The sequence below is a fragment of the Vicia villosa genome, unplaced genomic scaffold (genome assembly GCF_029867415.1).
Source record: "Vicia villosa cultivar HV-30 ecotype Madison, WI unplaced genomic scaffold, Vvil1.0 ctg.003731F_1_1, whole genome shotgun sequence".
Classification (NCBI taxonomy): domain Eukaryota; kingdom Viridiplantae; phylum Streptophyta; class Magnoliopsida; order Fabales; family Fabaceae; genus Vicia; species Vicia villosa.
In genome coordinates this window covers 7,248-79,336 of record NW_026706285.1, presented here as the reverse complement: position 1 = coordinate 79,336, position 72,089 = coordinate 7,248, and the positions used below count along the sequence as shown (strand labels likewise).

General features: G+C 34.1%; 1 protein-coding gene and 2 long non-coding RNA genes across 11 annotated transcripts in view; 2 read left to right on the top strand and 1 right to left on the bottom strand.

Moving 5' to 3' along the window:
• Positions 1-24,926: 24,926 nt before the first annotated feature.
• Positions 24,927-28,142, bottom strand: LOC131641425 (uncharacterized). Of its 7 annotated transcripts, none has more exons than XR_009295531.1 (8): positions 27,774-28,142; positions 26,981-27,196; positions 26,592-26,880; positions 26,070-26,162; positions 25,621-25,720; positions 25,433-25,541; positions 25,285-25,348; positions 24,927-25,196 (listed from the first exon to the last, which is right to left on the bottom strand). It is a non-coding gene; the product is annotated as an uncharacterized LOC131641425 (long non-coding RNA). The 7 variants fall into 7 exon arrangements; XR_009295532.1 differs by lacking the exon at positions 25,285-25,348 and having other exon boundaries at positions 26,592-26,729; positions 26,814-26,880; positions 27,774-28,141; XR_009295530.1 differs by lacking the exon at positions 25,285-25,348 and having other exon boundaries at positions 26,592-26,725; positions 26,814-26,880; positions 27,774-28,141.
• Positions 28,143-53,667: 25,525 nt separating this feature from the next.
• Positions 53,668-54,465, top strand: LOC131641427 (uncharacterized). The gene has a single exon (XM_058911725.1). The coding sequence runs from the start codon at positions 53,668-53,670 to the stop codon at positions 54,463-54,465; it is 798 nt and encodes a 265-aa protein (XP_058767708.1).
• Positions 54,466-68,233: 13,768 nt separating this feature from the next.
• The window catches only part of LOC131641431 (uncharacterized), a 5,566-nt gene continuing 1,710 nt past the window's right edge, over positions 68,234-72,089 (top strand). Inside the window, exons 1-4 of one of the 3 annotated variants that reach the window (XR_009295541.1) lie at positions 68,234-68,419; positions 68,665-68,705; positions 68,803-70,390; positions 70,715-72,089. The exon at positions 70,715-72,089 is cut by the window's right edge and continues 1,710 nt beyond it. This is a non-coding gene — a long non-coding RNA (uncharacterized LOC131641431). Of the gene's footprint in view, positions 68,420-68,664; positions 68,706-68,802 lie in introns of all 3 variants that reach the window. The other 2 variants (XR_009295542.1, XR_009295540.1) reach the window with 2 other exon arrangements.

Below are 72,089 nucleotides of genomic sequence, written 5' to 3'. Positions count from 1 at the left end.
ACAACAAAAACAAACATGAACCAACATCCACCAAAGAAACTCAAACACAAAGTCATTATCAAAATAATGTATTCATAAAACTGTTCACACAATAATGTATTCATACCTACATGAATAGCTGATGAATATAAAATTGACACAAATCCTCTTTGATTTCTTCCAACTTAAGTCTCGTGTAAGAAGCAGCATAGAAGTCGTCAAAGTACTACAGAACAAAAACATAATATGAATGATTTAGTTAAATGAAATAAATTATAAGTTATCTAATTAAGTTATAAATCCATACCGTGATTGGAATCTCTAATTGATTCATTTGAAGGATTTCTTTCATAAACCTCAAAACATAGTATCCGCAATCTGAACTGTTTCGCTGTATCGGACACTACATAGAAAAACAAATAAGATTTTATAGTTGTCTTGTTTTATCAAGTAGCATAAATATTATAAGCAAAATTGTGAAAATTAACGTACCTGCACTTTGATCCAAGTAATGTTGTTTGATTTAGTCCGGGATACTTGTGCGTCTCGTTGACTTCGGAACACTTGTATTGATCTAACAAAAATATAAAAGCATATATTTAGATCAATATCACAAATAATTAAATATATAAATATACACGAATATTTAGAACGATCCCACTTACGTATCAATCATTGTCTTCATAGCCGGATAATTGGTCCACTCACCATCTACCGAATTCAGAAAATATACCACTTCTCTTATAGGGTTGATAGCAAGCAACAACCAGTGTGCTCTATAAATTAAAACAATAGTTTATATGAAAATTTTGCTACGCAAAAGAAACAAAGATTAGATGAACCAAGAATGAGAAACTAACCCTACTGGTCGGGTATTATACGCCCAAAGAATCAGCCTTTCTTAATTAAGCTAAACAAAAACGATCAAACTTTCACTCTTCACAAGTAACCCCTATAGCGAATTCAATTCACAAAGTTAGTAAGTTCATCACTTAACGATTAACAAAATTGACATCAAGAATATTCCACATGTCGGAATAATGAGTATTACTTAATATAATCTAAAAGTTACAAAGCTAGTAAGTTCATCACTTAAAAATCAGAGAATATTCCACATGTCGGAATAATGAGTATTACACTACACCAATGAGAATGATACAAAGGGACATGGCAGTTCAACTGTTAGTGTTTTGTTCTGTTTTTAGTCTGGAATCAGAGAAAATAAGCCACAGGCTGGTAGGGAAAAATTATGTTACAGAACTATTAGATTTAACATGGAACCTCTCTAGTCTACCACAAATATATTATAACATAAACCTCTCTTATATCTATCTATTAAAACAATATTAAAACAGTTTAGAATCTATCACTCATGTTAAAACTTCAATATATTAAAACATTAACACAGTTTAGAATCTATCACTCATGTCTTAATTATTATAGCATAAATATTATAAGCATCACTATTATATGAAAAATATTTTTACAAGGTAAAATGTTAAAACAAATACAAAGCAAATACAAGATATCAATAATAACTCACCTTTCAACAGAGGAGCTATATAAGAGCCAATGAACCTGTAGCTACGAAAGCACCTGCAGAAGACAAAGAAATATGTCAAAAATTACTAGTTGTGTTGAGTTGTGTTGAACTTAATTAGTGTATATGTTTGTGGAACTTTGTGTTGCAGATACAAGTAATTTGAGAAAGAAATTTACCTCGTATTTTACCGAACTCAAGAAAACGCAGAGAATGAGCGTTGTACGTCGAACTACGCCGGGAAACGCTACTAATTCAAAGGAAAGAAGAGAATTAGTAAGTAATCAAACCATATAAGTATTAGCATATAAAATATAAAAAAAGATATTCTATAAAGGTAAACTTTCATCTATAATTCATGCTATAATTCATTTCAATTCCAATACATGAAAAATCAAGCTTAGATCAAGCATTATTCATACAAATCAAAAGCTAGACAGGAGCAAATTATGCATAAAAATCTCATGAGAATCAATTTTCAAGTGATTCCAACCTTATGTATAAACACCGACATCAACCGACAAACTTTGTGAATTGAATTCAACTTGAAACATCATCAAAATCACCTTTAAAATTGACTTAAACATCAAGACAAAATCAACATCGATACGCAAGTATGATCAAACTCATGGTGTTTAATTAAATTCAAAGAATGAACAAAACAAGAATCGAAATGAGGTTTTATCATGCTACTAGTTTATACACATGTTAAATCTATATATTGAAAATTATTAGTTGAAAGATAGAATTAATTAATAAATAACCGCTATAATATAAAGGAATTTTAACTATAAATACACCATCAAGTGTTATCCATCAAATTCAACAATTAGCGCTGAACAACTCAAGTAAGCAAGAACCAAGTAAACTTCCAATATTATACCCTCTCTTTAATCCACCATTTCAACCAAATATCATGCTAACAATATCAAATAACACCACAAAAATTTTCAGCACTTAGACACTTGAATTAACACGGTTTCAATGCAAATATCATGTCCACCTAATAATCGATTTTTAGACAATACCATCACCAAATTTCCAGCATCCTTATTTCTTCATAATCCAAGTCATCCATACCAATTTAAATCCACAACATCATCAAAACAATCTTCAAAAATCCAGCATTACGTATCCATCATATCATCATTAAAGAAGCCACAAAATCATCATCAATTCAAATGAAATATCATCAACAAGTGGTAACAACACCAACATTATCCAATATCCAATTCTCAACATATAATCAACAAAATATTGCCAATTTTCAGCATTGTTGCACCTTTAAAAAAGTCACCAAACCAACACTAAACCAAGTATAAACACCAACAATCATCAACAACATCAACACTACTCCTTATATTGATCATAATCAAGAACATAACATTTCACTACTAATTCAACAAACACCCTATATGCAACTATTTGATTTACGAGCATTATGAGTAAGTTAACACAACAACTCACAAACTAATCTCATATTCAACAAATTAAACTCATCAATTTCCATAAATCTCCATCGACCTACTAACATCACTTATGAATTATGCTCAAACTAATTCATTATCATCAAGAAACTAACACAACATCAAAGGTTTGAAGCAATTACTGAAATATGATGACGGAGCTTGAATTGAAGAAGTAAACAACAATTGTCGGAAGCGTGAGAGGTTACTGGATTCGCGGTCACACGAGAGGAGACTATCGGCTGGGTCAGAGCTGGAATCGAGCCGTGACTATCGGCTGCTAAAACCCAACAGTTTCACTATACAAACCATAACAATAGTTCAATGTTAAAAAAACTCAACAATTTCAATATAAAGACCATAAAAAAGAGCCATGAAAAAGAACCATTTCAACTTATCTACATGAACAAACTCAAACTCAAACCTACCAATACAACATGTTATATCCTACGCTAATTTATAAACTCTCATAAGTGTTTTAACTTAAAGCTTTCTAGTCTCACTGACAATGGAATAAAAAATTAACTACTCTTACCACTCTAGGCTACATTCAATCCAAATCTACTCTCTATTAACTAAAGCTAATAATCATTCTTCTACACAAAAGATATTGAAAACAAAATATTTTCTCAGTTTCAAAATTGCAAGGACCTCTCAAGGCATTTCAGTATGCCAACACAAATACAGTCTCGATCTTCTTCAACAAACCGACCTCCTAGCAGCTACACCAACAATACCCCTATATCCCATAAATTTGACTATAGTAAAGGTTCACGTTTATCTAATCCTATTATTTATAATAGATAGGTTGGTAATGCTAGAGATGAAAGAACTCAGATTTGAACTTACCTATTGAGAGTGAGAAATAAACTCACTCAATGCCTCTGAAATACTGCAAGAAACCCTTCTGATTCTTACTCTCGAGCTTCAACACCGTGAAAATGAAGGAACAATCGAACAGAATCGGTGATAGATGGTGGTGGTGTGGTGTTGTTCGCGAAATAAGGTTCTAACACTGTTCGAGACGGAGGAGAGCGGCAGAGAGAATACAGAGACAGAGGAGAGCGGCAGAGAGAACACAAAGACGGAGGAGAGCGGCGGGGAGAACGAAATGACGGAGGAGAGCGGCGGGGAGAAGGGGAGAACGCAATATCGTGTGAAAACGAAAGTGAGAAACAGTACTGGGTGAGAAAAATGCGTATTTTTGTTTTTTAGAAATAAAGGCTACTAAAGCGCTTCTGAAAAGCGCTCTCATAGCCTGGTCTATACCAGCGCTTTTGACATAAAAGCGCACTCGTAGCCTGATATCATTATCCACCCTACCAGAGCGCTTTTCAAAAACGCTCTTATAACCCACCCTACTAGAGCGCTTTTCAAAAACGCTCTCATAACCCCCCTACCAGAGCGCTTTTTAAAAGCGCTCTCATAACCCCCCTACCAGAGCGCTTTTTTTTGCATCATTTTCCCTTTTTTTTACTTTTGTTTTTAATGAACCCTACGAGAGCGCTTTTTCTAAAAGCGCTTTCGTAGCTGCGCTGCTAAAACTTAAATTTGGCGTAGTGTGGCTGATGACTGATAGCTAATAAATTGACTAAAGTGTTTGATAGAATTAGCGGTTTAACTAGCTGATAAATGTAAAATAACATAAAAAAGTATTTCTTAATTAATAATTAAATATATATTTAAGATAGTTAAAATTTATAAGAATAATAATAGAAGAAAAATAAGAAACTATAAGGTATAAGCTAAAACACTATTTAAAATAGCATCAGAAAAATAAGTTATAAGTTATTAAAATAAGCTATAAGCTCACTATAAAAAAACCGTTATTAAATAGGTCTTTTATTATTATATGGGCTTATAAGTTATAAGATATAAATCATAAACTTAAAATAGAATTTGTCAAACAGAATCTTATATAATTATTTTATTTAATGAAGTTTTTTCTTCCTTTCTTATTGTTTCAAAAACATCAAATTTATTTCTCATATAGATTAATTGACAATATATGAAGTTTTTTACTTAGAATTTTACACGTTAAATATAATCATTTTTTCAAAATGTCATCTACTAATTTTTTATTTATAATTTATTAAAACAAAGTAAACGTTAAAATTATATTATTTCATTTAAAGATATAATAAAAATTAAGAAACATGGAGGTCTATGTGTTCTATGACGTGTCTATTTTTAACGAATTCAATTAAAGGCAACCCACAATTTACTCAAAGCTAACCCCACTTAATTAATGTGTTAGCAACGCTGTCTTTTTTGGGTTAATAATATAGCAATGTTGTCTTCTCTTGAGTTGATTTTCAATAGCTTGGGGATCTGTATTCATTTTGATAAATCATTTAGGAATCTTCAAAAACAATAGTAGTATTACAATGCGCCGAACGACATGCTTTATTACTTTAATTAACCATCAATCATAAATTCTTTGAAAATCAACATCAATTATTGATGTTGGTGTGTTAATAAGTGTATTGATTTTTGTTCCGAACTAGAACTAAGGTCATTAGAGTGATAACGGACTAGTGGGTAGGGATGACAACGGGTCGGGTGCGGGTTTCACACTACTCAAATCCGCACTCGAAATCGGAACCCAAACTCAAATCCAAAAGCTATTTGGTTGGTAAAAAAACACCAACGCCCACACCTGTTGAGTTCGGATTTTTTCACCCAAACCCGAACCCGCAACAAAATACATAAAATATAATTTTCATAATATTTTTCACAATATATATATATATATATATATATATATATATATATATATATATATATAAGCGAGTGTGATTTCGGGTTTCGGGTGTGGGTTTTACACTACCCAAACCCGCACCCGAAAAATCGGGTGGCACCCGAACCCGAATCCAAACCCAGTCAATTCAGGTTTTCACCCGTTGACTCGGGTTCGAGTGCGGGTGGGCCCCGTGGGTTTGGGTCTACTTGCCATCCTTACTAGTGGGTGATACTTTGAGAGTAGTGTTTGGTCGAAATTCTCGTCTTCGGTTCCTATAGAGGAGATTGTGTACGCTAACTCTATTTTTCAAGTTAGTTGAAATTGTCAGTGTGAGGTTTAGGGTTTAAAATAATGTGTATCTTGAGTGGTGGTGATGTGAGACTTATATAGTCTTGAAGATGTGATAATAGATTTGGGCCAACCTTATGCTCAATCCAGAAAGGTTGACCTCCATACTTTTGCTAATGGAGTCAAGTGATGACTTGAGCTCAATGATTTTCACCTTCATCTCAATCAAATGTTGTTTGCAGTTCTCACTCAACTAAATTTTGAAGTTTGAAAGAAAAATCAAATGATGTTTGAAGTTCTCACTCAACTAAATTTTGAAGTTTGAAAGAAAAATCAGAGTGGATGTAGTTGATGACCAAACTTCTCACTCAACCAAGTGTATGAGCTTTGAGAAGGAGTCCAACTTATTGAAGTTTAGTGTCAAAAATCTCCCTAACCAAACATATGATTTTGAAAGGGAAGTCTGACTTGTTGAGGCTAAGGGTAGAAATTGTCACTCAACTAAGCATATGATCTTGGAGAGAAAATTTAACCAGCAAACCTATATGATAGTGACTGTAGCGGAGAAAATCTGAGAACGAAGCCATTAAGTTGACTCGACTCAATATTTCAGTGAAAGTCGCCACCACACTTTATTGTTTCCAAAGGAAAAGGGAAAAGAACGAAGAAAACCCAAAGTTTGTTTTTAAAACAAAAAGAAGAGATCTTAGGTACGGGTGTTGATTATACAAGGGGAAGGTTTTAAGCACCCCTCATATCTGTGGTACTCCACATGAACCTTTTTGAAAATCTGTGTCGTGTGTGTAAAAGAAAGGTTTGTTTTAAAACAAGCTCGGTAAGACGTTAAGCCTTGTGCCTATATACCTCCTCGGTGCAATGGAGAAGTCAGAGGTAATGTAGTTCCACTTAAAAGAGAAAAGGTTTTTTTTTAAAAAGGAATAAACACTTTATCACCGTCGAAGAGAAATACTCAGTCATTGATCTTGAGCATGAGAACAAATGAGTTCTTTGCATCACAAATGAAAGAAGGGCTCCAACTTGGATGAAAATCAACGAGTATGCCTCTAGCTCTCTCACGTGGAAAAGATCTCATTATATCAATCAATTTCAAATTCGTGGGGGTATCGCAACTCACTACAACAATTAATCGTGTCTAAACTTTGAAAGAGAAGCCACTAAGGGCAAAAGATATTTTTAAAGAAAAAGATTTTAAAATAGATTGCAAACATAAGAAGATTTTTGAAGAAGGGAGAAGATTTTGAAAATCTAAGAAAGGGAGGAGATGAAAAGACTATCCTAGCGCATAAAATAAAAGCTAAGGAAAGAACGATCTAACAAAAAAGAAGCCAACATTTGACATTAAAAGTCAAGATAGATTTCCCATCCTTTGGACTACCAACACTAAACCGATGCATTACCACTTGGGGATCTAGATGAACTTATTATCTTTAGCACCACTTTGCATTGAGCACATTAAAATTCTGACAAAAATCGGGCAGAGTAACGGTTGTTTTTGGGTAAAATCCTTATCACGACGCCTTAGAATTAACCATAAAGGGCTTTCGAAGGAATACCTGCACACACAAACAGAAAACAATCTAATGCCAAACAGAATAACAGACAGAAGAATAACAGAGTAATATGGTCCAGAGGTACTAAGTCCAAAAGTCTAAGTCTCCAAAATGCTCGGGATAATAACCAATAGTCCATAGGGCCTTAAGTATTTTTTAGATTTTAAGTTGTTTATTAATGTTTTAGCACAAAAATAGAGTATGGTCCAAATGGACAAAAAGAAAATAGCGGAAACATAAACATACATCCAAATGGACAAAGAGAAAATAGCGGAAACATAAACATGATGAATGATAAAATAAAGCATAAGCGAGAAATATAAAGGACAATATAATAAATTGCGGAAATTAAAGTTAATTGTTAGTTGTTAAAGATGACCATCTTGAAACTTGTCAAGTATATCATCAAAATGTTAGTAATGAAGACCGATGGTGAGTGAAGGATGTTTTCGGATTTAAATTCAATAAAAGTTTATCAGAAGCTTGATAAAATCATAGCAACTACACGATAAACTTCCATAAGTCTTAAATCAACCGCATGAAATTCTCTTCCATATTTGATCTTTTTATTCGGGACACGAAATGTTGCGCTATGTTAAGCAGATCGCCAAGTGATTTTATGTAGAAATCACCCTACAACGAGGCCGGTCAACAATTTATGTGTTAATGCATGCGAGAGAAGCGATATATAGATCACTCTCCGAAAGCAATACCGCACGAAAATAAAATAGGTAGTGATCTCGTCTTTACCAAGAATCCATAAGAATTCTCAAGGTATCAAAGACTTTCATCGATCAAAATAAAAAGAAGTAAAAGATGGGACCACATTCAAAAGCTCCTTTCATCTCTAAGTTCAATCACTTAATATTGCGGATTCGGATTTTCATCCTATCGACGCCCTAAGTCCATTAACATTAGAGAGGAATTAGGCCTCTAATTTGTGATTCAAAGAAAATATCAAAAGAATGGAGTAGAAGAAGAGTTAGAACCAAAAACAAGTTAAAAAAAAGGCAAAAAAACATTTTTCTCAGCAAGCAATCGATTGCACTAAGAGAGAAATCGATTGTTCCTTCTTAATTTTTCAAAATCTACGCAGTTTTTCAACTATGCAATCGATTGCACACAGAGAGAAATCGATTGCACTAGGCATTTTTTTCAAAAAAACAGCAGTCAAAAGGAGTAAAACTTATTTAAACATAAAACCAAACATCTTGTAATCTTGGATCAACTTGAGCACGAAAATGCCTCAAATAAGCAAGCCAATAGCATCAATGTAGCACCAAAGGTGCATCACACACAAACAACCAAGGATCACATCTTTGATTTTGGAATGGATCAAGAGGATTACCACTTCTTTCACAAATCTTTGAGTTTACTTGAAGAACACAACCACAAATGCTTTGATCTTCCTCAATTGATGATGAATAACAAAAGAAAAGAGTGAAATGATGAAGGTTTAGTTCAAAATTAGTAGGATTCAAGGTGAATCTTACTAATTCTATGGAAATGAACTTTGAGTGAGGGGTTTGGAAGGGATGAGGAGAGAAAAGGCGAGAGTTTCTTTGGCTTTCAAAGCTTGAGAAATGAAGAGGGTAAAGCCTCTATTTATAGGATTTAGGCTTGGGATTATTGGTGATTTGGAGTTAGGATTGGAAAATAGATTTAGGTTTGGTAAATGAATTTGGAGCCAAAATCATGATCCAATGGTCTTGATGTCATCACATGAGGGTTAATGATAAAATGATGTAGGAAATCAATTATAGGAACTAAGTCATGCTTCCCACACTTGCAAATAATGCCATCACCTTAAAAAGCTGAAAATTGCCCTCATTTTTCCAATTCCGCACTGGTGCAATCGATTGCTCCATTATTCAAGTCGATTGCACTGCCTGAATTTAGTGCAAAAACAGTTGGTGCAATCGATTGCACAAGAAACAGAATGCCAATCTGGTGCAAATCAAGTTGGTGCAATCGACTACACTATTATGCAAATCGATTGCATGCTGAAAGATGTTGAAAATTGCTTCTTTTGATGGATATTTTGACTTGGTACCTACAAAACATAAACATACAAAAGCACAAGGCAATATTTTTGGTATTTTGGTTAGTAAAACATATACAAACTAAAAAAACATTGGTGATCGATGTTTCCCTTGCAGATCAATTGAGCACAACATCACAATCAGAGTTTTAAGTTGAAACTCTTGAATTATGATTGATATGCGAATGATATATGATCTTAGGGTAAAAATTGGGGTATGACAGATGCCCCTATTTTAAGTTTCTTCTATTCGGAGATACGAGGATTGGAAATCTTTATTTCGACGCGATCGAAGAGACTTAAATACATAAACGCACAACTTTTGAACCTAAGATGTAATGCAATGTTTAATGAATGCATATGACGAGGAAACAAGACACCACTGGGGAGAAGAAAGAACTCCACTGGGGAAAACAAAATTCTTGTGGGAAGAACTCCACTGGGGAAACAAGACTTCGTTGGAGAGATGAGACTTTACTGGGAAAAGAAACTTCGCTGGGGAAAATGTTTCGCACCAGAGAGGTTAAAGCACCACCTTTCATTGGGGATGCGAAAACACACTGACTTTTACAGAAGGTGGAGGAGGAATGCATCCTCTTTCACTAGGGATGAGAAAATATATCCTCTTTCACTGGGGAATCAAAAATACCAATCTTTCATTTGAAAGTATAAAAGAAATACACCATCGTTCCACTGAAGGTGAGCTACCGACGTTCCACTGAAGGTAGAAAAGAGATACACCGATGTTCCACTAACGGTGAGGATATAACTAAATACACCAACGTTCCACTGAAGGTGAGCTACCAACGTTCCACTGAAAGTAGAAAAGAGATACACCGATGTTCCACTGACGGTGAAGATATAACAAAATACACTAACGTTTCATTGAAGGTGAGCTACCAATGTTCCACTGAAGGTAGAAAAGAGATACAACGATGTTCCACTGATGATGAAGATATAACAAAATACACCAATTTTCCACTAAAGGTGAGCTACCGACGTTCCACTGAAGGTAGAAATGAATTACATCGACGTTCCACTGACAGTAAGGATATAACAAGATACACCAACGTTCCACTGAAGGTGAGCTACCAACGTTCCACTGAAGGTGAACTACCAACGTTCCACTGAAGGTAGAAAAGAAATACACTGACGTTCCACTGATGGTGAGGATATAACAAAATACACCGACGTTCCACTGAAGGTGAGCTATCAACGTTCCACTGAAGGTAGAAAAGAGATACACCGACGTTCCATTGACGATGAGGATATAACACAATACACCAACATCCCATTGAAGGTGAGCTACCAATGCTCCACTGAAGGTAGAAAAGAGATACACTAACATTCCATTGACGGTGAGGATATAACAAAATACACCAACGTTCCACTGAAGGTGAGCCACCAGCGCTCCACTGAAGGTAGAAAAGAAATACATCGACGTTCCACTGACGATAAGCTACCAACGTTCCACTGAAGGTAGAAAAGAAATACACCAATGTTCCACTTACAGTGAGGGTATAACAAGATACACCAACCTTCCACTAAAGGTGAGCTACCGACGTTCCACTGAAGGTAGAAATGAGATACGCCGACGTTCCACTGATGGTGAAGAAATAACAAAATACACCAACGTTCCACTGAAGGTAAGCTACCGACGTTCCACTGAAGGTAGAAAAGAGATACACCGACGTTCCATTGACGGTAAGCTTACAATGTTCCACTGAAGGTAGAAAAGAAATACACTGACGTTCCACTGAAGGCGAGGATATAACAGATTACACCAACGTTCCACTGAAGGTGAGCTACCAACATTCCACTGAAGGTAGAGGAGCAAACACAAGTGTACCAACAACACTTTGCTTTCTTTCAAAGATTAAGGGTGCAAGCACAAGTGCACGATCTCAACAAGAGTCCTCCAGCGACCAAAATTCAATCAATGGCCAAATGGAAAGAAACTGTCAAATAAGACTGGATTAAGTGAGGGAGTAACTCACTAGATTTCTGTTCATAAGTACTTTTTAATAGAATAACTGAAACACGTTACCCACATAGAAACAAATTCAGCGGGGATTTCAATGAAAGTGGATATTTTCTGCCTAGAGATACCCTAAATGAAAGAGAACTCTGATGAAAGTAAACTTTTCATGACGGCAAATATGAATGTATGACTATTTTTGATACACGTTAATGATGCATATGCTGCCAAAACTAGCACAAGAATTAACTCAGTAGATAGAATACAAGAAAAGCATAGTCAAGCATGTCTCAAGCAGAACACTCGAAGTATCATCCACAAACATGAGCAAAGAGTTGCCACAACAATCTTTTGATCGCTTTGGAATAAATGCTACCCATCACTGGGGAATCACCGAAGTTGAGATAAGATGATATATGGGTCCTATGTCGTCTTCGAACCAAGCCAAGGACACACCAAACTGGAATATGCTTCTTTTTTACACATGAATACATCACAATATCCATTCCTTGTAGTGTACTCATGAATCAAAATAAACTTTCTTTTATATTTTTCAAAAAGGATTTTGTTGAAATTTCAATTTTTTTTGTTTCAGAAATTACTATAAACAATAAATGACATTTAAGAGATATGAAAGAAATAAGATTGCAAATAAAGGATAAAGGCTCAAACTTTATTAATAGAATGGTAGCCTGCAAATGGCAAGACTCCATGGATGATTACAAAGTTTGGAAAGTGGTAATTTTGTGGAAAAGGTACATTGAAATGTAATGACCCTATCCTCTCTCTCAACTTTGAATCCCCGAGTTAAGGCTTTCGTCGAAATGTGTTGAACTTCTCATGACAAACAAATGATTGTCGATGATCAAGTCTTGTTTGATGTAGTTACTTGCCATGGATCCCTAACTTTTGCCTGGACCGCTCTTTCGAGTTTTCAGCCCACCGGGTAATTTATTCTATTTATGTCTCTAATTTTTGCTTGGACCGCCCTTTTGGGTTTTCACTCCACCGAGACGCTCCTTTTTTCCTAAGCCGCCCTTTCGGGTTTTCAACTTAGCGAACTGTTCTTTTATTATTTTTAGGCGAAGTATTTCTTGACTACAATAGCATTCGCGGGACGTGGGAGCTCCTCTCCATCCATAGTTGTAAGAATTAATGCACCGCCACAGAAGGCATTTTGAGCACTTGCCCCTTCAAAATTAGGAGTCCACTTGCCCCTTGAATTAGAGGTGAAAGACAAGATCATTTTGAGCACGAGGTCTCCTTCTCTAAACACACGAGGTCGAACCTTTTTATCAAAAGCTTTCTTCATCCTTTTCTGGTACATCTGACCATGGCATAAAGCCGTCATTCTATTTTCTTCTATTAAATTCAATTGATCAAACTTGATCTGACACCATTCAGCCTCGGATAACTTAGTTTCCATTAAAACCCTCAATGATGGAATCTTAACCTCAACGGGGAGCACCACTTCCATACCATAAACCATAGAAAAGGGAGTTGCCCCTATTGAAGTACGAACAGATGTCTGGTACCCATGCAAAGCAAATGGGAGCATCTCATGCCAGTCCTTGTACGTAACAACTATCTTTTGAACAATCTTTTTAATATTCTTGTTAGTCGCTTCTACCACTCCATTCATCTTTGGCCGATAGGGAGAAGAATTGTGATGTTCAATCTTAAATTCCTTACACAGTTCTCTCATCTTAATGTTATTTAGATTTGAGCCGTTATCGGTAATGATCTTGCTAGGTACACCATATCTGCAGATGATGTTGTTCTTGATAAATCTGACCACAACTTGCCTAGTCACATTAGTATAAGAAGCAGTTTCTACCCTTCACGTCACTAATGAGCTTTTTTTTTTGTAGTGCATGCTCACTTCAAAGAAACTCTTTTGTATGGAAGGGAGTCCCTGACCTTTGAAGAAGTTCAATCAGCCTTGTATTCTAAGGACTTGAACAAACGAAAGGAGCATAAACCTTTGACGATTGGTGAAGGTTTAGCCGTTATGGGGAAATTTTTGCGAAAGGATAGTAAGTTCGACAAGAAGAAAGGTAAAAGTCATCAAAAGTATTACAGTGGTGAAGCATCTGGTATTTGAGGCTATCATTGTAAGAATAAGGGTCATACAAGAAAGGTGTTCCCTGTGTACTATGAAAATCTTGCAGAATGAAGTTCAATAAAGGCAAATAAAGAACACATGGATCCCTTGATTACATCCATGCTAATCTTTGGGGGCCTGCAAGGTGTCCATCACATTCAGAAGCAAGGTATTTTCTATCCATAGTTGATGATTATTCCATAAAGTTATGGGTATTCATCCATAAGAGTAAGGATGAAACTTTTGAGAATTTCAAATGTTGGAAGACTCTAGTCGAAAATCAAATTGGCAGAAAGGTCAAGAGGTTAAGAACGGACAATGGCCTAGAATTTTGCAATGAGGCTTTAGACAAAAAATTTCTTGCCTCTAGAATTGTAAGGCACATAACTACTACAGGTACTCCACAACAAAATGGTTTGGCTGAAAGGTTTAATCGAACTATTTTGGAGAGAGTTAGATGCATGTTGACTAGTGCTGGTTTAAATAGGGTGTTTTGGGCAGAGGTTATTTTGACATCAACATATCTGATAAATATATGTCCTTCGACTGCATTAAATATGAAGACACTTAAAGAAGTTTGGTCGGGACATCCACCAGATCTCGACAAACTTAGAGTATTTGGATTTGCAGCCTACGCTCATATTAGGCAAGATAAGGTCAAACCTAGAGCTCTGATATCCGTGTTCATGGGATACCTTGAAGGATACAAAACTTATTGGCTATGGTTCCTAGAGTCAAAGGTGAAATGGCTTTTAAAATAACTGATGATGTTGGTCAAAGTGCAGAAATATCTGATGAAGAGTTGGAACAGGGAAAGATTCTTGTTGAGGTGAAGCATGTTGATGGTGAATTACATATCCCAGATGAATTCGAAGAAGAAGCACAAGACGTTGAAGATGCTGAGGAAGTTAAGAAAACAGTCGATGACTACCTATTGGAAAGATATAGAACGAGAAGAGTCATCAAGGCACCTCAGAGACTTTAGTTTGCAGATCTTATAGCTTATGCCTTAATATCTGCAAGTGAGGTTCTATACGAAGAACCTAGAGAATATAAGGAAGTTATGAAGAGTCGAAATTAGACTGAATGGCTGAAGGCCATGGATGATGAGATAAAATCTCTTCATGATATAAATACTTGTGAACTGGTCAAGAAACCTGTTGGAGCAAGGTTAGTCAGCTGCAAATGGATTTTCAAAGTTATAGAAGGAATTGAAGGAGTGTCGTCAAAAAGATACAAGGCAAGGTTGGTCGTAAGGGGTTTCACTCAGAAAAAAGGTGTCGACTTCAATGATGTGTTATCTCCTATTGTGAAGCATAGGTCCATTAAAATGTTGCTTGCCATGGTGGCACAGTTCGATCTTGAACTGGAACAGATGGATGTGAAGACTGCGTTGTATTATGGTGATATAGATGAAACAATCATGATGAGGCAACCTGAAGGGTATATCGAAAAAAGGAAGGAAGAATATGTGTGCAAGCTGAAGAGATCCTTATATGGACTAAAACAATCTCCTCGACGATGGAATAAGAGATTCAATAAGTTCGTGACACAGCATAAGTTTCATTAGAAGTTAGTTCGACCGTTGTGTTTACTTCACATTTCGACCTGGTAATTCATTTGTTATTTTGTTGCTTTATATGGATGATATTCTCATAGCAAGCAACAATGTCGAAGATGTAATAAGGGTAAAAGCTAAACTCAATGAGGAGTTTGACATGAAGGATCTGGGAGAAGCATCCAGGATTGATTGACATCTGAAGAGATAGAAAGTAGTCGAAGTTATGCTTATCTCAAGAGGAATACCTATAGAAGATTCTTGACAAGTTTGGTATGTTGAATTCGAAGCCTGTTGTGACTCGGACAAACCCTCAATTCAAGCAGAGTATTGATCAGTGTCCTAGTAGTGATGTCGAAAGAGCTTATATGAATAGAATTCCATATGCTAATATAGTAGGTTCTTTAATGTATGCTATGGTCTGCACTAGATCCGACATAGCATATGCAGTAAGTCTTGTAAGCAGGTACATGGCGAATCCTGGAAAGGCTCACTGGCAAGCATTGAAATGGATTCTAAGGTACATAAATGGGTCTCTGAATAGAGTCCTAATTTATGGTGGAGCCTTGGGTGAAGATAGTAAAGTAGTAATCGAAGAATATGTCAACTCTGATTATGCATGTTGTATGGATTCCAGAAAATCTATTTCTGAATATGTTTTCACTATGTTTGTCACAAAAATTATTTGGAAAACAACACTTCAGAAGGTTGTTGCTTTATCAACCACAGAAGCATAATATATTACCTTCATTGAAGCTGTGAAAGAAGCATTATGAATTGAAGGTTTTGCTAAGAAGTTGTGTAGCAACCTGCCCTAAAAGTGAAGGTTTTAGAGTCGCCACCTATTCTACCAGGGCGAATATGAAACCCTACGCAGTTCTAGAGAAATCTGGGTAAGATATTATATTCGGGTCAAGGGAAGGTGTTAGGCACCCTTAACCCTTTCCTAACGTTTTGTGTTTAAAGTAAAGGTTTTACGGCTAAAATTATAAGGTTAATAGCTAAAGAAATGAAAAGGGTGAAAGGTGAGATTTTGGGGAAGGGGACTCGCCTTGGTTTTCCAAGTGCCTACGTACCTCCTTAGGGATGATCAGAGTCTACGTAGTTCGGGGCAGGGTTGTACGCCTTAGAATTTGATATGAAGTGGTTTGAAGGTATTTTGAGTTACCTTGTCATAGTTTTTGAAATGCGAAGTTCGCAAGGTATTTTGAATTATCTTATCGTAGTTTTGAAATTTGCAGTATTGAAGAGATGAGTTTTGAGTGTTTTAAGTGGCGTACAACCCTTATTTAATATGTTACCGTTAGTTGCGATGATCAATACATTTGATCATTATAGTTAACGGATTAGATAAAGTATTGCTAACCATTCTGACCGATAGATTCGATCGTCACGAATAGCAAATGAGTGTGTTTTAAATAATTTAAATTATTAATTTATCGTTATCCCTCATAATCAATAGGTTTGATTATTACCTGATAACGAATTGAATATGCTAATCATCGTAACCAATAGATTTGGTTAAAACCATTTAGCAAAATAGATGTATTTTTATTATTGGATTTGATTAATTAAATTAATCGATTATTAACTATCGCGACCGATAGATTCGGTCGAAACGAATAATAAATTAAATCCTAATATCTTGGCCAAGTGGCCAGTGGGATTGGGCAAACCCTAATGCATTGATAACAGCTCTTCTAGGGTTTTTGTGAGTTTTATAATTAAAGTTAAATTAAAAGTAATTAAGTCGGATAATCAGGAAAATAATCGGGAAAATAATCCTAAATAATTTTAATCCTAATCCTAATTAAACAAATTAATTAAATTAAACAATATTTAATTATCATTTAATAATAAATAAATAAAATATAGAAAAACCTGGTTTTGATTGTATGCGACGCGTCCCTGAAGCTCCGTGGTAGACTTGCAATTCTGGTATGTTAGATCTGGATTACTGGAGATCCAATGGTTGCTGAATTGAAGGCGCATGATGGCCGGGCGTGAGGACTATACACATGATCCATGAATACATAGAGTTTGCAGTTACTAAAAAATAAATGACTCCTCTGGGTAACGCGCGCGTCTCTATCACCACCAAGCCAATTCTCGTTTTCTGTTCATAACATGATCCATAAAACATTAATATAAAAAACAAACGCTATTGGTGGAAAGTCAAACAAACCAGCGCGTGGGCCCCAGATGGATTTTCCGTGTCCAACCAGAATTAGAGAGAGAGCCATTCCCCTTTGACCAACCAATCACCTTGCACGACTGCGCTGCACTGGAAGTCAAAGCCAATCAAATGAGAAACGGCCGCCGGAACAGTACGTCCGGTTGTCTTCTCCGACTGCTCCGGCCACCCAACCTGCAAATTAGAACCTGAATCAAAGCCCAGAGTACCCTTACCCCCTAATTCAGACCCTGCGATCATGATGGTGATCCTTGTTTCGCCTGAAAGTTCCTGAAAACGCAAATATGAATAAGAAAATTTTTCCCTAACAATGGCAGGATGACGAATCCGCGTCAAAACTCGCATGTTAAGGTCCTAACCTGTTCTAATGGATCATAAGAACTGACATGGGTGATTAGAAACATTCAACAATGCATATAAATTACAGTATGGATCGTGGAAAATAAAGATAATTGAAGATAGCATATATGAATGTTTTATGTGGAAGGGATCGTGGCAAACCTCCAGTTCTTACCTTATGAATATTCAGGAAGTGATTTGAACGTTTGGTTTGTATTGATGATGCCTGGAACCCGGATTTTAGACTACACCTTCTCTTTGATATTTTGCACTTGAAACCCTAGCTGCCTCCTCCCAAAATCTCGTCCCCCTCTCCTTAGTGAATGTTTTAGAATATATATGAATGGCATTAGGTCAAATATGGGCTTGTATCCTTAGGTTATGAGGTTCCTTGGTAATTTCACATAATTTGTATATAAACTTTCCAAAATTGGTCATTATTTGCTTCTCAATCAATCTCCACGTTTTGGACACTCCTTAGGGGTATAATATGGGCCTTCAAAAGATATAAATCAAACCCATATGGATTAATTCAATTATTTCCAAATTTTATTTAATTTATTTACCTTTTAATTGAATAAAATTTAAATAAATATAAGTAAAAATGATAAAAATATGAGGATGGTCTTAGGAGTCATTTTTTAGGTCATAAGATTGTTTGAAATCAAAATCTTAGGCCCATTAGTCCAAAAATCCAATAATGGCCAACTTGTACCAAGCATGTCTCTTTCAATTTTTATCATATGGCCATGTTCTAGGACTTTTTAGAAAGCTTAGAGTATCCTCTAAATGATCCTTTTCGTTTCATCTCAATTGAAGCTTACATGCTCAAGTTATGAGCTTTGACCTAAAAGGTGTTTTTGTTGACTTTTTGGAGGACCTATAATCTTTTGTACCATATCTCCCAAATGAAGCATTTCTAGCCTTAGCTTGTGAGAGACAAAGTTGTAGAGGATTCAATTTCCTTAAGAATAGGCTTTGGTTGGGAAATTTTTGATACTCCATGTGAAAGTTATGGCCAGTCAAAGTTGAGTTGACTTTCTCCTATAAAAAACCTAATTTGAACCTTTTGAATTTGTTCATTTCTGAGTTTTTATTAATGGATCATGATCAACCTTTGATCAAATGATGGATATAAACTCAAATACTTGTTGTTGACCAAAAGTCTTGAAGTTTGACTGTATTTTGACTATAGTTGACTTTTAGGTCAAACTAGTCGATTGTGGGTCATCTGAGCCATTGAGTGAGCAATCCCTGGAATTGAAGCTTGACTTTTGACATGGAGATGCTTTAAGACATATGAGACACCTTGAGATCCATTTGAGGCCTTAGAGATTCAAACTCTTTTAATAAAGTGCAAACCCTAATTTAAGAGGCCCTCGATCAGGAGAATGTTGCTTGAGAAAACCCTTGAACCTTGAGTCATTGAAGATGAAATGCGGAGGGAAAATTTTGGGGTATGACAAGATGAAACTCCAAGGTCGAGGTATCATTGTTAAATGTGATAGTCAAAGTGTTATACACCTGTCGAAGAAATCAGCGTATCATGAGCGAATCAAGCACATCGATGTGAGGTTGCATTTCATCAGAGGAGTAATCGAGCATGGAGAAGTCCAAGTGTTGAAGGTTTTGACAGATAGCAATGTTGCTGATAAGATCACAAAGATATTGACGAGTTGCAAGTTTTTTCACTGTATGCAGTTGATAAAGTTGCATGAAGAAAGCTAGTTTATTTTGTTGATGTTATATATTTTGTTCCAAGGTAGAGATTTGTGAGAATTGGATTGAACTCTATTGGGTCGAAGAGTAGCTTCTGGTTCGACAGAATTTATTCAATGTTGTCGAAGTATGTTCACATACTAGTGTCGAAGACCTACATACTTTAGCCAGAGTGTGTTCTAGTATGTGATTGTCGCAATGCTAGAGTTGTTAGTCTTTTGAATTGGGCATGTTTGTTATGTCTAATTGTTTAAGTTAGTTTGTACCCTAAGTTAGCTTGTAACTGTAACAAGTTAGTCCTTTATGTTTTTATCGCTACATGTGGGTCCTTTATGTTAACTAACGCATACACCGTTGACCTTTTTTTTGCTTTATTTTGTTCTATTAATTTTATTTTAACTTCTAAAATTCATATTAAATCCGTTTTTGGTCCAAAAATCATTAAAAAATTCCTAAAAATATTTCTTCTCATTTTACACTTCGTGTAATTTTATGAGAATTTTATTTTCTATTTTACTATTTTTCTTTAATTTCTTCTTTTGCGTGCATTTTAATTAGTTTAAAAATACTTTTATGCACTAAAAAATTCTGAAATTTTTATTATATGATCCTATGATGATATTTTACCTATGTTAAGTAACATATCAATACCATTAGTTTCACTTTAGCATTTTTGAAAAGGATTTGGGAAAAAGATCAACGATGCAAGCGTTAGTTAACATAAAGGACCCACATGTAGCAAAAAAACATAAAGGACTAATTTATTACAATTAAATAACTTAAAGGACCCTGGAGGTAATTTAGCCTAGGTTTATTATAAATAGCATACTAGTCTCTCATCATTGCATACTGCAAATCCTAATTTAAGGTGAGAGGGTTTTTGTTATTCTTGTAACACTTGTAATCTTGATTGAAAGAGAAAGTAAAGAATAGCAGTTATAACGAATCTTTTTGTTCTTATTGCTCCCCTAATTTTTATTACCCTTTTGGGTTTCTTGCTGAAAGAAACCTATAATACTTTGTTCTTGGCATCGATTCCACAACAAGAAGAATTGTAATTAAAATCAAAAACATTCCTGATAGAGTTTCTCAATGAACAACCATTTAGAGTACTATCGAATCAACAGTCCTCATATTCCAACACTTATAAATTTAGTTGGACATAATTATGGTAAAAGAAGAAGGTTTTGTTTGAAATATGAAATAGAACATAACGATAAATCAGGCGATGCAATAAAATAAACATGCAAGGAAAATAAATAGACCGAATATAAATAAAGCTGAATTAAAATGAAAACCTGCTTCGAAGAGGCTTGAATCTGATACAGGAAATAAATCAAAGGAAATACTTGAATGCGGAAAGTAAATAACGGCAAGGTAAATGCTTCAAATAAAAGTGCTCAAATTTTCACAGCAACAAAGGCTTGAACAATGCTATAAACCCTCGATGCGACGAGTTGTAAATTTTTCCTAGAGTTATGCTAAGGTTGGATAGCCAAAAAATGAATAATTAATTCCTATTTATAATGAAACTAAACCCTAAAAAGCTGGTAGAAACCGCTGGATTCCTGTGAGAGTTTTTAGGAGAGAAAGGAGGGAGTGGAGAGACTTGGCCATGCCCAATTCAACTGAAGCGCACTTTGTTGTGTAACGACCGTCACACCTCCATGGTGAACGCCACGCTCTTAAAAATGGTAAAACTTAGTCTTCTGACTGTTGAGACGTGGACCACTCATGGCCACCTGTATGGTGAATGCCATGGTGGTCGCCTTGAGTGCAAACAATTTCATTTCTGCCGTTTTTCTCCCGTTTTGCTTCGTTTCTTCGCATATGACTCATAAATAACAAATACTTGAAACACACACAAATACCAGCATAAAAGAGAAAATGTAGAAAAAAATGAAAATAAAACATGCACAAATTGAGTCAAATAAGCGGTGTAATTGCATGTCATCAACAATCAAAATGGTTCCTATTGAGTACGATGGATGTGAGGGGTCCATTTACCTTCCCCTTGCATAACTGGCTCTCGAACCCTGATCTTGGTTTTATGACCATCTTATCCTTCCTTTTGGGGTTTTCTCGATGTTTCCCCTTCCCTTTGGGATAAATAAAGTTCGATGACGAATCTGTGTTTTTTCGCGTAGCGATTCATTTAAAGCAAGTTCGTACAATAAAAACTAGAACTTCCGTGTATATAAATTGTATTTTAAACAGATAACAAGATGGTGTTATCCTTTTTTAAATGATAAAATTAATTCTCTTTTAAATTGATATATGAGATATAACGTTGTTATGCATGAGTTTTTGAATTCTTTGTACAAGATCCACTATTTAAAGGGCTATGAAATCAAAATTGTCAAGGAAAATAGTGTGAAAGTGTGTTGATTGTCAAAATACTTTTTTTCATATTTGACCACTTTATTTAACGCGGCTCTAAGGACTGCATATCCCACCGCAAAACCTCTAATCCTTAGTGCCACTAGTGGAGAAATCCCGATCAAGTCAACACATGAATATTTTTCTCCGACCCAATCATACACCAGAATATTTGTTGGCTTTAAGTGTTAATCTCCCATCCTAGGGGATAATCAAAAAATTCACGAGTGTCTATATCTTCACACATACTATGACACGCTGAACTATATCAAATAAGACATCCATAACAAATTTATGTCGATATTTGGTTTAAAAACTCCTTACCATAAATTGTGTTCCCTAAAATATCAAAGCACGTCTTGCGACAAACAAGGAAAATCTCATCATAGGAAATAAGGAAATCATAAGGCGATATCAAAAGATAGTATGATACTCTACCGATGACATATGTTGCTTTAACCCATCAATAGAAATAGTTAGGAAAAAATCAAGAGCATGTGTTTCTCGCAAACAACTAAAAATTGATTTATGTCTTATAGTCATATCAAACTTTACGTCCATGTCCTATACACTTTAGTTAAAGTGGACATTCGACAATATTTGTTGTGCTTTAGGAGGGATGGTGTCTTGCTAGTAAAATTATTAAGGTTAAAATCATAAATCACAATACTAATACCATCCAAAGCACTATCAAAATCAGAGTTCATGTCACATATCTCACTGTCTCTCCATATATGATCCGATAACGCTCAAAATTGGCTCTACAAAACTCTATGAAAATCATAGTATACTTTAGCGAATTAGAATCCACTACAGTTATCCTTTTCACGCAATCACTCAATTAAATTATTTTTACTCGTCTGATCTTAATCTAATAGATTAGAAAAAGCAATTTTATTTTCTATTTTATAATTTAAAAATACTTTGCTAAAATAAAGACCATTTGATTTTAATCAAACGGCCAAATTTGCATGACTGCGTGAGTACGAAATTTGTTAACTTAGCAAATCTAAATCCATACTTTAACACATAAAGTCTAGAGAAGTATAGAGGGACTTAAGCTGCACAATATTCCCACTCATGCTTTAATTAAAACAAAAGATTCCATTAATTTCACAAAAACACTCTATGTAATGTAACCACTAATTGACATAAATCTACAATATAAGAAAAGAGAATGATCTTAAAAATACCATAATGCCCCTCTGCTTCTATATTGAGCCACGTGGACACCTTCTCCATGTATTTGCTGTTGGTTTGCCTATCTACTCATTACTCATCATCATCATCATTTCTTTTCATCTTGCATGCTTTGCCAATTTTTTTTAATCTTTCTTGAAAAGACAAATATAATATAAAAAAGGAACGTGATACATATAAGATAATTAATTACTTGCATGATTTTCTATTATTTTTTTATAATTAATCTACAATATAAGAAAAGAGAATGATCTGGAAAATACCATAATGCCCCTCTGCTTCTATATTGAGCCACGTGGACACCTTCTCCATGTATTTGCTGTTGGTTTGCCTTTCTACTCGGTACTCATCATCATTTCTTTTCATCTTGCATGCTTTGCCATTTTTTTTAATCTTTCTTGAAAAGACAAAGACAAATATAATATAAAAAAAAGAACGTGATACATATAAGATAATTAATTCCTTGCATGATTTTATATTATCTTTTTAATAATTAATTACTTTCTATTCATTGTTTATGCATATCAGATAACCAATAAATTTATTATTTTAAATATTAATGTTTCCTTTTCTCTATATTTAAAATCATTTATAATTTTATTTCTTTTAATTTTCTTTCTATAACAAATAATAAAAAATTGATGTTCATAAATATATTAATTTATATTAAACCTTAAAAATGACATGCAAAAAATAAAAAAAAATTTATGTAAATGCAATAAATAAAAAGTAACTAAGAAAATGTGTTATTTGCGCAATTGATATAATATTAATTATGACTTAAAACACTTTTAATTTAATTTCTTAAATAATTTTTTAATTGATATAATATTATATTTTTTTAGCTTATATTATTCATATTTTTTTAACAAAATTGTATTTTGCATTAAAAAATCTTATTGATCTAAATGTTTTTACGGGTACCAGACATTTTTTATACATTCAATTATTATTTTTTCACGGGTACCGGACATTTTTCTATATATTCAATTATTATTTTTTCACGGGTATCAGATATTTTTCTAACCATTTAATTATTATTTTTTTACGAGTACCGGACATTTTTCTATACATTAAATCATTATTTTTTTACGGGTCCAGGCATTTTTCTATACATTCAATTATTATTTTTTCACGGGTACCAGATAGTTTTCTAATCATTTAATTATTATTTTTTCACAAATACCGGATATTTTTCTATACATTCAATCATTATTTTTTCACGGGTACCAGACATTTTTCTATATATTCAATTATTATTTTTTCACGGGTACCATACATTTTTCTTATACATTCAATTATTATTTTTTTACGGGTACCAGACATTTTTCTATACATTCAATCATTATTTTCACAACAAGAGAAACTGCAATCAGCTAGGACGAAATTCGTAGCTAATTTGAAGTTAATCTCTATCAAATAGAATTAGTTGGAGATTAGTTGAGAATTAACTACTATATAGGCCGTAGCATGGATTGGGCGGCTAATTATCTAGTCCAAAAATCTCTAGCAAAGTTCAAACTAATAATTTAAACTTCCTAGCTAAACCACGCCTGAACTGTAGCAAAATATCAGTGCCGAAGTTAAATAAATCAAGCTAAATAAAATTATTTCAAAATTTTGTAACCACTGGTTTAAAGAAACAAAATTAATTTTAAAAAATTAAATAATATAATTTTTTTTTCATTTAAAATTATACTCCTAATTACTATAACCAGAATGAAAAAAAAAGTTTCATATTTTATATATCTTCATTTTGTATGACTAATCCACTAATAATTAAATTAACTTAAAAACAATTTATAATATCATTAACAATTAACAATATAGAAAAAAACAATTTTATAAATTGCAATTACTTTTATTATATTTAAGTTACACATATCAACCGAGAAAATTTTGGTTTTTATTTACAATTACTAATAATTGAAGACCATGACATTTTTTAGATTAAATCAGTGTACCACGTCACAAATGCTGAAAATGAACCATATAAAACAAATATATTCAGTATACTCTAGGTCTGGGTCTTGCTGTAATCAAAATATAGTTTTCACTCCGATTTTACGCAGCTTATCAACATCTTCAGGAGTCGGGCTGTTTAAGATAAAATTAAAAAGAAGTCAGAGGATCAAACCAAACTATATTCAACAGAAGTGGATCATAACGAAAGCAAAAAGAAAACCTGCAAGCATGACCCGACAATCAAGTCTGGTAGAATGAAGTTGTAGTTCATTCCTAATTCATGCCTATAAGTCCGAATTAATTATTACCGAATACAAATATTACAATTTTTTCTTAGCAAATGAAAACCAAAATATGATAAAACATACCAGCACCCATGGCTTCTGTCATGTTATTGTTGTATGTCTCAGATTTGACGACCTCCTCAACATCAGAGCTACTACTTTTCTCTGCACTTGGTATAGAACTAGAAGCAGCCTGCAGAAATTGGTGATTAGGTAATGAAAATTGTTGTATTATTGTTTCGTTAAGAAAAAAATGAAAATGTTGAAGTTACCTTAAGTGACATGGTTGGAGATTTAGGGATGAAGGATAGAGAAGAAGAGTGGTGGCGAGTATTAGGAGTAACAAGTGTGTGGAAGGGTAAAAGAGAGAATCTGAAAATGAAAATGAGAGAGTGAGTATAAGTAGTGAGCAGGAATAGACCAAGACCAGTGTCTCCATGCGTGAAATAAATAGGGTTTATAACGAGAATCTATTAAGGACAAGAAACACAACAATAAGGTACGATTGAAGGGTTTTATCAAGATAATTAAGCCCTTACACACGGATACTTGAATAAAATTTGAAAAAATAACTAAATATAAATAACATACTGAGCACTAAGGTATTATTGATCAATAGCAAAAATACCCAAATCAGAAATTTAATATAAACAATCTTTAACAAAATTGAGCTTAGTTTCAGATTATGGAGGAATAATAGAAAAGACTAAAGATTACGAACCGAAATTGACTCGGATGTAGACCGTCTCTATAACCCTGCAGATCCTTTCACCGTCTCGGTTCACTTTTAATGGACTCTCCATACGGTGTCGTTCTGTTGTTTTAGTAAACAAGAAACAGAGGCGTATGAGTATGAATCTCCTATAATGGTGTTGCCATGTGTTAGAATAATACTAATGATTAGTGATCCTATTGGAACCGTTGATTACTATTTTAATTAGATTTGGCACAGTTGTACGGTTTAGTGGCAGAGTAAGATGCAAAAAGGGTCTTATTATTACTTTTTTACTTGAATTGAAAACGACAGAGTTTAGGGGAGTTTTTGGTTGATAGTATTAATCAAGAGTAGAATTAGATTGTGTACTGTAAACAACAAGCATAACAATACATAACCACTAAAAACCAAGTAAACACTAACAAACCTGTATAATGTAAATGTATCTATGGGTTTTCTGCTACTTAGAAACACTACCTAAGTCACAACAATACAAAACCATTCAAATCCAAATAAACACTAACTAACCTGTATAATATCAATGTATCTCTGGCTTTTCTGCAATTTATAAACACTATCCAAGTCATTATTGTTAAGTTTTTCCAAATCATCTAGATCACCATCAACATCTTCATCCATGTCTGCCGCATCCACGTCATTATCTGCCTTAGATAAACCCACCCACATTGTTCATCAATTTAATCATGTATGCAAAATAAATTTCTTCAAAATTCAAAATTAAAAACTCACTGGAATTTCAGCCTCGTTATTGAGAGAGTTCATCGAGGTCGGCAAGAAAAGCGTTAGCAAAAGTACCCTGCAACCAAATACAACAAAAATCGAAAGCTTTAGTTTGTTGCGTTCAAAGAATTGGATTGAAAAATTGGGGTTAAGAGAAAATAGTAGGAAAACAATACCATAATAACACTAATTTTGTTGAAGATCTGAAGTGTATAGCTTTTGTAAAAAGTCTCCGAAGCACACTCTAATTCTACTAATCTCATCGTAAATCCAAACATACACTTGGATCCTGAAAACTAAGTTTTGTTTTCAATAAAAATTTGAAACTATTTGTTTCAACTTGTATCTTATTCAGCTTTTTATGTCACGTAAAACACTATTGCAATTTCCACCTGTATTGCAAATCATTGAAATCAAATTATTAATAATAACATTGTTTCTTTCACTATTATGATGTTTCAAATAAGAAGCACTGTATAAATAGTAGAAAATATATTACTAATACATATGTATGTCCTAAGATCATTTATAACATATCCTTATAGAAAAACAAAAATTTATTAAAATCATAAGATCAACAAGATCAAAATTATCAAATCAAATGATTAACATACGAGTTCATATATATCTTCAACAAAATTGAACAATATTATCGAATCAAACAGAATGAGTTAAACCATAAACAACACATTTTACAATAAAGGCACTGTCAAAAGAGTTAAACCATACACCAAACCAAAACAATCATAAATTCAGAGGCTTCTAAATCTAAATCAGAGGCTAGCATGATACCATAATCATAAGCAGTGTATAACCTGTGTTCAATAACCAAGTTCAATTCGTGTAAAACCTAAATAGAGAAATGAAAAACTATTGAAAAATCGCATGCAACCTCAACAGTGAAATTACAATAAATGTGTCCAATTGAACAATTTTGTTCAATTGAAAAGAGATTCAAATAACACATACCGTTTTCACAATTGAAACCTCTGTTAAGAACAAAATTCTTATCAGTCTATCCACGCTGAAGTAAACAAGAAGAAGATGAAGCTATGTTCTAGGGTTTGGAATTGGGACTGAAATAAGAGATCGCTCAATAATCGAAGACTAGGGGGAGAAGGAGGATGAAAGAACATAGATCCATCAAACACAAAGAGTAGATGAGGGATCGATTGGAGATTGAGGGGACTCGCGATTTCAATTGGAGATTGAGGAAGGCAATATCGACCGGAAATGGAGGAAACAGGACAATCGGACTTGGAAGACAACAAGGTCGATCGGAGTGGAGGAAGACGGTGGCGATCGGAGACGAACAGGTCGGTCGGAAACGGAGAATGAGATGAATATGCTGAGATACAATATCTGAGAGTGAACACCAAACAATAGATAGAAAATATATTTTTATATTAAATAATAATTAAATTTTATTTATGTATCAAAAACATAATTGATATTCATAAACTATTTCAATAAAAATTATATAACTTTTTTTATTCGAAAAGAAAAGTCATATAGTCTAATAAATTACTTGTTAAATAAAAAAAAAAGATAAATAGTATATTTAACAGTAAGTAGTTGGTTAATTATTTGTAATTTAAATATATGATTGTCTTTTAAATAGGAATTAGCTACAAAATTACTTTGTAGTAAAAATATGGTAGCTAATCCTACATTTTCTTGTAGTGTTTTTTCACGGGTATCAGACATTTTTCTCTACATTCAATTTTTTTATAGAAACTAGACATTTTTCTATTAAAGAATATACATCTAAAACTATTGCGCGTCCCGTGGCAGAACCCGTGCGAACGCACGGGTATGTTACTAGTTTGAAAGAAAGAGTGAACATATATTTTCCCTAATTTAAGTCATGACACTTGGCTGCAAGAATAATTCCCTCATATAACAACTTGTGCAAGAAGAAGAAAAAGCAAGTGATCTATCAAAACTTTGTCATCGATAATTCATGCTTATCCTTCAATTGAGTAAAGATTCCATTGATGTTATATGTGATATATGGACAAACAAGTGTATTAAAAACTTAAGAATATATTTTGAAATTAAAAAATTGAGTTTCCCAAAATATATTTTGAAACCAAAAATTTGTGTTACCTAGCGCTATTGTGATTTGTCTTTTATTTTTAATTCTTATATGTCATTGAAAACAGTCCTAGGCAAATATTAGGGTGTAAATGTTTTTTGCGGTTCACAATTATTTTCTATTTGAAACCATTTATTCTTTTTACAATCAAGTTTTAAAATTAAATATACAAATTGTTACATTGAAAACTTAAAACGAATCTTTAGATGTTGAAGAATAAGTAGTATATTGACTTAGATCATTGTGTAAGACTTTTTGGCTTCGTGGAAGATGTCTCTTGTGGGTAAAATGGATAAAATGACAGAAGTAAAACTTAGATCTAGAATTCCAAATCAATAAAGTTGAGATGTCTCTTGACTATTTAATACAACAATTTAGATTTCCAATTTTTTATATTAGTCACCATAAATACATGTTTAGTAGACCAGATCTAATATGGATTTAAACTTAAACATTAATCACTATAAACAAAAAATTTAGTCACATAAAACATAAGAATATAAAAAGTATATTAAATAACTAAAAGAGACAAGAGATAGAAAACGTGTACGCCGATATTTATATTGATTTGGTGCGTCGTGTACGCTTACACCTTATCCAATCTCCAATGATAAATTATCAAAAATTGTTATGTCTTCCACTAATATAAAGTTTATAAGTGTCTTTTGATACAATAGATAATTACAGACAAACTGAAAAATTTAAAGCGACAACTAAATAACACATATCTAAATTTCGATTCTTCTTCTCTTGTTCACAGCTCACTTGGCTGCAAATCCTTCAAGATCTTCTATTTTGAATCAAAACACCTTCTCAAATGCAAAACACTCGAAGATTTCATCTGCATAAATCTTCACCTGACCTACCAAAATTTCATTTCCAAGTCTTAAAAACTGTTGAAGAAACTAGAAAATCCAAAACCTTTTGGAGGAAAACTATATCAATATCCATAACTCACAATCACAATTCGATTCTTCAATATAAAAAAATCTTCACAAGAACCCTTAAACACCTAATGAATCACCTCACAACTACAACTCACACTCTTAGAGTTCAACAACACTCAACTATGGTGTTTTTTTTGGCAAATGAAGTTATTTTGACAAAATATCACTCAACACTTATTTACATTCAATAAATCAAAAATGGAAAAAAAAAATTCAAGTCTAATTTGAGAGAAATTTTTTGCATCGGTACTTGTCAAAAAGTACATGAGTGTGTGGTACCCCTAAGTTAATAAGAGTGTTTTGCATCGGCATTTGTAGTTTTTTTTTGTGTTTATGGCTTTCCCAAGGGAGCAAGAAACCCTGTTAGGTGGTGTTTTTAGCTATGGGAGAGAAAGCTCACGTGAGGTGAGAAGCTCTATGTTTATGTGTTGTGCTGAGTATGTTATGATATGCCCTTTTACCCTCGAGGAATAAAGTATTTATAGAGGCTCTTAGGCTTAGGGTTTTCTTGAAAATGATAACCATTCACTCAGTCTATGGTGGACCAGTGAATGTTTATTTCTTAGGGAGACATGGATATTCCTATTGACCCTGACTTCCCTCTAACTGAAGAACATATTTTCCCATGTTTCCTCTAACTAGGCGAGTAGGAACGTTTAGGGAGAGATAAAACTTAATGGATGGAGACATATGGGTATCGCCCCTCCTGGGGGGGCTACAATTCTCCCGCCATTACTAGTCTTTTCTAGAAATATAATACTACACAATCCCTCAAGCACAAAGTCTTTGGTAATGGGAGAAGTGGTTTGAACGATAGAGCGTTGGGGACATCCTGAGACCCTAAGTCTCTCAAACGCGATTATTTGTTAAACCTAACTGATAAGACTACAAGTCCTTCAGGATAGGCGTTGGGCCTTTAGGGTGGGAATTCTATCAAGCTCTCCTACAAGAATTTAAGTGAAGTCTATCAAGCTAGACTTTGCACGCATCCCTAGGGCGAGACTTTAAGCTGGATTCCTCCCTAGGAAACTTCAAGTCCCTCAAGCGAGGTATACATTGAGTCTGAGTGAAGAGACTTCAAGTCCTTAAGGCAAGGTGTTGATCCTCTCTGGAGGAACTTCTATCAAGCCCTCAGACAAGACTTTAAGTTAAGTCTCTTAGACTAGACTTTGGTTTCAGCCCTTGGGTGATACTTTAAGCTGGATCCTTCCCGAGGAAACTCCAAGCCCCTTAGGCGAGGTTATACATTGAGCCTAGCTGACGAGACTACAAGTCCATCAGGCACGACATTATCCATCTTGGGTGCGACTTCTATCAAGCTCTCAAATAAGATTTTAAGTTAAGTTTCTTAGGCTAGACTTCGACCGTGTCCCTTTGGAGAGACGTTAGACGGGATGGCCCCCGCATAGTATGGTTATGTTGCCTTTTCGGGAAAAAAGGATCTTCCTATGGAACTTCGGCGTAATCGTATAACCTAAAAGGCAGTAATGATCTTCTCATACAAGTCCAACATTTTCAGGAAGCCTTTTCAGGTGACGATGATCTTTTAATGGAAGTCCAACATTTTAGGTAGCCTTTTAAGGCAACAAGGACCTTTACATGGAAGTCCAACATTCTTATATAGCCTTTTAACGCAACAAGGATCTTTTCAGGGAAGTCCAACATTTTTAGATATCCTTTTATGATGGAAAGTATATTCTTATGGAATTCTAACATTTTTAGATAGTCTTTTAAGGTGAAAAGGATCTTCTCATGGAAGTCAACCACATATGATAATGTCTTCCCTGTTTATAAACATTCAAAGTTTCATATATAGGTGAATGACATGTGTAACACCCTTCTAACCCACAAAGAATATTTGCAATATAATACGACTAAACATAAAATAAAATCACCAACAAGGATGTCACATCGTCATGGAAACATCACAAACAATAGTCCTGCTTCATAACACGGGTTGCATCAACAATTCATTTCAAAAATTATATCTAATTCATCATCATAAATCAAAGCATATTATATCGCAGCGGAATCCACAACTTTAAACATCTTTAAAATAGTTCTCATAAAACATCAATTTAAACTTCATGGTTCACGAGTCATAACTCAAAACACCAACATCAAAATCCTTTGAAAGGTAATTCATCGAAATGAAATTCAAATTCAAAATAATCAAAGTGAACATGATAGTTCTAAAACATAACGACTCATCCCGATGTTACATATCAAAGCAAGACTCTCCGTAATCTAAACAAAGATAAAAGGACGCCATGAAGCTATCCTCAAACTTCAAAGGACTACTCCTGATTACCTGCACGTTACCCACGTGGAGGTAACATTCAAACAGAAATGGTGAGTATTTCATAATCATTATGTAAGACATAAGGAATAGATATAGTAGTTGTATACAAATAATTAACCATACATATATCAATACAACATATTCATCATATACGCATACTTATCCACACCTGCACATCATCATCTATTCACAACATCACCTTGTGATTCAATCACAATTATCAACTAGGCACACCACATCACAAATAATCAATATCATCAAGTCATACATCATCACAACAATGCAATGCAACAATAATGGACTCATGGGATCGATTCCCGCTTGGAATCGGAGCTCATCAACAAGTTGCACTCAATTTGCACAATGGGATTAAGGGCCATCACTAGAGCATAGGTCTTACTACATCACTGGACTTTCGTCCTACAAATATACTATGAATGCATGATGCTCAACGTCACAAAATCAATGAACACATCTAGTCAAAATGGAATCATCATTCATGTATTCAACAAAGTCATGTCATCATTTAAAAACACGACATCACAAGCATCTTGTTCAACAAAACACACATACATCAATTCATCAAGGTATAAATCAACACCATAACATCCACCAAAGTCAAGTATATAAACACAACAATTTACAAAGTCAAGTTGCATACAAAATTCCCTCTAAACCTACCCAAACGTGCATAGTAAATTCTCAAAAATTCTAACAAAATATAAGTTACCATATTCTGAAGTCAATTGTTAAAAATAATAATTTTCATTTTTCAGGGACCGCGCTAAGCACAACCTTACCATGCTAAGCGGGCTCCTCTCTCTAAACATGCCCTTTTTATTTCACAGAGCACGCTAAGCGGCCCTGTGATTCAGCAAAAAATTCCTGCGCGACTTGCATCATACAAGACCAAATCCTTTGCCCAAAAACTGATTTTAATCAATAATTTTCTGCGATTTAAGGCCTATTAACCTAGTTCTAACACGGTTTAATTATTTCAAACATCAAATTACAAATATTCATTATATCCCTAATCATCTTCATCAACATTAAACCTTCTAAATCGTGTTAATGGAGGATTTAACTCTATCTCATGGGATTAATCATCAATACAACCATCATCATATAACATATTATTCACACAATAGAACAAACAATCATTATGGATTCATCAATTTCATCAAGAACAACACAAACCCCAACATACAATTATCATTCCCATAAACCAAACATAATAATTAGGATAACTCCCCTTACCTTAGATTATTATCTTGATCGATTATCTTCCAAAATTCTACGGTCGTTCTTCTTCTCCTCTCTTGCCCTCGCTCTCCCTTTTTTTCTCGTTTTCTACAATTCTACGTCGAATGAATATTTCTCCTATTTTTTTCCTTTTTACCTAGTTAGCCTGAGGACCCTAATTATGAACTTCCTAATACGCCCTTACTAACTTCTCATCATAATATTACCTTCTTATTTTATTTTATTAATTAATAACAATGTTAATTAGAACTAACTTATATTATTATTCTAACTAACACCTTACTTCAACTACCCCACACACATCAACAAAATCATCACACGTCATATAATCACATAAAAACATCAAATAATAAATAAAATAATTATATCTAATTATCGGGTTGTTACAACTCTCCCTCACTTAAGGAATTTTCGCCCTAAAAAATTACCTGACGGAAACAACAACGGATAAGACTCTCTCATCTGGTCCTCCCGCTCCCACGTCAGACTTTCACCTGCTGGTCCTCCCCATAGCACCTTCACTAAGGAAATCTCTTTGCCTCACAATTGCTTCACTTCCATCCCTTCTATTTGCACTGGTGACACCTCAATATTCAAGTTATCTCTCACCTTAATATCATCCATTTGAATCACATGCGAAGGATCCGGAACATATCTCCTCAACTATGATACATGAAACACATCATGATTAATCATAAGCGACGGCGGCAACGCAATCCGATAAGCCACCTCACCTATCCTCTCTGAAATCTGATATGGACTAATAAAACATAGCGTAAGCTTTCTCGACTTCAAAGCTCTACCGACACCGGTTACTGGAGTAACTCTCATAAACACATGGTCAATCACTTGGAACTCAAGTGCTTTCCTCATCTTATCATGATAACTCTTCTGAAGACTCTGAAAAGCTTTCATCCTCTCACAGTCCATCCTTATCTTTTCAGTCATTTCTTGCACAATCTCAGGTCTGAGCACATCAATCTCACCTAATTCATACCAATACAACGGAGTTCTACACCTTCTACCATACAACATTTCATACGACGCCATACCAATACTCGCATGAAAACTATTGTTGTAGGTAAACTCAATCAATGGAAAATGAACATCCCAAGCTCCCCCTTGGTCTAATACACAAGCCCTCAACAAATCCTCTAATGATTGAATAGTCCTCTCAGTCTGACCATCCGTCTGTGGATCCAAACTCAACCTCAAAGTAGTACCCAAAGCATCTTGCAAACTCTTGTAAAACCTCGACGTAAACCTTGGATCTCTATCTGACATAATACTCGATGGTAATTGCTCACCAACAAGGAATATTCTCAACATAATACAAATTAACATCAAATAAAATCACCAACAAGGATGTCACATCGTCATAGCAACATCAAACAATAGTCATGCTCCGTAACACTGGTTGCATCAACAATTCATTTCAAAAATTATATCTTATTCATCATCATAAATCAAAGCATATTATCTCGCAGCGGAATCCACAACTTTAAACATCTTTAAAATAGTTCTCATAAAAGATCAATTTAAACTTCATGGTTCACGAGTCATAACTCAAAACATCAACATCAAAATCCTTTGAAAGGTAATTCATCGAAATGAAATTCAAATTAAAAATAATCAAAGTGAACATGATAGTTTTAAAAGATAACGATCCATCCCGATGTTACGTGTCAGAGCAAGACTCTCCTCAATCTAAACAACGGTAAAAGGACGCCATGAAGCTATCCTCAAATTTCAATGGACTACTCCTGATTACCTGCACGTTACCCACGTGGAGGTAACATTCAAACAGAAAGGGTGAGTATTTCATAATCATTATGTAAGACATAAGGAATAGATATAGTAGTTGTATACAAATAATCAACCATACATATATATATATATATATATATATATATATATATATATATCAATACAACTGTAATACGGTGGGAGAATTGACTTTATTGAAATGTTGCGGATAGCAAGAGTCGCCACCGACTTTTATTTTATCCAATTAGGAAAGGCAAAAAGAACAGGAAAGACCTTTGAAAGATTTTGAGTTCGGGAGGTAGGTTATACAAAGGGAAGGTGTAAAGCACCCTTTGTATCCATGGTTATCCATGGGCTCTTAATTGCTTAGCTCACTTGTTTGTTTGAAAATTTTGAAGTGTCGTGTGCGAATAGTAAAAACTTCGTTAAGAACTTTAGCTTGTAAATAAGCGTAGCCTTGTTTTGAAAGTATTTGAAAGAGAGGTGTAAAAAGTAATTTAAAAGTTTGAATGCGAGCAAGCAATTAAGAACTACCTACCCTAAGTTTGTCTTTCTTGTTCTTTAAGTCTTTCGGGCGAAAGGTTCTATCCATACCATGAGAGGGCAGGAAGTCTTTCAATTGGATGTTTAAGGGTCATCGAGAATAATCGTTCGCCACAAGACTGTCCCTTGCCATAAATAGGGTAGGTAGTCTAAGGGAAAGATATAGTAGTCATTAATATTTTTAGGCATCATGCGAGGATACCTTAGCAATTGGGACAACCATCTTTTACCGAGGCGACTTCGAGGGACTAGACAATTTTCAATCTCTTTAGGCAACCTTTCTTTAGGTATCCTCGGAATCGAGGGACTTGACTATTATTTATTATAATTAGAGGCAACAGGAAACAAAGGCAACAAGGGGGATTACCCTAAAGGTGTGTGGGTGCAACAATTGAAGGATAGAAAAACACTTAGAAAGGGGGGGGATTGAATAAGTGTGACTTTAAATCTTGGACGATAAAAATAAATTGCACAATTATTTTTATCCTGGTTCGCTGTTAACGAAGCTACTCCAGTCCACCCCCGCAGAGATGATTTACCTCAACTGAGGATTTAATCCACTAATCGCACGGATTACAATGGTTTTCCACTTAGTCCGCAACTAAGTCTTCCAGAGTCTTCTGATCACACACTGATCACTCCAGGAACAACTGCTTAGTTCACTCCTAAGACTTTCTCTAGAGTATACTGATCAACCTGATCACTCTAGTTACAAACTGCTCAGCCAACTGCTAAGACTTCCTAGAGTATACTGATCAACACGATCACTCTAGTTCCTTACAACTTAATGTAATCAATTCTAAGAGTTTACAAATGCTTCTTAAAAGATATAATCACAAACTGTGATATTTCTCTTACAGTTTAAGCTTAATCTCACTAAGATATTACAACAGCAATGTAGTGAGTTGATGAAGATTCTGAGCTTTGATTGAACAGCGTTTCAGCAAGTTAATTTGAATTGTTTTGGAGCAGAATCGCTTCTCATCAGAACTTCATATTTATAGGCGTTGAGAAGATGACCGTTGAGTGCATTTAATGCTTTGCGTGTTCCGTACAGCATTGCATTTAATGTTATACGCTTTTGTCAACTACCTCGAGCCTTGTTCACGCTGTGTCTACTGACGTTGCCTTTAGTAGCTTTAACGTTCCTTTTGTCAGTCAGCGTAGCTTGCCACGTGTACTTCCTTCTGATCTGATGTTTGTGAATACGACGTTTGAATATCATCAGAGTCAAACAGCTTGGTGCATAGCATCTTCTGATCTTCTGATCTTGAAGTGCTTCTGTTGCGTGATACCATCTTCTGATCTTCAGTGCTTCTGATCTCATGTTCTTCTGATGCTTCCATAGACCCATGTTCTGATTCTGCTTCGACCATCTTCTGATGTCTTGCCAGACCATGTTCTGATGTTGCATGCTGAACCATTTGAGACACATCTTCTGAGCGCTGAATTATGCGTACTCTTTATATATTTCCTGAAAGGGAAATTGCATTGGATTAGAGTACCATATTATCTTAAGCAAAATTCATATTATTGTTATCATCAAAACTAAGATAATTGATAAGAACAAATCTTGTTCTAACAATCTCCCCCTTTTTGATGATGACAAAAACATATATAAATGATATGAATTTGCGATCAGAAAGAGTAGACGGCAAAAGACAAATTACACAGCTATAGCATAAGCATATGAATATGTCTCCCCCTGAGATTAACAATCTCCCCCTGAGATAAATAATCTCCCCCTGAAATAAATACTCGAAGAACTTTGATAAAAGACTTCCTTGATTATTTCGGTAGAGACGATCATATAAGCTTCTGCCTTCAGAGAATTCATAGCTTCTGACTTCTGCTTCCATTGGACAGCTTCAGAACTTGAATTTCTTTAGATCCTTAGAACACTCACAGCTTCTGATTCCTGCTTCCATCGTGGACAGCTTCAGAACTTGAATTTCTTTGATCTTCAGAACATTCACAGCTTCTGACTTCTGCTTCCATTCAGGACAGCTTCAGAACTTGAGTTTTCTGGATCTTCTAGAACATTCACATCTTCTGATTTCTGCTTCCCTCGGATAGCTTCAGAACTTTGAATGTCTACCAATCATCACTTCATGCTAGATTTGTATCAGAACATTGTTGAATGTACCAGAGCATCATCAGAGCATCTCTACATCCTGAAATGTTACAGAACAAAAAACTAAACGACAAAAGTCAGCATGAGCGAGTTAGAACATAAAATGTATGTTTGAACACATTATATGTATCAGAGCCATATAGGCTGAAATAATGTGTCAGAGCAAATAATGTATCAGAGCCATAACATTATATGTATCAGAGCAAATAGAATTTTGTCAGAACAGGATAGACAATGATATTCAAATTCTATTATCAGTGCTTCTGATTCATTCTTCTTTCTTGCTTCTGATTCCTGAAGCTTGACAGCACTCAGCTTGCTTCAGTTTCCATGGTTTTGCTTCTAGTGTTTGCTTCTGAAGATTTACTTCACTTCTCTGTACCTGCAAAACACTTAAACCATATAGAACTTGCAGTTCTTGTTAGTGAATGTGTGGGAGCCTTTACCCAGCAACTGATAGATTTAATCAAATCATTTATCATTTATCTTCTCCCCCTTTTTGTCATAACATCAAAAAGAAATATTTAAAAAGATTCAGATGTATAAAATGACAAATAGAGACACTTGAATGTAAAAGCAAAGAAACTTTTTCATTGATTAATCAAAAGAGGATTACAAGAGGATGTGCAACAGAGAAACAATAAAGCTACTAAGACCAAAGCCTAGGACCCTAGCTAAAACAACGTCTGTGCCAGCATGCCATGAAGGAGTAAAACGCCTCATTGACTGCTTCTTGGGCTTTCAGGCGAGGGAACAGGGAGACTTGGTCCTGAAGCAGATCTTCCACCACCTTTACCAGAGACAACATCCTCAGCGGGTGAAGATGAAGAGATGTCTTCAGAAGAGATTAAGGGAGAGGAAAGATTAGAGGAAGCTGAGACTTGAAGGTCGAAAGATGAGGAAGAAGATGGAGATGATGGAGGGCTTTCACCAGGAGGATGAAACACACGTCTAGAGGGAAAGAGAAGAGTTTAAAGAGTATTTAAAAGAATAAAATGAAACGAATGATGACTAGCATTTAATGTTACGTGACGTGAGGAGAGATAATAAACACAAATGAGGTGACTAGCACAGTTACCTAAGGTCGGCGTCCCTTCAACTGCACGCGCGCTTATCCATGAATAGTAACGACAGGTTTACCATCCCGAGATAAAACGTAACAGCTGTTTTGCTTTAAAAGAGGTTCTGAATCAACTTAGACAATGAAACGTTAGTAATAACCGAATCATAATTTCTAAAAGAATTCAATCAGAACTTCTGATTTAAAAAAAATGTTCCACATTCATTTCAGAAGATACTCATACATGAGAACTTCTCATCTTCTCATTCTGGGCATAAATCCATACTGATGTTCTTCAGAATGAACTTAAACCTATCTTCAGCCAGGGGTTTTGTAAAGATATCAGCCCATTGATGGTCTGTATCAACAAAGTTTAAAGATATAACACCCTTCTGAACATAGTCCCTTATGAAATGATGTTTTATCTCAATATGTTTAGCTTTTGAATGAAGAATAGGATTCTTAGATAAACATATAGCAGAAGTATTATCACAGAATATAGGAATGTTACTCTCAAATATCTGATAATCTTCCAACTGACTCTTCATCCAGAGCATCTGTGTACTACAACCAGCAGCTGCGACATATTCTGCTTCTGTTGTTGATAGAGCAATGGTTGCTTGCTTCTTGCTGTACCAGGAGATCAAGTGACTTCCAAGAAATTGACAACTTCCTGAAGTACTTTTTCTTTCAATTCTGTCTCCAGCATAATCAGCATCGCAGAATCCTACTAAGTTGTATTCTTTAGATTTTCTGTAAACTAAACCAACATTAGTAGTACCTTTCAGATACCTTAGAATTCTCTTAACAGCAGTTAAATGAGATTCTCTAGGATCTGATTGGAATCTAGCACACAAACAAACACTGAACAGAATGTCAGGTCTAGAAGCAGTCAGATATAGAAGAGATCCAATCATACCTCTGTATAACTTCTGATCTACCTTCTTACTTACCTCATCCTTACCTAGGATGCATGTTGGATGCATAGGAGTTTTGGCTTCTTTGCAGTCCAGAAGATTAAACTTCTTCAGAAGTTCCTTCACATACTTGGTTTGGTGAACATATGTTCCTTCTGATGTTTGATTTATTTGTATTCCAAGGAAATACTTGAGTTCTCCCATCATGCTCATCTCAAACTCAGCCTGCATAGACTCAGCAAACTCCTTTCCAAGTGTAGCATTAGATGTTCCAAAAATAATATCATCTACATATATTTGACAAATTAAAATATCCTTTTTAAAGGTTTTACAAAAGAGAGTAGTGTCCACTTTTCCTCTAGTGAAACCATTATCCAGAAGGAAAGAACTTAAGCGTTCATACCAAGCTCTGGGAGCCTGTTTCAATCCATACAATGATTTCTTAAGTTTAAAAACATGATTAGGAGACATAGAGTCTTCAAAACCAGGAGGTTGATGGACATAAACTTCTTCATCTATATAACCATTTAAGAAGGCACTCTTAACATCCATCTGATAGAGAGTGATGTTATGTTGAGTGGCAAAAGAAATTAATAGACGAATAGACTCTAACCTGGCCACTGGTGCAAAGGTTTCTGTATAGTCAATCCCTTCTTGCTGACTATAACCCTGAGCCACCAATCTGGCTTTGTTCCTTACCACTTCACCTTTCTCACTGAGCTTGTTTCTGAAGACCCATTTTGTACCAATTATATTGAATCCATCTGGTCTAGGAACAAGATCCCAAACATCATTCCTTGTAAACTGATTTAGTTCTTCTTGCATAGCAATTATCCAGTCTGGATCTTCTAGAGCATGATCAACAGAAGTTGGCTCGATCAAAGATACAAGACCTAATTGACAGTCTGCACTGTTCTTAAGGAATGCTCTTGTTCTGATTGGATCATCCTTCTTTCCAAGAATGACATCTTCTGAATGACCAGAGATGAGTCTGGATGATCTTCTGACAGATGGTTCTTCAGATATGCTTAGATCCTCCAGAGAAGCTGATACTTGATCTTCAGATTCTTTGCTTCTGAGAAGCTCTGCTTCTGATGCGTTGCTTCTTGGCTCAACAACTTCTGATATGTCAATATCACAATCTGCAAAATTATCAAACTGCTTTGGTTTTTCAGAACCAAGCTTATCATCAAACCTGATATTGATTGATTCTTCTACAACCAATGTTTCAGTATTGTATACTCTGTAGCCTTTTGAGCGTTCAGAATATCCAAGAAGGAAACATTTTTGTGCTTTGGAATCAAACTTACCAAGATGATCTTTAGTGTTCAGAATAAAACATATACATCCAAAAGGATGGAAATATGAAATGTTGGGCTTTCTATTCTTCCACAATTCATAGGGAGTCTTATTTAGAATAGGTCTGATAGAGATTCTATTCTGAATATAGCATGCAGTGTTTATTGCTTCTGCCCAGAAATGCTTAGCCATATTAGTTTCATTGATCATGGTTCTGGCCATTTCTTGCAGAGTCCTATTCTTTCGTTCTACAACCCCATTTTGCTGTGGAGTTCTAGGACAAGAGAAATCATGGGCAATACCATTTTCTTTGAAGAATTCTTCAAAGGATCTGTTCTCAAATTCACCACCATGATCACTTCTGACCTTTATGATTTTACACTCTTTTTCAGATTGAATCTGAATGCAGAAATCAAAGAACACTGAATGAGTCTCATCCTTGTGTTTCAAGAATTTTACCCATGTCCAGCGGCTATAATCATCTACGATGACTAATCCATATTTCTTTCCTCTGACAGATGCTGTTTTGACTGGACCAAACAGATCAATGTGCAAGAGTTCTAATGGCCTTGAGGTAGAAACAACATTCTTAGACTTGAATGCAGGTTTGGAGAACTTGCCCTTCTGACATGCTTCACAAAGAGCATCTGATTGGAATTTCATATTAGGGAGTCCTCTGACAAGATTCAGTTTGTTAATCTGAGAGATCTTTCTCAAACTAGCATGACCTAATCTCCTGTGCCAGACCCACTGCTCTTCAGAAACAGACATAAGACAAGTCACCTTCTGACTCATAAGATCTTGCAGATCTGTCTTATAAATGTTGTTCTTCCTCTTGCCTGTAAATAGGATTGAGCCATCCTTCTGATTTACAGCCTTGCAAGACTTTTGATTGAAGATTATATCATAACCATTGTCACTTAATTGACTGATAGATAAGAGGTTATGTGTTAATCCTTCTACAAGAAGTACATTAGAGATGGAAGGAGAGTTACCAGACTTTATAGTTCCAGAGCCAATTATCTTGCCCTTCTGATCTCCTCCGAACTTGACTTCTCCTCCAGACTTAAGCACCAGGTCTTGGAACATAGACCTTCTTCCTGTCATGTGTCGCGAGCATCCAGAGTCCAGGTACCATGACATGTTGTGCCTTGTCCTTTTTGCAGTCAAGGATATCTGCAATAGGAATAATCTTATCCTTAGGTACCCACATCTTTTTGGGTCCTTTCTTGTTAGATTTTCTCAAGTTCTGATTGAACTTGGATTTAACATTGTAAGCAATAGGAGGAACAGCATGATAATTCTTAATGTGAGTTTCATGATATTTCCTAGGTTGTGTCACATGCTTCTTAGTGTGTGTAATGTGAAAACTTTGAGCATGTGAAGTGTGCCTAATATCATGTGAGTGGCCATACTTGAACTGATCATACAATGGCTTGTATGTAATTTTCATTTCATCAACAGGTTCAAGTTTGTATGGGGTTTCACCCTCAAAACCAATGCCGACTCTTTTGTTTCCAGACACACCATATATCATAGAAGCTAGCTGACTTCTGCCAATACTTCTAGATAAGAACTTCCTGAAACTTAAATCATATTCTTTCAGAATATGGTTTAGACTGGGAATGGATTTTTCTGAATCAGAAGGAGATCCAACATTATTGGACAGTTTTAAAAGTTTTTCTTTTAATTCAGAATTCTCCAACTCAAGCTTCTTTGTTTCAAATTCAAATTGCTTTTTCAGCTTTTTGTATTTGAGACTAATCTGAGACTTGAGTTCCAGAAGTTCAGTTAGACCGGAAACTAACTCATCTCTAGTAAGTTCAGAAAATACCTCTTCAGAATCTGATTCTGATGTAGATTCTGATCCGTCATCTTCTGTCGCCATCAGCGCACAGTTGGCCTGCTCATCTTCTGAATCATCTTCTGACTCATCCCAGGTTGCCATAAGACCTTTCTTCTTATGAAACTTTTTCTTGGGACTTTCCTTCTGAAGATTTGGACATTCATTCTTGTAGTGTCCAGGCTCATTGCATTCATAGCACATGACCTTCTTCTTGTCAAATCTTCTTTCATCAGAAGATTCTCCACGTTCAAAATTCCTTGAACTTCTGAAGCCTCTGAACTTCCTTTGCTTGGTCTTCCAGAGTTGATTTAGCCTTCTGGAAATCATGGACAGTTCATCTTCTTCTTCAGATTCTGATTCTTCAGGATCTTCTTCTTTGGCCTGAAAAGCGTTAGTGCATTTCTTGATATTTGATTTTAATGCAATAGACTTACCTTTCTTTTGAGGCTCATTTGCGTCCAGCTCTATTTCATGACTTCTCAAGGCACTGATAAGCTCTTCCAGAGAAACTTCATTCAGATTCTTCGCAATCTTGAATGCAGTCACCATCGGACCCCATCTTCTGGGTAAGCTTCTGATGATCTTCTTTACATGATCAGCCTTGGTGTATCCTTTGTCAAGAACTCTCAATCCAGCAGTCAGAGTTTGAAATCTCGAAAACATCTTTTCAATGTCTTCATCATCCTCCATCTTGAAGGCTTCATACTTCTGGATTAAGGCTAGAGCTTTAGTCTCCTTGACTTGAGCATTTCCCTCATGAGTCATTTTCAAGGACTCATATATGTCATAGGCCGTTTCCCTGTTAGATATTTTCTCATACTCAGCATGAGAGATAGCATTCAGCAAAACAGTTCTGCACTTATGATGATTCCTGAAAAGCTTCTTTTGATCATCATTCATTTCTTGCCTTGACAGCTTTGCGCCACTGGCATTTACTGGATGTTTGTAACCATCCATCAGAAGATCCCATAGATCACCATCTAGACCAAGAAAGTAACTTTCCAGTTTATCTTTCCAGTATTCAAAGTTTTCACCCTCAAATACCGGCGGTCTTGTATAACCATTGTTACCGTTGTATTGCTCAGCAGAGCCAGATGTAGATGCAGGTGGATTTGTCGGAGTTTCACCAGCCATCTTTTAAATGAAGTGTTTTTCTCTTCCTGAATCTTTTCTAAACACGGTTAAGTGCTTGCACCTTAGAACCGGCGCTCTGATGCCAATTGAAGGATAGAAAAACACTTAGAAAGGGGGGGGATTGAATAAGTGTGACTTTAAATCTTGGACGATAAAAATAAATTGCACAATTATTTTTATCCTGGTTCGCTGTTAACGAAGCTACTCCAGTCCACCCCCGCAGAGATGATTTACCTCAACTGAGGATTTAATCCACTAATCGCACGGATTACAATGGTTTTCCACTTAGTCCGCAACTAAGTCTTCCAGAGTCTTCTGATCACACACTGATCACTCCAGGAACAACTGCTTAGTTCACTCCTAAGACTTTCTCTAGAGTATACTGATCAACCTGATCACTCTAGTTACAAACTGCTCAGCCAACTGCTAAGACTTCCTAGAGTATACTGATCAACACGATCACTCTAGTTCCTTACAACTTAATGTAATCAATTCTAAGAGTTTACAAATGCTTCTTAAAAGCTATAATCACAAACTGTGATATTTCTCTTACAGTTTAAGCTTAATCTCACTAAGATATTACAACAGCAATGTAGTGAGTTGATGAAGATTCTGAGCTTTGATTGAACAGCGTTTCAGCAAGTTAATTTGAATTGTTTTGGAGCAGAATCGTTAACCTTGCTTCTCATCAGAACTTCATATTTATAGGCGTTGAGAAGATGACCGTTGAGTGCATTTAATGCTTTGCGTGTTCCGTACAGCATTGCATTTAATGTTATACGCTTTTGTCAACTACCTCGAGCCTTGTTCACGCTGTGTCTACTGACGTTGCCTTTAGTAGCTTTAACGTTCCTTTTGTCAGTCAGCGTAGCTTGCCACGTGTACTTCCTTCTGATCTGATGTTTGTGAATACGACGTTTGAATATCATCAGAGTCAAACAGCTTGGTGCATAGCATCTTCTGATCTTCTGATCTTGAAGTGCTTCTGTTGCGTGATACCATCTTCTGATCTTCAGTGCTTCTGATCTCATGTTCTTCTGATGCTTCCATAGACCCATGTTCTGATTCTGCTTCGACCATCTTCTGATGTCTTGCCAGACCATGTTCTGATGTTGCATGCTGAACCATTTGAGACACATCTTCTGAGCGCTGAATTATGCGTACTCTTTATATATTTCCTGAAAGGGAAATTGCATTGGATTAGAGTACCATATTATCTTAAGCAAAATTCATATTATTGTTATCATCAAAACTAAGATAATTGATAAGAACAAATCTTGTTCTAACAACAATCACGTGATTAAGTTCAATTATGTATCTTGTAATTGGTTATCCTAATTCAGTTCAAGGCTTGCACTCCCTAAGATTACTAACCACGCACTTTAAAATTGCAGATATTAAAGGCAGAAAAATATAAAGCCCTACGCTATTACAATAAACACCTGCGGGGATGGGGGAAATTAAAAGGTGGAAAAATAAGAGGGAACAATAATTGGTAAAAATCCTTGAGTGCCTTGATCTTCCTTGAACTCTGAAAATTAAAAGGAAAATAATAAGGGTGAGTGTAGGAGGGATTCATTGACCATGGAAGCAAGCCCTATTTTAATCAAAAAGGCTAAAATAAAAATAAAATGATGTTAAATAAAAAGATAATTAGAAATTTAGCTTTTTGATCTGAACGTGCATGGCTGAAGGATCTTGGTTAATCCTGAAAATTAGCCACGAAGAAGAAAAATGTTAGTGCATTAAAGATTCAACAATCATAATGTAATTGATCAAAAATTAAAATGGTAATAATTTAGGCAAACAAATAAAAAGGCAAGGCAAAAAGCAAACCCTGAATGGGCCAAAAGTTATCCAAGGTTAAAAAACCTAGACTAGGGTTAATGGACAACTATAGCAACCTGCCCTAAAAATTTAGACTTTTAGAGTCGCCACCTATTCTGAAGGGCGAATAAGAAAACCTACGCAGTTTAGAGATCGGGGTAAGATTATTATAATCAGGTCGAGGGAAGGTGTTAGGCACCCTCAACCCTTTCCTAAGGTTTGATCTAAAATGAAGGTTTATGGAAAAATTATAGAGATTAATAGCTAATGAAATGAGAAGGGCGAAAAGTGAGATTTGAAAGAATTGAGGTTTTAGCCATGTAGGATTGTAAATCTTCCTTTGGTGAATGTCAAAATTAGGAGTGGCAAACGGGCATGCCTGCCCCGCTTAGCCTTGCCCCGAAAAAAAAACGGGGTGGGGCGGGGCGGGCATAGTTGATGGTGCAGACCTAAAATCTTACCCCGTTCCGCACAAAAGTGCGGGCGGGGCGGGGAATGCCCGCAGGAATCACACCTTTTAGGCCTAAAAAAACATAAAACTGTGTTTATTCACATGCTCGCAAAAGCCCGTAAAAAAACGTGGCAGGGCGGGGCAGTCACATTAAAGGGTGAGGACCTAAATCCTCGACCCGCTCTGCAAAGTGCGGGCAAAACAGGCATGCCCAACGTGTAACACCCCATATTTTACATTTATTAATTTAATTGGAGTTTAAATTAATTCTTGGATTATTGGTATTTTTATTGGAATTATTGGGAAATTATAAAATGTTAGTCGTTGGGCCAAATGGTGGTGTTAGTAATGTGGGGGTGCTAAGTGAGTGAGCCCATTACTAATTTATTTTATGTTTTCATAAAATAAAGGAATTGTGAAAAAGGGAAATTAGAAGCAAAAGGGCAAAGTCTGAGAAACAGAGAAGATACGTGAAAAGGAGAAGAAGAGGAAGAAGAGGACCTTCGAAGATTCAAATCAAAGGTAAGGGGGGACTCTTCGGGTTAGTGATTATTATATAATCAGGGGTAGTGAACTAATTAGGATTGTTGTTTGGTTCGATTGCATGTTTTGGTTTTTGGGGTTTTTGGGGATTTAGGTTGTTAATGTTGAATTGATGCAATTGATGAATTTGATGAACGGTTTGGTGTTAAATGACTTCTAAACGTGTTATATTTGTGTTATAATATGTTATTTGATGATGTTTTTGGTATGAGACTGTTTTGGTGCGATTTGGATGAAATTGGGAGGAGAAACTTGTTGAAATCGCAGAAAAATTCTGCATCTGCGATGAATGCGTCGACCTAAGCGTCAGGATGCGTCTACCTAAGTATCAGTTTGCGTCGACCTGGGTGACAGCATGCGTCGACCTATAGGGTCAGCGTGCGCATACCCGAGGGTGACAGAAAACCAATGCGTCGACCTGAAGGGGGGTTTGCGTCGACGCATGGCAGCAAATTTTTGACAGATTTTCTAAAGGGCATAACTTTCAAACCGTATATCCGTTTTGAGTGCCGTTTTGAGCGTTGCGAAGCTAATTTAAAGCTTTATGTGATGAATTGATGAAATGGGCAGTGTCCCTATTCTATTTTAAATGTTTATTTAATTTAATGAATGGACTAATGCATTGTGTACATATATGTGGGAATGTAACAATGCGTTGTTGAGGTGGTGTAGCCACTTGGATTTCATTTTGATTTGGGTGTTGTTTTGACATGAATATATGTGATGTAATTAAATAATGATGATGATAGAATTGAATACTTGTCGATATAATTATGTGTGATATAATTGTGGATGGTGTTGAAATCGAATATATCATTCGGTGTTGCTTTTGGTGAGTTATTGATGATGACATTGTTCATTTTGGTCCAGTGGTGATGTTGTGACAACATGATTATAATGTTGATAATGGGTGTATAACATGAACATGTGGTGATTGTTTTGATCGTATGATGATGATGATTGATTTGTTTTGAATGATGCATAATACATGTACATACTTGTTGGTGATAACTATGTGGAGTTATGTGAGACAATGTTATTCATCGGATCGGTGATGTTGTAAGTATGTCATATGTGTGCATTCATTCATATGCATTTTGGTGATGGATCCCGGTGATGTTGTGGATCAAATGGTGGGCATAATTCCCATTGTGCGGAATTTGTGTCGGTTGGACTGTATCTAGATGATGAAAGATCAGTTGGATGGGTTTAGCCCATGTATGGTACCACATGCATAATGTCAATTCATTCATGTGCATGATAATATAGTATGACCAAACGATTGCGTATTATACTTGGTGATGTGTTTGTTTTTGGTGCTTGATCAGTTGTTATAAATCTGAATACATGTTGTGATTGGGTGAATGATAATACTATGATGTTTTATTACTTATGACTGTATAATACTTATTAATTCGAATGAGACTCACCCTTACATGTTGACATTTTTCAGATTGGAGATAGCGGCTTTCGACTTGGTGAGGATTAGCTCATGAGTCAGTGTGTTAGTTTAGCGTCAAGTGTCATGCTCTGATAATTGTAACACTAGGGAACGTTAGCTTAGGGTTCAAGTTTTAATAACTCTATTTTTATGATCTTGGTTGTATTATGGGATGTGGTATTAAAGATGTTATACTCATCCGAATGTTGGATTTCCGCTGTGTTGACATGAGATTATTTTATGAGTTATGATGAATTATGTTGAATTCCCTCAGTGAATGCATGGCAATGACGTATGATGTTTGTTTTTAAATTGAATTGTTGCACCCTTGTTTTCATGTACTCTGAAATATTTATTTAATTGTCGCGGGGTTTAGGAGGGTGTTACACAACGGGCCAGACCCGTTTTGCCACCCCTAGTCAAAACTATGATGCTCTACCACAAACTGAATAATAGCATGTTTGGATTGGCTTTTGGAAGACCCATAATCAATTCTAGAGGTGTAGAATTGATTTTGGGTGATTTTGAGGTGTTTGTTTTTTTCATATACAAACATTATTTTTGTTTAGGTATCATTTACAAAAATATTTGGATCAATATTAAATTTTCCTATATAAATATATTTAGATCAATAATAGATTTTTTTGGCCTATGTCATTTTTTAATAAAAAATATTTGAATCATAAATAACATTTTTCGTATATAAGAATATTTAGATCAATAATAGGTTTTTTTCCCATATACCGACTTCATTTTTGTTTATGTATCATTTTCAAAAATATTTTGATCAATAGTAAATTTCGTATATACAAATATTTAGATCAATAACATATTTTTCCCCGTATAAAATTTTTGAATAAAAAAAATTTGGATCATAAATATCATTTTTCTTAAATAATAGATTTTTTTCCATATACAAATATTATTTTTATTTAATTATCATTTACAAAAATATTTGGAACAATTTTAAATTTTCGTATATAGAAATATTTAGATCAATAATAGATTTTTTCTCGTATACCATTTTTGAATAAAAATATTTGATCATAAATACCATTTCTCGTATATAAAATATTTAGATCAATAATAAGTTTTTTTCCCGAGATTTCATTTTTGTTTAGCTATCATTCACAAAAATATTTGGATCAATAGTAAATTTCGTATATAAAAATATTCAGATCAATAGTAGATTTTTTTTCTCGTATACCATTTTTGAATAAAAATATTTGGATCATAAATACCATTTTTCATAAATAATAGATTTTTTCCGTATACAAATATTATTTTTGTTTAGGTATCATTTACAAAAATATTTGGATCAATATTAAATTTTGCCATTTTTGAATAAAAAATATTTGGATCATAAATAATATTTTTGTATATAAAAATATTTAGATCAATAATAGATTTTTTTCCCGTATACAGACTTCATAAAAAATATTTGGATCATAAATACCATTTTTCGTAAATAATAGATTTTTTCCGTATGCAAATATAGTTTTTATTTAGGTACCATTTACAAAAATATTTGGATCAATATTAAATTTTCGTATATAAAATTATTTAGATTAATAATAATTTTTTGAATAAATTTTTCCCGTATACCATTTTTACTACAAAATATTTTGATTATAAATACCATTTTTCGTATATAAAAATACATATTAATAATTTATTTTTGGAAGAAAGAAGTGAGAAAGTGATGAAAGAGAAAAAAATAGAGAGTACAGAGAGAATTGGTAAATTTGATAAAATATGAGGGTTGTATTATTTTAATAATAAAATTAAGAATTTTATTGTGCAAAGACCAAATAACCACAATTTTAATGTGGTGGCAAAAAATCAAATAAGGATATTGTAGACTTTTCCACAACCATTATTTTTCTTATATTACTAGTAGAAGACTCATGCGTCCGCACGGGTAAGTCAAATCTTAAGATGAATAATGTATTACAAATGCAAAAAAAAAAAAGTAGTTTAATAATTCGAATGATGAATATTAATTTAAGATTAACAAAACATAATAGAGATGAAATGAATCTATATATAGTAGCTATGTAGAAAAACATAGAAATGCAATAGCGATTCATATAAATAATAATTCTATAAGGCTAGATTGTTGGTAATATACAATTGTTATTATAAAATCACTAATAATTGAAAATATTTAAATTTATATATATATATATATATATATATATATATATATATATATATATATATATATATATATATATATATATATATATATATATATATATATATATATAGGGGACGACTCAGGTGAGAACACTTGGTTATTATGAGAAATGAGAACAATGAATCACGACCATTAAATTTTGATTTTGTTGATTTTAATGGATTGGATTGGTTTCTCTTTCTAGAATCCTTAATATTTATTTTAAATCAACATAGAAAGAGAAACCAATCCAATCCATTAAAATCAACAAAATCAAAATTTAATGGTCGTGATTCATTGTTCTCATTTCTCATAATAACCAAGTGTTCTCACCTGAGTCGTCCCCTATATATATATATATCAAATAACTATAAATGTTTACAAATATGAATAATAACTATAAATATTTACAAATATCACTGATAATTATAAATATTTATAATAATTTATTATTTAAATAAAAAATATATTGTGGTGATAGTGTTCCGTGAAAATAGTGAATTTATGCTAATTATAAATATTTATAATATTTTGTTGTTTAAAATAAAAAAGGTATTATGGTGATAGTGTCCCGTGAAAACTTCTTAGATGAATAGTTCTCAATTTTAATTGGTATATAATTTATGGGAAAAGCTAATGTATGTCCCAAAGGCATAAGTTAATACTCCATCCGTCTCATAATAAGTGTCTCATTTGTATTTTTTTCTTGTCTCAAACTAATTGTCCATTTACAATTCTAATGCGTCAATCATTATTATTTTTCCACTATTATACCCCTATTTATTAACTTTCACGTTATTCAACTACTATTAATAGGAGTATTCTAGTAAATGACATTAACTTTTTTACTAAAAGCAACACATCCAATCATTTTCTTAAAATCCGCGCATTGCTCAAATAAGACATTTATTATGAGACGGAGGGAGTACATTATTTGTAGAAATATACTTTTGAAAGGCGTGTATTCTTTTTTTTTTTTTTGAAATTTTAAATTTGACTTTATTACACTTACTTTTTCTAATTATGGTATCCTTAACATGTGCCGTTAGAACACATGTTAGCATGATCCATAATTTAATCAAATAGTACGAAGAATTAAAAAACTTGAATTTATTTAAATACCCACAAACACATGACCATTGTCCAAAACTTGAATTATATATATCTGGAGGAACAAAGACGGAGTAGGGGCGGGTGTCAGGACTACGTTCTTTGTGGCTGACTTTGGAGGAAGGTGGACAACAAAGGATTTGCTCTATGAATTCAAAGATTTAGGTTTGGTTGAGGAAGTCATTATTCCGCCAAGGAGAGATTGGAGGGGTCATAAATATGCTTTTGTGAGGTTTATAGATGTGGTTGATTCGAGGGGGTTAGAGGTCAAGCTGGATAACATATGGCTAGAAGGGAGGAAGTTGAAGGTTAATATTTCCAAGTTTAAGAGGAAGCCTGGGTCTGGCCTTGGTTTTTCAGCTCGTGGAGGAGGGAAGATGGAGGAAGGTAAGATGATAGGATCAGAGGTTGGTTTCAAGGGTGTATCAAAAGCTTCTAAGAGCTTCGCGGAAGCTGTTAGAGGGTTTTCTTCGGATGCTCATGTCGGAGAGAAGGAGGCGTGTAAAGCATTCTTTTTTAAGTCGGAAGTAGGAGACAATAGGAGGTTTGAGAAAGCTATGGTAGGTATTGCAAAAGCACCTGGGCTTGCTTTTGGCGTCGGTCAAAGTCTTATGGAAGAAGGCATTTTGTCGGTGCGTGCTACTCCGCTTGGTCCGAATCTTTGTCTCTTGGAGGAGCTGAAAGGAGGGCATATGGATTTGTTGTTAAGCGAGGGTACCGAATGGAAAGATAAGTGGTTCAAAGAGGTTAGGGCATGGAAGTCATCAGATGTTGAATGCTTTAGAGCTGCTAGGATTTATGTATATGGTATTCCTTGCCATGTCAGGAATGCTAAATTCATTGAGGCCCTCTTATCAGATATAGGGACGGTGGCTAATTTGGATTGCTTGGAGGTTAATCCGGTCAGGTTAAATGTCCTCTCTCTAATGGTGTTTTCTAGTTCGCTGGAGACCATCAGAAGCAAGGTAGATGTTTGTCTGGATGGGGTATGGCATAAGTTGATGATTATTGAGGAAGCATCGATTTCTCTGGAGAATGATGAAATAGATGTATGTTCTTTTCGCTTTGGTCGTGAGTCGGAATCTCTATCGGTGTCGTCGGAGAAAAGTCATAAGCCGGAGGGATTTGAGATGTCGAAGGATTCCAACGTGGGCACGTATTTCAAAGAGTCGGCGGAGGGGAAAGAGGTTCAGGCGGAAAAGGGGGATGTTGGTGATAAAGGTACTCTTGGTATTAAATGCACTTGCATGGGAGAAGATATTTCTGCTCTGAAAAGCTTTTGCTCAGACAGTATCTCCTCAAATTCTTATTGTAAAGAGGTAAGGTCAACTGTACCTATCCTTAGACCTAAAGATGTAGCTGACGTGGTGAAAAGGAAGGGCCCAGGTGGTATTTTCATTAAGTCATGCCCAAGTAATGAAAATAATGGAAAATCCATTTTGCCCAAGATTATTGGGCCCACATCTGTAAGTGGGCCGGAGGAAATTGAAAAAAACAATCTAAGTCACGCGGCCCAACAGAAGTTTGTTTCAGATTTCTCTAAAGCAAAGGATAATGTTTTCCCCTTCAAAGAGGAGTCCTTCGATGAACACTGTAGCAGGATCAAAAATTCGAAGACGGTGAGGAGAAAAATGAGGGAGGTGATGCAGCTCGGTGAGAAGGTGGAGACATTCGTAGTTCCGGTGGGGGACCGATCGTGTCTTTACCATGAACCACCGCCAGTAGAACCAGGTGCGATTAATCCTATCCCTAAGAGTAATTTTTTGTCCGCTGGGGTTCAATTGACATGTGATTCCATCGATTATGCGGATATAAGAAATTGTAATGCTAGAACGGTAAAAGGGGACCTGGGTGTCTCAGCAGAGGGTTTATGGAGGTCAGCTAATAAATTAGGAATCTCGGCTGTGGGGAGGGAGTGCGATCCAGTGGCTAGGTTGGAGGTGTTAGAACAAAAAAAAGTTAAAGGGAGAATGGTGATGAAGGAGGCAGGAAACAGGTTGTTATGATTATTGTTTCGTATAATATAAGAGGAGGTGGGAGTAGGTTGAAGAGGAAGCGTATCGGTTATATGATCCAGAAAGAAGGGGTAGACGTTTGTTTTATTCAGGAGTCTAAGCTAAGGATGGTGGAGGTTGGAGTGGTGAAGGAATTTTGGGGGAATGATTCTGTGGAGTGGTATTCGATGGATGTCGTAGGTGCATCGGGGGGTATGTTGATCTTGTGGAGGAAGGATTTGTTCACCCCTGTTTTCAGCTTCAGGGGCCTGGGCTTTATTGGCTTGTGTGTCTCTATGAATGGAAGTACAATCTTTTTCATTAATGTTTATGCTCCGTGCGATCTAGCTGCAAGGAGAAGGTCTTGGGATCAGCTGTTAGAATTAAAAAAGGCGCATCCGGGTGGTAATTGGTGTGTGGGAGGATATTTCAACTCCATAGCTCATGAGGAAGAAAGAAGAGGTATCTCTAATAGGTCCTTTGTTAACGAAGTGAATTATTTCAAGGGCTTCATCGAGGAGTTGGATCTGGTGGATCCCCCGGTTGTGGGGGGAAAATTCACTTGGCAAAACAGTAGCGGGAAGGCAATGAGCAAAATAGATAGGTTTTTGATTTCCGAGAGCTTGTTGGTCGAGTGGAATGTGGGTGCCCAAGAGATAGGAGGTCGTGATTTGTCGGATCATGCTCCTATTTGGATCAAAGATAACAAAAAAAAACTGGGGACCAAAACCGTTCAAATTCAACAATATTTGGTTGAAGCACAAAGAGTTCATCCCTTTTGTAGAGAAGGAGTGGCAGTTGATTAATGTTAAAGGAAGAGGAGACTTTTGCTTGGCGGAGAAATTGAAAGTGCTTAAAGAAAGGCTCACTTGGTGGAATAAAGTGGTGTATGGGTGGATTGACCTTAAAATAGACGCGGCTTGCAAGGAGATTCATTTTATTGATAACGAGTTTGTTAATTGTGCAGGTAAAGAAATGGATGATTTAGTTAAAAACCGAGCTAAAGAGGTGGAGATCTTTTGGGATAGTCTTGCAAAAAAGGAAGGCTTGCTTAGACTAAAATCTAGACAAACTTGGTTGAAGGAGGGAGATAGCAACTCTCGTTTCTTTCATAATTCCTTGCGGAGTAGAAAGGATAGAAGTGCTTTATGTTCCCTCACTTCTTGTAGGGGTGTGATTGATGAGGTGGGAGAGGTCAAAGCGTTTGTACATGACTTTTTCAAAGGATACTTTAAAGAGGAGGAGGGGGTTAGGCCGATACCAACGGAGTTGGGTTTTTCTAGGCTATCTTGTTTGGATGGGGAGGCTTTGGAGGTTCCTTTTGAAGAGAAGGAAGTAAGGGAGGCTTTATGGTCTTGTGAAGGGAGTAAAAGTCCGGGTCCGGATGGGTACACGTTGGAGTTTTTCAAAAGCTTTTGGAGCTTGGTAAAAGTTGATGTCATGAAGTTCTTCAGGGACTTTCACTCGAAAGGAAAACTAGTAAAGTCGATTAAGTCCTCTTTTTTAGCTCTTATTCCTAAGAATAAAAATCCTCAAGAGCTAAGTGAGTATCGTCCCATTTGCTTGGTGGGGTGTATTTACAAGTTGCTTTCAAAGGTGTTGGCCGCTAGAATTAAGAAGGTGCTTGGGAAGTTGGTTTCTCCTAATCAAACCGCGTTTGTTCCGGGAAGGAATATGATGGACGGAATGGTGTTGGTGAATGAAATTTTGGATTGGTCTAAGAGATTTAAGAAAAGTTTTTTTCTCCTCAAGGTTGATTTCGAAAAGGCGTATGACTCCGTGTCTTGGGATTACTTGAGATTTGTTCTCAAGGAAATGGGATTTGGGGACATATGGCTCAAGTGGTTGGAAGAAAGTGTTCTTAAGAGCTATATGCCCATTCTTGTGAACGGTAGCCCGACTAAAGACTTTGAAGTTTACAAGGGCCTAAGGCAAGGAGACCCGTTATCTCCCTTCCTTTTTGTTCTTGCTATGGAAGGTCTTACCGCGTTAGTGAGGAAATCGGTGGAGTTAGGGGAGTTTAATCCTTTCAAGTTTGGTGAAGGTGAGGTTGTGGACATTTTACAATTTGTGGACGACACCATTATGCTTGGGGAGCCGACTACCGATAACCTTTGGTGTTTGAAAGTAGTGTTTAGAGGCTTTGAATTGGTGTCGGGTTTGAGAATAAATTTTGTAAAAGGCAATGTTTTTGGTGTTAACGTGGGTGAGTGGTTTTTGAATGCGGCGACTTTTTTCCTTGGGTGCAAAAGAAGCGTGATTCCATTTACCTTTCTTGGAATCCCGGTAGGGGGTAATCATAGAAGTAGGAAATTGTGGGTGAGAGCTATTCAAAACATTAATAATAGGCTATCGGTGTGGAAAGGCAAATCTATATCAATCGGAGGTAGAGTTATGCTTATCAATGCGGTTCTTAATGCCATTCCATCTTTCATGTTCTCTTTTTTCAAAGCTCCGAGTTTGGTTATAAAAGAAATCAGAGGTTTAATTGTTAACTTCCTTTGGGGAGGGAGTAAGGAAAAGAGATGCATTCATTGGGTCAATTGGAATACGGTGTGCAAAACCAAGGAGAAGGGAGGTCTCGGCATAAGGGATGTTGGTGAAATAAACAAGGCACTCCTTCTCAAATGGAAGTGGAGAATTCTCACAGAGGACAAAGCGATTTGGTGGAGGTTTATTAAATATAGATATGTTGAACCAAAGCTTATTGTGCAAGGGAAAGGCGTGGAAGGGAGGATTTCAAAAGAATCTATGTGGTGGAGGGATGTTATGATGAATGAAGTCAAGACTGAAGATAGTGAGGAAGGTTTTAAGAGCAATATTAAGTGTATTTTAAATGATGGCTCTGATATTCTATTTTGGAACAGTGTTTGGTGTGGGGATAAATCTCTGTGTATGCTTTTTCCTGGCCTTTATGCAGTATCTTCTAACAAGTGGTGCTCGATTTCCTCTGTTCTTGACAGGTCCGGTGGAGTATTTTGCTGGCAGTATGCGGCATTAATGGGTTCTGTTGAAGCTGTGGAGACGGTGATAGGCTATCAGGTTCTTTCGATTCAGTGGGCTGGGTGTAAGGCGGTGTTGGATGCGGTTCAACATGGAGGCAGTGGTGATGACAGTTTTGTTTGGAGGCAGAATCCAAATGGTCTTTTCTCGGTAGCCAGCATCTCCTCTTTGTGTGTTCGTGCTAAGAACGGTTCTTGGCAACCGGTAACGTGCAGGATTTTGAACATTGTTTGGGGATTAGACCTTCCGGCTCGGATAGCTATATTTGCTTGGAGGTTTTTTGTTGCGAGGCTTCCTACCATCGATTCTCTAATTGCTAGAAGCATCTCGAATATCAATAATCTCAACTGTGCATTTTGTGGGGATCATGCGGAGTCTGCTACGCATTTGTTCTTTGACTGCCAGGTAACGCATAAAGTTTGGGAGTGGGGGTTTTGTTGGATTGGTGATAAAAGACATCTTACGCTGGAAGAATTCAAAATCTTTATGTTGGTTCAAGAAAAGGTGAAGAAAGGCAACGTTAGGGAGAAGCTGAATTTCATTTGGATCTCCTTAATTTGGAGCGTTTGGCTCATGCATAATTCGATAATTTTTGAGCATGTCCAGTTCAACTTGAGGTGGTGGTTTACAATGTTTTGTACTTTTCTTGAAGTTGGTTAGCTAGATTAAACGAGGCTTTTTCCTTTTCTAGTTATTATGATTGGTACAAGTTACCGATGTCTTGTTTCGAGTACTTGTAATCTGGTGTTCTTTTTGGTGTAAGGGTTGCACCCCTAGTGCGATTTCTTAATATCAATCTCTTACTTTAAAAAAAAACATGAGACAATGAATCATGAACAAAATCATAAGAGTGTTCATAACAACATCAAACCAACATCAAATATCAAACTAACAACATCAACTCAATTAAGCAACAAAAAAAACACTTACTTAAGCAACAAAAGTTTAAATTCTTTTATGTTGCAAGCTGATCCTGTTAGTTCAGTGACAAAATAAAGTTGCCGAAAATCTACCACCAGATTTTCAGATTTTCGAAAGAAAAAAAAAACACTACTATGAATGAAATAGTCAATATCTTAATCTTACCATGGTTTGTTAATATTCAGCCCAGAAGATTACATAGTTCCATTGAATACTTCTAACTGTCAAAGCAAGGTGTTCCTTCATGTTTTGTAGCACGATTATGCAATAGAAACAACATAAGCTATATAATTATCTTTACAATATCAAGGTTATTGAAAGAAAGACCCGTGTTGTTTTCTTGATTGAAAAATATTCAAGGTGTATTACAGAACTTACAAGAGTACCTTGTTGCTATAAAACTCAGTCATTTTCCAACTTTCTTTAACATGTATAATGAGCATACTCATACCTTGAAAAAATACATAAGATTCATACAATAAAAAATCAGCACAACTCACTTTACTAACATAAACAGAATTACATGGTGAATAATTAGCAACTATCATTTGTTTCAAAATGGTAGGTTAATTGTTAACAACCATCATTTGATTCCATGGTTTGATACTTCTTAAAGCTTCAATTGCAGCATCACTGTCAGCTCCTTTATAGCATTAAAAATAAACATGTAGACTTATATTTCCAACATACATGTGTACTAATATTTTCTCATAGTAGAAAGATATTTGGTCGGAAATAAGTTGTAGATTTGAACATACATGATTGAATATATGTTTGAAAAACATTAAATAAGTTGAAGAAGGCTGACCAGATAGAGAATAGTGCAATACATGCAGCTAGAGAGACAAAGAAAAATAGCAGACTATTTAAGAGATATTTTGAGGTAAATGGATAAAGAAAATTTTAATTTAGGTGACAAGTGAAATTACCCAGAAGTGATAGCCCAACCATGGCATCAACAAGAATTTTATCCATTCCATGATTCCAATCTTGTTAATATTTATTGGCCATCCAATTGATATGAAGGCAAAAACACAAGCTAAACTTATTTTGACTCTCTTTATTTCATTTGGTCTGAACTTGGTCAAATCGAAGTGAACAACCAACCTGAAAGAAATACGGACGCCTCATGATTCTATATACTAAAATACCAAATGTCAAAATAATTGAAAGCATGGCTGATTAGGAAGTGTATAAACCTAAGTTTTATAGGCTATGGAAACCTCCCTATAGTAGTATTGACTAAACTTTAAACAAAACCTCTCTGTAGTAGTACTGACCAAACATTAAACAAACTTAAAATATGCTTGTGCTGGTTCGGAATATTTTCCCTATAAGAGATTATGTAGAATTTAACTTAATGGTCACAAAGAAAAAAACAATGATAACTGACCTCAGTTATATAAAGTTTTTTTGCTTAAATTAGAGCACCGGCGAACTTGGCCATCATACTTGTTTCTCATATCCTCAAGTTGCTGGTTGAAACAAAAAAGAGGCAACCATAAAAGAGACAACAATATCTAAACTATGAAGCCAGCTAGCAGTACAATCTCCACCTGCAACCTATATTTTAAAGTGACATTAGATGATTAAAAACAATTGGAAATCATAAGACACCAAAAGCATTGGAAAAAGAGACTCCAAAAACAACAGTGACAAAAAAGCCTGTGTTACTCAAATCCCACATTTCAAACCCAGAAAATACATATTTTAAGGCCAATCAAAACACACACATGAAAAAACACATTTGTGAAACATTTAGATTCAGAGAATAAAAACTTAATTTCAAATCAGTATTATGGAGATCTACAGAGTAAAAACAAAATTTCTTAGCAAACCCTAAATAGTTTGTTCAAAAACTCAAAAAAAAATCACTCCATGGATATGTGAAGAAGACAACAAATCCTAAAACCAAAACATCAAAAGATACAAGAACTCCTCAAATTTCTGATAAAAGAGAAAGACAAAAACTTAAGGGGGAAAAGAGAGCTACCATTGATTGCCACTGCCAGAGGAGATTGAAAGAGTGAAAACAGTGACGGAAGAAGGAAGAAGATGGATGGAGATCCATGGTCTCTCTCTTTCTGCAACGTGAATGTGATTAAGGAAGAAGAGTGTGGAGGTTACCGGATCTGATGAGAGTAGGGATGTCAATGGGGCGGGGCGAGGGCGGGGATACATTCTCATCACAATCCCCACCCTCAAATCCATTCCCCATCCCCGCTATGGGGGGATTTTGTCCCTCATCCCCATCCCCGCGGATCCCCACGGATCCCCATGGTTCATGTGGAGATCCATAAACATGATTTTTTATTTTTTATTTTAAATCAAATTAATAGTAAAAGCTTAAAAAACTAACCACAAGAAATTTAGAAATTATTCCTTTATGATAAATATATTTTTTTAACAATATTTAATCTATAATATTGAGTGTCATGACCACCAAAATTTCAAACTAAAAAAATTGAAATAATCATTTAGATCTCACTCTTTTACTAACAATACATATATATTTTAAATTTGTGTATAAGATTAATTATATGAAATGACAAATAAACTTATATAATAATTTAAAATTATATATAACTTAAGGACATTATGTTACTTTAGGCGGGGCGGGGACTTCACGGGGTGGGGGACATTTACGCGACCCCCGTCCCCGAAGTGCCTTCGGGGAGACTTTGTCCCCATCCCCGTCCCCGCGGGGGAAAAACTCTCCGTCTTTGGGGCACAAACGGGGAATCCCCACGGGGGCCCCGCTAATGGAGGCAAGTTGACATCTCTAGATGAGAGAGATGAACAATCATGAAGGGAAAAATATTGGATTTGCTAGGGTTGGGGGAGGGAAAGAGAGACGGGAAGAGAGGAAGAGAGAGACAAATATGGTGCTTTCAAAATTCAGAATGGAGGAAATTGTTTGCCCGGTTAAAAGACCATAATGTGAAACCCAATGGATATTAAGAAACAACCAATAGGAATATGAAACGAATAGGAATATGAAAAGGGGGGTGCCACTTGGAGGAATGGATAAATGTGATTGGTGGAAATAAAACTTTGATTTAGCAAATTACAATAAAGGGCTTTTGTAAGAGTAATTAATTTTTTTCATTAAGGCTAATTTAGGATATTTGGTGGTATGTTTTATTCTTAGTTAGGTAGTTGATAGATAAATTATAATTTAATATATTTTTAAAGTGATATAAAAAAATGAGTTTAATGAACATGCATCGAAATTATTTTAACGGTCATTCAATAAAAAACCATCAATATATAAAATCATTCAAGTTATTTTAAAATATTAATATAATTTAGTGGAATGTACGTTATTCATTTGATAATAATATAAAATTATGAGGCAGGATCCGTTGACACCAGGTGTAAGTTTAAATGACTTACATCAAATCTCAACCGTTAAAAGTATCGAATCAAACGGTCTTATAAATAGCTTATATTTTAGGAGAAAGAATATGCTCTATATATATATATATATATATATATATATATATATATATATATATATATATATATATATATATATATATATATATATATATTATTTTTTAATTTTATTTAATATGACCGTTTGATTGAATACTTTTAACAGTTGAGATTTGATATAAATTTTTTAGACTTACACCTGGTGTCAATGAATTCTGCCTCTAAAATTATTTTATACAGTTCAATCAATCTCCTATTTTCTCAAATAAAAACACCGTACATTATTCTATTTTAAAATAAATTTATCTGCTTAAATGACCCATATTTTAAACTGAAGGAATATTTTTAAAAGTGAAATTCCATTATTAAATTACCTAAAAAAAAGGAATGGAAGTGAGGAGGCCATGAATGCATTAAATAAGCAACAGAACCGAACAAATATTGAAACCATTGGTTTGGCCCTCAAGTAACACAATTTCCGGAAGCAGAGTTGGTTTTCACTATGGTGAAAGACTTTCTGACAATATGCAAAGCCTTAAAAAAATCAAACAACGCACAAGTCACCCTTGAATTAGGGATATTTTATGTCCCCATTGTGAGGTTAGAACTTAGAACTCCATCTGAATTGAAAGATGCTTCTTTTAGATTTTGCAACTTCTCAAAGTTTATTTAAATAAAAGTATATAATTTTCAAAATAATCTTGTGAAATGAACAATTAAAATTTATAAAAAAAAATCTTACATATAATTAAAAGGAGAAACGATAACACAAAAGAGATTTAGTGTGTGTTTGAATTAGCGGTTAACATAATTGATTTTAATAGAATTTAGTTTGGTAGAATTGATTTTTATAAAATTGAGTTAAATAGAATTGATTTATATTTGGATATATTTATGTAAAATTGAGTTGAATAATAAATTTCAGTGTAAAAATTACTCGAAATCAATTTTACGGGACATAAATTATAAATTCTAACTTCAAGTAGAATCAATTCTGGAGTCATAATCAATTCTACTTTCGATAAACCAAACACCTTAAAATCACCCATAATCAATTATAGATCTAAATTCTCTCCACCTTGATTGAAAATAATACCTCAACTTTCATTGTCTTCACCGACAATCATACTCCACCATAAAGAGTATAGTCACTTGAAGCTACATCACTTCAAGAATTTTTACATTGTCTTCACCGACAATCATAGTTTTAAAAACTATCATACGCTTTCATGAAGAATATATTTCACTTGAAACTAAATCACTCTAAGAATTTCAGATTGTCATCACCGACAACCATATACTTTATTATGAAGAATAAATTACACTTGAAGTTAAACCACTCCAAGAATTTCACATGCCGAAAACCAGGTTGAAAACTTATGGTGTAACTTCGTTGTTGGCAGGAAGCTCTTCAACCACCGACATAATCTTGCACCTTGTGTAATCTTGACTGTATCTACACATCTTTGACTTGAACTTTCCGCAAGTCAAAAATAATTCTTCCATCAATTTTCTCTAATCCATGCTGCACAGCAAAACTTGTGACTGCATCTCAACAACTCTTTCACAACACCACCCTTCTTTTCTGATGTGGAAGATAAGAAAAAACTGCAACCACAGAGTATACTAAGAACTCCTATCTCCGGATCGAACCAAAAGCTCTTATACCAGTTGTTGAGAAAAATAACAAACATAGAGAAAAAAGAGGAACAAAATAACAACACAAGAGATTAACGTAGAAACTCCAAAACTGGAGAAAAAACCACGACTGTTGTCAATAGACAACCAGAGAATAACACTATGTGAAAGTTGTTACAACACATAATATACCCTCAAATACCCTAGACCCTAGTACACCCACACCCTCTAAAATAAATATTTAACTACATCTCACAACACTCTAATACAAGAGCATAAGAGAACAAAGAAAGTCAAAGACAAACATAAAGTGCTTTTGACTGTTGCATCTTGTAACAAAGAACTTGAATCTTTTATATAATCTAGGACTCTCTCTTCTTTCACAAAACTAAAGGATGTGGGGGGACTTCTTCAATATATGTATTTTCAACAAAACTCAACAATTTTCACCTTAATTTAAAATAATACATTAACTTTCATCGTCTTCGTCGACAATCATACTCCATTATAAATAATATCAACGTGTATATTTTCAACCATTCTCATCAACCTAGTTATAATTTTGGTTAAAATATTGAATACATAATCATTACTCCCTCCGTTTTTTTATTATAAGTCGCTTTAGAGAAAAAATTTGTGTTTTATTATAAGTCGTTTTATAATTTCAATGAATCATTAATATTATTTTTTTATTATACCCTTTAGTGTTTATTATTCTCTTTCTTCAAATTATTTTAATTTGTGTTTCCCATACAATTAATGAAGGACAATTTAGTAAAATTTTTTATAATTTATCTATTTCATACAATAGTTATCATTTTTTTAAAAATGTGTGAAAATGCCAAAACGACTTATAATAAAAAACGGAGGGAGTAAGATTTATCAACACCACGGACATTAGCTGTAATTGGAAAAGTTTAGCGGCGCCTCATCTTTGACATTCATGTCCATTCACACTCACATATAATAATTAAATGCGTTTTTTTTTTTAATAAAACCTTCAACTATATAAGCATATATATCAAAATTTGTATGTAAATTGTAAGGTAGAATAAGTTAAACTAAGAACCTTTTATTAATATAAAATTGTAAGGTAGTATAAGTTAAACTATAAGCTCAAAAACTGAATATTACTAAATAAATTTTATAAACTACTATAAAAGATAAGTTATAATTTCAATGCATGACCTTCTCAACCACAAACATAAAATCTTTGAAAAGTAGCGTTAGCAAGACCATATCCTATCTTGTAAACTTTGTTGTTATTACTACAACTATTCATTATTACTTTCCAATGGGGGCCATGACATGTAACTTGATTGACCTTCCGAGAAGCTAATAGCCAACGGCCAACCCATGCATAGATATTTTTTTGTTGCTCACTCACAAGCCATATATAAATACTCAAACTATTTTACAAAGAAATGATTTGTTTACGTTAAATTTTTTACTTAAATATAACTTGTATCAATAATTTATTTATAATTATATTATAAAAAATTATATTGTTAAGACTTAGATTTTAAATCAACAGTTTGCACTCATATATATTTATATTTTTTTAAAATATATAAACTCTAATAAACAAATAGATAAAAATAAATACACATGATATTATATATATATATATATATATATATATATATATATATATATATATATATATATATATATATATATATATATATATATATATATATATATGGAGCGTATCCGGTGAGAACTGATATCTTTGTGAGAAACGAGAACTATCCATATCAAACGTCAGATTTAATTAACGTTCAAGATTTAAAAATTTCATATAAAGATCACCCTACTGAATTATTTACTACTATGCTTATTATTTAAAAACTCCATAAAATAATATTCTTACCAAAAATACTTTTATTTAATAATTAAAATATTGTTATAGAAATATTGTTAAAATATTTTTACATACATGTTTAATATTTAGTTAGAATATGATTATAAAACTATTTAAATGTAATAAATATTTTTATTTAAAATTAAAATTATCTAAACTATAAAAAAATTTCATGACTATAATAAAAGTTCCAAAATAAAATTAGAAAAATAATACTAATTTAAAATATTCAAAAACTTAAATTATTTACTCTTCTTCCAAGTATTAAAATTATTTTAAAATAAAATTTTTATTTAAATTTCTTTAAAAAAATTAACTATTATAAGGTTGTATTTCACATTTTATAAAATTATATTTACTTAATCATCACAATAAAGAATAAAGATTATTAAGTTCAAATTTACAACAATTACATAGTTTTTTATCTGAATAATCAATAATTAAAAAAATAATTTTATTTGATAAAAAAACAATTATTTAAAACTAACAAAGGCTAATATATATCTCACGCTAAGATATTGCAATACTAGCTTCACCATCAAATATTATTTAAAATTAAGTCTAGAACCACTTATTAACCAAAATAAATTATGGAAAATATAATTCTATAAAATTCAAGATACAACAGTAAAATAGATTTTTAAATGAGTTAAGATTTTTATCGAAATTTATATAACATATTTTTTTAAATATAATTTTTTCACTAGAAAGATAGTAAATAATCTATGCTTTTGATTATTATATAATTAATATTATTTTTCTGTATTTTTATTTTAGTTTTGAAAATATTTAAAATTTATATAATTTTAATTTTAAATAACTTTTATGGATAAATTTGACTTATATTTTATCTTCATAATATTGTAACTTAATATTAATTATAATTATAAAAATTCAAGATACAACGGTAAATTAGTTTTTTTGATTAAATTATATTTTTAAGAATTAAGTTTCTATGGAAATTTAAATAACATAATTTTTTCACTAGAAAGATGAGTAAACAATTTATGCTTTGGATTATTATATAATTAATATTAATTTTCTGAATTTTTATTTTAGTTTTGAAAATATTTAAAGTTTAGATAATTTTAAATTTAAATAAATTATTTGGATAAATTTGAATTATATTTTGTCCTTATAATGTTCTAACTAAATATTAATTATAATTATAACAAATATTTTAATAATAATTTAAATAAGAATATTTTAGGTAAGAATATCTTTTTATGGAATTTTTAAATACCAAACATAATAGTAAATAATTCGCTATGATGAACTTTATTTGGAATTTTTAAATCTTGAACGTTAATTTAATCTGACGTTTGATATGGATAGTTCTCGTTTCTCACGATAAATATCAGTTCTCACCGGATACGCTCCCATATATATATATATATATATATATATATATATATATATATATATATATATATATATATATATATATATATATATATATATATATATATATATATATATATATATATATATATATATATATATATATATATATATATATATATATATAGGGGATGACTCAAGTGAGAACACTTGATTATTATGAGAAATGAGAACAATGAATTATGACCATTAAATTTTAATAGATTGGATTGGTTTCTCTTTCCATGTTGATTTAAAATAAATATTAAGGATTATAGAACATGGAGTTGTTGTGTCTTTTCCCTTTAAATTTGGAAAAAAATGAAATTGTTCTAGATATATAAAGAAGAACCAAACTAAAAAGAAAAAAAATATATAAAGAAGAGATATAGAAGATCAAAGAGTTGTTGTGTTGTGTAATTGTTCTTTCTGCTGCGGAAAACATTCCGCATGTATACCTGCGAATTTTCTTGCAATTTTGTCAAATAAAATATACTCTCCTGCGGATCAGGATTTTGTAGAAAAGTCCGCAGGAAAACCTGCGGATTTTGCTGCGGAATATATATTTCAAATAAAATACCTCACATTAATACAAAATCCGCAGATAAATTCGCAGGAATTTTTTCTACAGATTTTGCTGCAGAAATCTAGTATGAATTAACACAAACTAGATAACTAAATCCGCAGGTAATTCCGCAGGAAACTTTTTTGCAAATTTTGCTGCGAATTTTAGTTTTTATTATATAAAATTAAAAATAATGTAAAATATTTTTCTTTTAAAATAAAATGTTTCTTTTTGCAAAAATATTTAATAGAATTTAGTTTTTTCTAAAAACAATAGTAATTTTTTAAAATTTAATAAACGGTATGTTTTTTAATTTAATGCAATTCTTCAATTTGCAGTTTAATAAATGGTATGAAAATTTAGAAAAAAAAAGTATAAAAAGTTGAAAACAAAAATTTGATTAAATTTCTAGAGTAAGAATTGAACCTACTTTCTACCTTATATTGAACAAATAATCTAGCATCAGGACAATGTCTTAAATTGTGATAAATTTGTAATAAAAAATTATCAAATAATCTACCTTTAGAAAAATATTTATTAATTATAAATAGATTAGTGTGTGTATGAATAAAAATTGTGTATATTTATATATTTTTTAAATATTTTTTCTAAAGCCTATATAGAAAAGTTAATAAAATAAAAGGTATGAAAATTTTGAAAAATAAAATTAATAAAAGGTATTAAAAACTTTGAAAAATTAAATTTCAACGGTGGATATCAAATCAACATTCTACCTCAAGAAATCTTCAATTACCAAGCTTCTCAAAATAATTTTAGTACATATTAAGTTTATGAATTTATTGAAGAATCATTGATGATGTAAAATGTCTTATCAATCGTTATATCTCTATGCATGCCCTTTTAGGGGTGATCAAAACCAAACCAATTCAATAGAAAACCGCAAACCAAACCAAACCAAATCGAAATCGCAAAAAACCGCATTTGGTTCGGATTAGTTTGGGTCATCTTTTAACAAAATCACACGGTTCGGTTTGGTTTGCGGTTTGTATTTTGTAAACCGAACCAAACCGAATCAAACCGCATTATGTTATAACCTAACTTTTACTTAACTCACATCCAACCCAAACTTAACTTTATAATACCTTAACCTTATGATTACGAACAATTTTCTCATCCTTACACACATGATTTTAGTCCCGATCTTCTAAAATCTCTAATAGCATTATCGCGCATTCTTTGCCACATACATCTTCCATCTTTTTCTATAATCTCTACTCTCTTATATTCTTTCTTTTTCACTTTCTCATTTCTATGCAAATGTTCTCTATTTCAGTTTCGTTTTTATTGCACATCTTCTTCTCTAATCATTCAACTCTTTTGTTTTTTCTTTTTCACCTTCACTAATCTCTCGTCTCTTCTATTTTTTTGTTTCATTCTAATAATTTTTATATTGTTTTATACTATTATTTTATGTTTATTGTTCCACTTTTGTCTAATTTAATTTTTACAAATTAAATAGATAGTTATTGTCAAAATATGACCAGTTTTGTTGTTATTTGATAGTGTATGAATGTCTAAATACAAAGTTATGTTGTCATCTATATGTATATGTATGGTTCAAAAAATATTTATAAAAAACCGAACCAACCGAACCGAACCAAACCGCATTAGTTTGGTTTGGATTTTTTTAAAAGCCAACCGAACTAAACCAAACCGCACTATTTTTTTTCTTGCAGTTCGGATGATTTTTTTCGTCAAAACCGCCCAAACCGCACCGCGAACACCCCTATGCCCTTTTATTTCATTCATCTCAAATACACCTCCGTTCGCTTTCTCGACCTCGTACATTTCACTCTTCTGCAGAAGTATTCAGGTTTTTCCCCAAATTATACTACGATCAGACTTCTTCGCAACGATCCGAACTCACGCAATTGCAACCATGATTGAATCTCCGAACCTTAGCCTGTACTTTTTCCCCCTTTCAACTCAGGTAAATTCATCTTTTGATCTTAGTTTTGGTTTGACGTTTTTTATTTCTATATCTATTATCAAGCTCGGCTAATTGGTGAGTTATTCAATTGGTAGGGGTAGGGTTTTTACTGATTTCAAGTTAGATTGACTATAAACTTAGGTGATTTTTGTAAACAAGGTGTTTGTTGAAATGCCACAATGAGTTTACTTATGTTGATTTTGAGTTTAGCTTTATCATGTTTTGATACAAGTTGTGTGGTGCAGTGTTCCAGGTCCCTGATCCTGAAATGTTCTATACTAAGAAGGTCAATATTTACCATTTGACATACAAAATTGAAATTTACTGTATTTATATGTTATCTGCTTGCTGCGATTCAAGTTCTTCTGTTACAATTGCGACAGATAGCAACTCGGTGGTATAGGGCACCTAAAGTTTTGTTTCAAAACAGTCAATATTCAACTCCAATTGATATTTGGGTCGTGGGCTATATATTTGGTGAGATGGTACTTGGACAGCCAATACACAATGTTTTTTATTGCATTGGTGAGCTAGAGCTGATTTTCAGGTAATTTTTGACACAAAATAGTTTATTTCACTTTTTGGATTTCAATCAAACCAACATGTGCCTTATCAAGGTGACATAGTACTGCTACTACAATAGTTATGACATTCTCTAAACTTGCCAAAAGTCATTTGCAGAATTCCATTAGATTCTTTTCTTCAGGCATTACAAAGCTATTCATCTTTGAAAAATCTTTGAAAAAGTGTCCCTACACAGTCGATTCCCTATTGATATTTATATCTCCTAAGTCATGTCATATAAAGTTGTCCTTGAATGAATCACCATGTTTATAGAAAATATTACTTGATTGAATACCAACACGCTTCTTCTAGATTTGTATTCCAGAACATTACAACATACTCTATAGTATTATGCAATAGGAAATAAGGATGTTAAAAATGTCTTCGGTGGATTTCGTAGTTGTGCTCAAACATTGATTATCGTTTTCCATCTCAGTATATGAATTCCTCAATTGATTCATCATCCATCTTATATTCACAACAGTGAGAAACCAACTTGAGATATTAACGAATTCAGACAACAATCATTTATTCTATTTTCATTCAGGTACAACTTCATAGCAAGGTTAGACTTAGTTTCCCCTTTTTAAATAAGCTATGCAAATCAAAACAACATTTACTATATTTCTTTTATTGACTCTAGTATTGTTCGTATGACATATATCTTTCACACATTTTCATTATATTTTGTAACTAGCCTACATACACATATATAATATTTTATTTAGTAAGTTATTTAATGTTTGAACCAATGAAACTAAACATACGGTTCGTCACTAGTTAAAGAATTTTGTTATATTGGCTTGTGGGCATCCCATTTTTTTAATAATAGCAGGAACTATGGACGTCGGTTCTCTCTTTCTGGTTACAGTGAACAAAAGCCACACAAGGTGAGGAAGGGAGCTGAAATTGTTTCAGAGAAGAATAAATGACAAGATATGAGAGACCTATTTCTTTGAAAATCAGAATTTTGGGGTGAAATGACCAAATAGTCCCAAAAAAAAAAGAAACCGCAACAACTACAAGTTAGGGGAAAAGGGCTATTTAAGGGTGAAATGATCAGTTCAGAATTTTGCAATAATTCCCCTGTAGCGATTGCTATTTGGCCACAATTGGTGGCGCTACAACAGCTGTTGAGTACAGAGTTGGATATGTAGTTCTTAACATTTGATTATTACCTCAAGTCCTTGTGAATCTTGCAGGACATGTGGATCACACTTAATTATTTTATTAAAAAAAAGCAGAATGCATGATTCTGTTCATTGAAATATTTTATACACATAAATTTTCTCTTCTATCTAATAGGCCAATCTTTGCTTCCTAACATGTTAACATCTCAGGTTTCATGAATTCTTAAAGCTAGAAAATGAAATTGGAAATATCACTAGACAGGATGCTGTCAGCATGGTAAGCCTGTTTAACAACTATCGCATGTCATGACCATATAGTTTAAAGTACACACTTACTTTTCAAGAATTTAACTTGTACACACAAATGTTTTGTTTGCTATGTGGATTCTTCCAACTTTTATCTTTGATTCTACAATTTCTGTTATCTTCGCTTTTAATTTGTCATTCCCTCTTTTATGTTTGATTTCTACAAGGTCAATAGAATATTTACTTATTTGGTTGTAATAACTATTATGTCATGATCCCTCTTTTAAGAAACTAAATTTATATACTGATAATTTGGTTGTAATTATCACATTGACGTGTTTTGTGGAGCATCTAGGTTTCATATACAGTGGTGATGATGACTATGACGATGATTGGGAAGTTGTGGAGAGTACTGAATTTGACGAAGCTTTCAGCACTTTCCAATGACATTCAGCTTCAGCTTTATGGATTGTACAAAGTTGCCACCGAAGGTCCATGAGCACGCCACATCCTTCTCCCATAAAAATGAACGCTCGTTCCAAATGGTATTCATTCTTCTGATAGTACCGAAGGAGTGTGTTATGGACTTACCAAAATCCTGAGAGAAAGTTTCTTATTATTTCCCAAATCCACATTCACAAAGCCTGCCAATGACGACTTGTACAATTCTCGGTTCAACGAGGAACTGTATAAAAGTATACACTAGTTCTTGAAATCTGTTACTCTCAGCATAATCGTCAAACGCAGATGGAGCAATAGATTAAGTGGAATTCTGCAGGTTAGAGCTATACCTTTCAATTCGTGTTAATTGTAGTTTGTTTTAATTCTGCTCTGGAACTGTTATAGTTACAACTTCATAATATTTTGTTCAAAATAGTGTATAGCAGAAACAATGGCATTTTGTTTAAATTCTGCTAAGCAATAACTCCGTAGCACCGCAACTTAACAATACTGCATAGTCATCAAGTGAAAACTGCAGACGGAACAATTGATTAGGTGGAATTCTGCGGGTGAGAACTGAACTCTTCAATAGTACCTATATTGGTTAGATTTAATTCAATGGTTAATAATTTCTCTCTTCGGCACGAACCTTTTATCAGGCACTTTCAGCTGACCATAAATTGATACAAATATTAACACTGACTTTCATATGTGATGGGTTATTCTGTTACTTTCAAGTGTAATCACTCCCGGATTTACCTGCGGAAATTTCCTGCGGATTTACCTACGTAACTTTCCTGCGGATCTTCCTGCCGAACATATTACCCACGAAGGTTTTAGCTGGGGATCTAAAACCGCAGGAAAAACCGCAGGAAATGTGTTTCCTGCGAAAATTCAGCTCAAATCCGCAGGTAAATCCACAGAAAAATTGAGTATTTCTAGTAGTCTCCTCTCGGTTTTTCTTGGATTTTTTGTTTGACTTCTTTTTCTTTCCAAAATATATCTACAATGTTCTTTGAGATCAAAAAACCAAACGATAAGAACAGTTTACTAAGAAAGATTTGGATATGAAAATTAATTAATTGTAAATTATAAATAAAAGAGGGAGAGAAATATTTGGATGTAAATATTAATTAATTATAACAAATATATATAATACAATAAAAACATAGACACGTTTGTGGCAGAGAGGGAGAGGTGCAGTTACCGTGCATAGATAAAAATCTATGCACCATGCATAGATTATTATGGACCCTTGGATCATTGGATCAAATTCTAGACACTAATTG

Bases quoted from the DNA above. Each gene is read 5' to 3' on its own strand.
- LOC131641427 (XM_058911725.1), top strand. From the start codon at position 53,668: ATGATTATTGTTTCGTATAATATAAGAGGAGGTGGGAGTAGGTTGAAG.